Source organism: Lotus japonicus, chromosome 1, assembly GCF_012489685.1.
Source record: "Lotus japonicus ecotype B-129 chromosome 1, LjGifu_v1.2".
Taxonomy (NCBI): domain Eukaryota; kingdom Viridiplantae; phylum Streptophyta; class Magnoliopsida; order Fabales; family Fabaceae; genus Lotus; species Lotus japonicus.
In genome coordinates, this window is record NC_080041.1 from 45,954,893 (window position 1) to 46,021,843 (window position 66,951).

Below are 66,951 nucleotides of genomic sequence, written 5' to 3' on the forward strand. Positions count from 1 at the left end.
TTTTTCTCTTTTGCTTAGAGTTCGTGTCGAGGCAGTTTTTTTTTTGGAAAATATGTGGATGAAATTGTTGGGCAATTGGCTTCTGGGGATATGACGAACGCTGTAGTTGTTGTCCAATTTGCGAAGATAAAACCTTTTAAAGGTTTTTTTTTGTTTTTTGTTTGTTTGTTCTTTTGTAAATCATTCTCCTTAATTAAATTCGTATGGCGTCCTTAGATTCTAACTTCCTTTTTTTTTGTAATTCACAGGGAGGCCTAGCATTCAAAACATGTATGGGGCAACCCAAATTCTTTTTAATCCTGCTATTGATGAAGCTGGTCCAATTCGAGAAATGTTTTTTGAGGCTAATGGCCCTGCTGCTAAGGTCATTTGCCAGCTTCAGGATTCGGCAAAACTATCTCCAACAGAGGATTTTCTAAAACAAAATGAAGGGAAAACCATTGAGCGGATTAAAGATTTGGCTGAGGTTTGTTTATTTTATTTTGTTTTTTATTTGTTGGTTTGGTGTTGATTTATAGTGTTTTTTCCATTTCCCTAACTTTTTCTAATTTCTTATCATCAGAAATCTGTTTGTGTTGTGTTTGCCACTGTTAAATTCATTCCTGATGACAACAGTTGGTATTACCCTGCTTGCAAGTGTAACAAAAAGGTGTACCCAGCTGAGGACATGTACTTTTGTGAAGCCTGTGTTCGCCATGTTGTTACTGCAATTCCTAAATACAAAATTCGTTTTAGGGTTATGGATGCTAAAGATTCGACAACCTTTGTTTTATTTGATCAAGAGGTCAACAACCTTCTTAATAAGCCATGTTCAGAATTGGTTGAAAAATGCCATAAAGTTATTTCAGATATACCTAAATCCTCTACTTTTCAATTAAATTTGTACTATTTTTTCTCTAACTAAATTATATTTTTCAATTCCAGGACCCTAGCGATTCTCAGGTTCCGTCGGAGATTATGAGTTTGATTGATAAGTCATTTTTATTCAAGATTGAAGTTGACAACAGTTCCAACACATGGTTTAAGCCATCTTATAAGGTGAAGAGAATTTGTTCTGATCCTGAAGTCATTTCCCAGTTTAAGAACGCAAATCCCCACTTAGAAAGCTCTCCTCCCTATATGCTTTTAACCACTCCTAGCTCAGAGAGTGTTGGCCAAGGATCTTCTTCAAGTTTTGCTAAGGTTGTGTACATCTTACCTGATTTTTTGATTTTGTTTCTTTCATTAGTATGGTTTTTTATCTAATTTGCTTTTTTTATGAAATTAGGATCTTAATGAAGATTTTAATGTTGCTGGTGGGTTTTCTTCAAACAATTCCCCTGCTATTGATATAAGTAGAGGTTGTCAAGAAGGTTCTATAGTGTTGGCTCCTGTTTCTGAACTGAAGATGCAGTTCGAAACCCAAAAGAAATCCAACAAGGGAAATGCAGAAATTCTACCTAAAAAAGATGTTAGAATCGTATTTGATTTTACTCTGAATGCATTTTTTGAACATTTGCTTAATATAATATAGTGTTGTCTTCTTCCATTACAGTATCTTGATGTTTTTAAGGCTTCGAATGGTGCTCCCGGTGGTTCTTCTACAGCCTGCGATCCATCTAACTTGATCAATGAATCTGCTGCTGTTGAAGCCTCTTCTAAATCAGTTAGTGGTGTTAATGGATCATCCCCGCTAGAAAATATTGAGCTTTCAGCAACTAAGCACGATGATCTGGTCCTGAAATTTCCTTTGCACTTTTTAGTTTCTTGAGTTGGATCTAAATCTTATTAATATTTTATTATATTGTCTTTCTAACGTTTAATATTACACCAATTAAGGCTCAGGATAAGGAGGTCAAAGTCCCACAAAAAATGAAATCAGTGGCTTCTAAAAAGAACGTTTCTGCTTCTTCTAAAAAGAATGTTCAGGTTTGTGTTATCTCATGTGAGAAATTTATTAAGATTTTAGTTACACCCTTTAATATTATATAAGTGTCTTATCCAATTTTTGTTTTTTTTTACTGCAGGACAAAGCTCTTAATGTTGAAACAGAGGGTATCATCAAAGATTGGATGTTGTTTCTTCCTTCCACATGAATGTTATCAACTTAATAAATTTTTTTCAAAATTGGACCTCACGCACATAATTTTATTTTATATCAATTTCAGGTAGAAATATTGAAATTCGTTTATGAGATATTGAATTCATATGTAAGATAAATTGGATTATTTTAATACTTTGAGTTTCTATAACAACATAACAACCCAAAATGCGAATTTGAGTTAATAGATTACTCTTTTTTTATTGGTCAAAATTTCTAAGTAATAACAGTGTTTAATATTATTTAATTCAAATTTTTGTATTTCATTCTATATAATTCCCTAATTTCCTATTATAAAAATAATTTTTCTTAAGTCCCCCCTCCTTCCTTAATTTGTTTCTATCTTTTTGGAAATATCCCTTATTTTAAAATTAGCATACGTATTTTATTGAAAATATAACATATACGTATCCCTTTTAAAAATAAGGGTTTGTTCTACTTAGATGGTATCCATTTTTATTTTTTCATGTTACACAAAACCTGTTTGTTAGTATATAGATTTTTATATTTTGTTATCAGAAGTAACAAAAAAAAATAGAATTTTATATTTAATTCATTTTAAATATGTCCCCAATTTAAAATGATTCATCTATCACCAATATATGATTAGTTAATAACTTATTCCCCCCTCCTTCCTTAACGTGAATTATCGCCCATTCATAACAGCTTTTTGTTAATTTTAAATCATGCCAATAATGAATCATATGGAAATATCAGATATTTTAAATACGATATTTTTATTTTAATTTTCCATTAGTATCATATCAGATGATTATAATGTAATTTTTATAATATTTATTTGTTTGGAAGTTAATATATTTATATTTTCTAGAAATATAAATAGATTCTAGGTTATAATACCCTATGAAGAAAAATAAAATTAATTTTTTTTTATTTTGTTTAGTTCCAATAATTATTTTTGAAAACCGTTGTCCCTTATTATAACCCACTTCTTTCTATCTTCTTATTCATCCTTTTGGATTCCCAAAACCGTTTATAATTTTTTGAAATACATTAACATCTTTTTATTATTTTAATGACTTCCAATTTCTTCTTTAAATTGGGTAGTGCCTTATAGTTCCTCATTCCCAAAACTATTGATAGCAAAAACGGTATGTAGACACGTGAAGACCAAAAGAATCCTTCCTTTACACCAACCTTTCATATGTGAACTGATGTTTTGTTCTTGAATCTAATCATTGCTCATTGAATGTGGATTGAATGCAAAAATTCATATTCCCAATCATATTCTTTTGAAAGGGTGAAATTGGTTAACACACGTGTAACCTTCACATTTTGCATGGAAACTCAACCACCATGCCATTTGATTCTTTCTCTTCTATATAAACTTCTCTACTTCATACGTTCCAATCACAACTTCTCCATATTTCTCAAAGTCTTTTTTGTTTCCAAAATTTGCTATGGATCCATCCAGTAAACCATCCACGCCTCTTTTACAAGAGTTTCTTTCCTGTTAGAAGTTGCTATTTAGAGGTAAATCAAAGTTTGCTAAATCCTTTCAATGTTCTTCATTTTCTTCCATTCTCTTCCTCTTATTAATTTTGCCTTTTTACAGAGGGAGGGTGAACTGAGTCGTGCTTACGTGAGGAAAAACATCAACAAGCTAAAGCCACAATGGGTTCTAATTGATGATGCGATGAAGCAACATACTGTTGGCTTTAACATGAATGAGCAAAGGCCTCGCCTAACAATAGGTTGGTATGAATTGAGGCAATTCTACAACTTGGAGGGGAATTGCACAATTTGGTTCAATGAGGTTGATGATTCAATCTTCAAAATTGATGTTCGTGATTCAAACCACAAGGAAATACAAGTGCCTGGAGGTCCTCCTCCTATAGACTGGAGCGTGGATCATGAGACTGATTCTCTTGGTGTTCTGGACTTTTATCCTGACTTTAGGTTTGCTGGACAGTCCTCTCAAGGCCCTCCTTTGTATCAGGGAAATCCTTCAACTTTTCCTCCTGAAACTTCTGAACCTATTTTTTTATCAGATGATGATCAAATTCCGTTTCAAGTGGGTGAAATAAATCTTGATGTTCCTGAACAAACTGTGGTTCAGGAAACTACCTATGAATTTGAATTTGATACCCAGATCACTCACGAGTGGTTCTCATTAAATCAAGTTGTGAGTTCCATTTAATTTCGTTTAACTTTTTGTGAAGGTATGTATACAGTAGAGTTTCAAAAACGTGGATTGCCACACGCGCACATTCTTCTATGGTTGAAACCCCAGTACAAATTGATAACCGGAGAGGACATTGATAAATTCATTTCAGCTGAGCTTCCTAACCCGCAGTTGTATCCAAAGCTTTACAAGGCCGTTTCCTCCTTCATGATCCACGGTCCGTGTGGGGTTATTGATCCAAAGTGTGCATGCATGGTTGATGGCAAGTGTTCTAAACACTTTCCCAAAAAACTGTACTACCATTGATGATGATGGTTTCCCAATTTATAAGAGAAGGAAGACAGGAATTACAGTGGCCAAGAAAGGAGTTCCTTTGGATAATGGTTTTGTTGTTCCCTACAATCCTCGACTTCTGATGAATTATCATGGACATACCAACGTGGAGTATTGCAATAAATCGAATGCAATAAAGTATCTATTTAAATATATCAACAAAGGCAGTGATAGGGTGAATGTTCAAATTTCAAATGCTGGAAATGGAGAATCGAACCAGGATGAAATTAAACAGTACTACGATTGCAGGTAAGTAATCACATTGTTTTTCTTTATTTTTTTTTAATTTTTTTTTACCCAGTTATTAAACTGAAATGAAATGGCAGGTATCTAACTCCATGTGAGGCAGCATGGAGGACATTTAAATTTGATATCCACGAGAGATGGCCGCCCGTGAAGCGCTTATCATTTCATCTTCCCGGTGAACAGTGTGTAACTTTCAACGACGATGAAGACTTGGAAAGCGTTGTTGAAAAATGTTCAACTAAAGATACTCAATTCCTAGCATGGATGAATGCGAATAAGCTATACCCGGAGGGAAGAAGTTTAACATATGCTGAATATCCGTCTATGTTTGTTTATAAGAAAGATAAGCAAGTATGGGAGCCAAGAAAGAGAGGTTTCTCCCTTGGTCGTCTTCAATATATCGCTCTAGGCATGGGCGAGGTATATTACATGAGGATTCTATTAACCAAACAGAGAGGCTGTGACATTTTTGCAAGTTTAAGAACTGTCAAAGGGGTTGTTTATCCAACATTCCAAGATGCGTGCGATGCTATGGGATTAATGGAAGATGAGAGGGAGTATGTTGATGGGATTATTCACATGAGTGAGATTGGTTCAGGGTCTTATTTGAGGCATTTGTTTGTAACGTTGCTCTCAACAAACGCTATAGGAAAGCCAAGAGAAGTGTGGGATAAGACATGGAGATTTTTAGCTGACGGCATTTTGTACCACAGAAGAAGGTTGCTTAAAATGCCAGGTATTTTTGCACTATGTTCTTATTAAATATATTTAATGACGTTTTTTTATTTTTGTGTGTTACTTGAAATGGGCATCGTAGAAGGAATCATTTCCTTTGCTATATCAAAGAAACAACCTCTGTACAATTGGATTTTATTATATAGATTACGTGATTTAGAGAATGTTTTTCTATATTGTTTTAAATCCATTTAATATTTGTTGCAGATCTTCAAATAAATGATGAGGATTTGATGAACTTATGTTTGATTGAGATAGAGAAGGTGTTGAGAACCAATGGAAGGTCACTTAAAGAATGACCTAGCTTACCTTATCCATCATTTTGTGAGACCTTTCGTTTTGAAAATCAATTTGTTGCAGATGAGCTTAATTACAATAAGGATGAAATGAACGTACATCATCAACAATTGGTCTGTTCCCTAACTTCTGAACAGAAAGGAGCGTATACCCAGGTAATAAATTATGATTAAAGCATAATAGAAGAAAAAATGAATAATTTCGATTATTATGTGTTTCGTATTTTCTTTTTGACAAATAATGTCAATTTACAGATATTGGATGCTGTTTCGTCCAATAACGGAGGATTTTTTTTCCTATATGGATTTGGCGGATCTGGTAAAACTTTTGTGTGGAATACCCTCTCAGCTGCGCTGCGTTCTGAAGGAAAGATTGTTCTAAATGTTGCGTCAAGTGGCATTGCTTCATTACTATTACCTGGAGGTAGAACTGCTCACTCTAGATTTTCCATTCCTATCACTATCCATGAATCATCAACATGTAATGTCCGTCAAGGTTCTCATAAAGCTGAAATGCTTCAGAAATCAAGTCTTATCATTTGGGATGAAGCTCCAATGCTTAACAAGCACTGTTTTGAATCTCTAGACAAAACTATGAATGACATCATGAAGACCCAAGCAACTTTTGGCCACGATAAACCCTTTGGAGGAAAGGCAGTTTTTTTGGGTGGGGACTTTCGACAGATTCTGCCAGTAATTTTGAAAGGAAGTAGATCAGAAATCATTTCTTCTTCTGTGAATTCATCATACCTATGGAAGCATTGTAAAGTAATGAAGTTAACTACCAACATGAGGTTACAACAAGTAGGGTCCTCTTCTTCATCCTTGGAGATCAAAGAATTTGCGGATTGGCTTCTTCAAGTGGGTGATGGCACGGTTAAGCCAATCGATGAGGATGATTATATTATAGAAATTCCCTCTGATTTGTTGGTGAGGGAGCCCGATAATCCCTTACTTGAGTTAGTCAATTTTGCATATCCCATTGTTGTTGCTAATTTGGAGAACCATGCATATTTTGAACAAAGAGCACTCCTTGCTCCCACTCTTGAAAGTGTTGAAGAGGTTAATAACTTCATGATGTCAATGATCCCTGGGGAGGAAACATAATATTTGAGTTATGACACACCATGCAGGTCAGATGAAGACTCTGAAATAGATGCAAAATGGTTCACTTCAGAATTTCTAAATGATGTTAAGTGGTCTGGTATTCCCAACCACAGAATTGTTCTCAAAGTTGGTGTCCCTATCATGTTAATTCGGAACATTGATCAGTCTGCTGGATTGTGTAATGGAACAAGATTGATAGCGAGCGCTTTGACACCTTATATCATTGTTGCAACAGCTCTTTCCGGTTCTAAAACAGGTAAACATGTTTATATTCCTAGGCTTAGCTTAACTGCTTCTGATACTGGCCTTCCTTTCAAATTCTCAAGGAGACAGTTCCCTATTACTGTTTGTTTTGCTATGACTATAAATAAGAGCCAAGGCCAGTCGTTATCGCATGTTGGATTATACCTTCCTAGGCCGGTGTTCACGCATGGCCGGCTATATGTAGCTCTATCAAGAGTAAAATCTAGAAAAGGGTTGAAGATACTTATAGTCGATGACAAAGGAGTAGTATCTAATTGCACTCGGAATGTTGTGTATGAAGAAGTATTCCAGAACATATGAATGGTTAGATTATCTATCTTTGAATTTGTACTTCTTTGTATAATGCACATTGTATTTAGCGTGCTGTATTTTTTGATCTACTTATTTAAAACATTTTTTAAATTGTTGCAGATTCAACAGACTTTCAATGATAATGGAGCAGCAAGCAACAAGTGGAATGCATAACGTTCATATGACATCTTTTTGTTGTTGATATATATATTTCTGTAATCATCAATCTTTGTTAGATTCATTCAATTTTTCATTGTTGTGTAAACGAATCAAATCTAATTTCAATTGTTATCTATGGTTTTGTGGTAGTTAATCATGTCAATTTCATGTAAAAATAATTGTCATAAAAAATTAGAAAAATCTTTCGCCGTGCAGCGCACGGGTAAAAACACTAGTTACACTTCAATTATATTGAAATTCAGTCAAATGCTAACGCACTGTCACTTCACATTTTGTCACTTAACACCACATATTAGCCCATCACAGTTACTATTCATGACCATCAAGTCTTTCACGATCACTTGATAAAACACACCACAGACTAGCTCATCACGGTCATAAGTCATGGCCACCAAGCCCATCACGGTCACTTGGTAAGACATTTATGCCATGCAAGTCATTCGTCTAACGAGTTAACAAATTCTTCGTTCTTACGATCTGAGGTCCTAATCCACTTGTCCCCTTGACACCGGCATACTTGCCACATCACGTCTACATCATAAACTTATCACAAACAATATATAACTTGCATATAATCAATAAAACAACTAGCAACTTAAGCATATCATATATAACATGTTCTTAACATGGTTTGCTAGCATATCCAACATATCATGATCATATATCATCATCACATACATAATCAATCATACACAATCACAATCAAATTTTTTAGGCCGTAGCCGAAGTGCCCTTACCTTAAGGTACGTTTTCTTAAAAGTCTCGAATTACTTCTTGAAGCTAGGTATACGCTCGGAAGTCGGAAATGTCTTACCAACAAACGGACAGAGTAACGTTACTAATCGGCCGATCAGATCGATCATAAACCCATGCCCTTATTGATCACGAAATTCCCCCCAAAACCCTTGAAATTCAAAACAATTTTCCTTTGAAGATCAAATCTTTCTTTCCAAAGGTTTTTGCTTGAAGATCATAAGAACATTGGACAAATTTATGATGCACAAGGTGGTTTTGACACATAGTAGCAGGTTTCCAAGTTTTTTTTAAAAAAAATTTAAAAAGCATATTTAATAATTACTATTTAATGTGCTAATTTCATCATCATCATCATCTCCTTCCTCCTCCCTTAATAGTAGAATCATCCCACAAAATTCCAAAGCGCAGAATTCAGGGCCGGTCCCGACATTTTGGAGGCCCTGAGCAAATAATAAAAATGGACCCCTAATAATTTTAACGTTCGAAATTTTATCAGAACCATTATGTTGGTTCGTTTGGCAACTGGCCTCTTGCAACCCGCTCAGGGGTTGCGTGTTCGAATCCAAGCAACGCGACCTTTTGCTTTAATTTTTGAATTCTTTCAATTCAAATTAATTAACAAATAACATGTCAAAAGGATTTGAACCCGGTATGTAAAAGTAACATACACTGTTATTAACCACTAAATCAGCTCAAGTCATTAATAACATCTTGAACATTAATTATTATAACTAAATTTTATTTTAGGGGAAAGTTTGATGAGATTTTTTTTTGGGCCCCTTCTTTTTGGAGGCCCTAAGCTGTGGGCCTGCTTGCACAAGGCCGGCCCTGGCGCAGATCAACACCATCCCCTCAGATTCGAGAAAGGTGGTGACTTTACTGAGAAAGGAAAACCAGAGAAAAAATCATAGAAGAAAATTCAAGAAATTTTTTTTTTCAGATCCCAACATAACCATTGTTACAAAATAGCTTCAACCTTGACCTTCGGTGAGATGAGCTTTCAGCTTTGGCCCCCACCCTTCTTCCATCACTAGTGCCTCAACGTCAACTCACTTGAGCCACCGCGAGCAACCTTGATCTCCCTCCACCGTCATTGGGGGAAAAGGTTCGAACTTGGTGAAAGGGGGCGAGAAACCCTTCACGGTTTCGATCTATCCCACCGCGCCGACCACTGTTTCGCACTGAACACTACTTCGCACTGACCACCGTCTGGAATTAGGAGCAAGCAACCTCTCGATCTGCGCCGACCACCGCTTCTTCTCTGGCGGCGACAATCGAGGTCTAGAGAGAGAGACAAAGAGAGACACCAACAGTAGAAAAAGGAAGCAAAGATCAGGGACATCAACAAAGGGGGTCCATTTTCTTCAACTAGGTTTTAAGTGAGGGAAGATCAGTGGTTGCAATGTGGGTTTTTGCGATGTTCTCCGGTCTAGTGTGGACTGGTGGGTTGAAGCCATGAAGCAGTGCGGTGTTGAGAACCTCAAGTTGTCCACCTCGTTGTCACTTCTTCCCTTGTCGTCTAGCTTTTTAACCCGACGAACCCTCGTTATTTTGAAGCCCAGTGGGTATTATTACATAGCGGAAGGTGTTCATGAGTTTGGTTTGATTGGTCTGAACTTCAATCTGGATTCATCTTTGTTTTTATGGAGTTCCTTTTATTCAACTGGGTTTGGAGAAGTTTGATGGACTGGGTTGGCTTTCGCGGTGGTTGCAGCGTGGGTTTCTGGTGGTTGGATGGCACTAGCAGATCGGGTTGCCGGGTGGTTGGGAGTTTCTTATCTGCTCATTTACCATACCCAATTAACTTAATTAAAATTATCACAAGCTAATTGTTGTGATTAATAAATATGTTTATTGATTTTTTCTTAAAACCTGGAAACGTGCTACAATTGGGTCAAAAGATGCTTGTGCATAATAAAGTTTTCCAAGAACATTCGAAGGAAAACATAATTTTTGCATAGTTTTAATCCTTTCAAGATCAAAGGTTTTTTCTAACAATTTTGCTATGAATATGAAAGAACATAATAAGAACACTTTGAAGAAAAACATCATTTTCACAAACTTTTCCTTGATCACTCAATCAAATGATCATTCTTTTCTAGATGTGGGAGATCAGTTTATACTGCAACCATAGAGCATACTCAGAATCATCAGCATCACCTTAATCAAGGAATAAAACAAAGCAAGAAAAACAAAATGAAGAGCAAGAGAGGTCACGCTAGCTAGAGAAGAGATGAGAGTTTTTGTGTGGAAAATGCAAATGCTAAAGTTCTATATTTATAGTAGAGGTTTGGGACAATGCATTAAAGGGAGAAATGAGTGCAATTTGAGATGTAATGAAATAACACAAGAAAGGGTTGGGTTGAATTGTGTTGTTCTAAAACTTGGTTTCTCAAAATATTATTAGTTTCAAAACGTTTTCGCAATCGTTTAGTGCAGCAGATAAGTAAAAAGTAGGTAAACGATAGAAACACGAAGATGTTATCCTGGTTCACCCCTTAAACGGTTAGGCTACGTCCAGTTCTGAGTTGTACCAAGATTTCACTATCCTCCAAGTATCAAGGACTTCTCCTTTACAAGTATTCTCAAGGACTTCTCCTTTATAAGTATTATCAAGGACTTCTCCTAAACCATGTATTATCAAGGACTTCTCCTTAACCAATTATTATCAAGGACTTCTCCTACAATCGTTTTCAAGATTGTTTGCTTCTACAAGGTTCCCTTCTCATCACAAGAGTGATCGTAGAAAGTTTCCAAGCTCAGGAACTACAAAGTATTGAAGTTGATTTGACTCTAAGAAATACTTTTAGTTATAGATCTAGTGAGAATAAGATGAAGATATTTGACTCTTTGGATTTTGGTTTCTCATACGATGTAAGGACGTTTTCACTTTTTTTCTTGATGAAGATTTCATAATATAATAGTAGTTGGTTTTTTTGCATTTTTCGATCTCTACTTGAAAATCTTCAAGTCCTCCTTCTATACTTCAAGTGCTTATAAGTGTGTTGATAGTTGTTAGAGCGTGTAGAGCACAACATGTTCTAGCCGTTGGATCAAACGTTTCTTTTGTCAGGTGCATTTAATGCATGGTAGTGTTTGACGAAGACTTATTTCCATAAAGATGTATCTTGTCAGCTGGTTGGTAGCACTTGAACTTTGTTACTTTCTTATGAAGAGAGATAATGAAAACCTAGTTGTGACAACGTTGTACTTGTTTCTTTGATCAAGGTGTTTTGTAGAGAATCACGTGATTTCTTTTGCACTTGACTTCCTCTCTAAACTTGTCAGAGATAATTTCGAAATTGAAGATGACACACATTCTCTAGACATTGTTTTTTACTGGTAAGCTTGAGTTAGATGATAGAAGCATACAGTCAGTAGATTCTTCTCTTGTGCAGACTGTCTTGTAGCTTTAACTTGCATTTACGATTCTTCTCTTGTGTAGACTGTCTTGTAGCTTTGACTTGCATTTACGATTCTTCTATTGTGCACACTGTCTTATAGCTTTGACTTGCATTTATGACAAGATGGTAGAGGGTATAGACAATAAGTGATATTTCCTGAGATTCAAATCATATGAATTTTTTTACTATTACACTTATACCCTTAAAATTGTTATCATTCAACATATGACAAATGATATGAATAAGCGTTTGAACTTAACACAATTTTCCTTCCAAAATGCTTTGAAAATATTCAGCCATACAAAGTCAACTAAGGGACCATCTTTCAAATATTTTCTTCTTCTATTCTTGCCCAAAATCTCATTTATTTCATGCTTTAGTCCTCCTTTAAAATGCAGTTAAAACCTTCGCTTTTAGAGATTCAAAAACAGGTCTTTCATCACTTAAATGAGATAATTTTATTTTCAAAATGGACCTCATAGAATCCTAGCACTTGTAACGCCCCAATTTCTTAATAGAGGATCACATTAGTAACCTGTCAAAATCTAAGGACTATATTGCACTCCTAAAAACTCAAGGCTATTTTTTTGAAAACAACAAAACACATTGTAACGCCCCGATTTCTCAACCGAGGAATCACATTAGACACCTATCAAAGTCTAAGGACTATTTTGCAATCCTAAAAAGCAAGGATATGTTTTTTTCTTGAAAAATAACTAAACACTTCAACCATAAGGTTTGAAACATAACATAGCCTTACTTAAACATCCCATTCCCGACATATAATAATAGTAACTTGCAATAACATAAGCAGGGTTCCAAAATAAGTACGCACACTTAAACAGTGGCGCAACAGGGTTTTAGTAGTAGAGTTTTCAGGAGATGAAGAAGACTCAAACACAAACTACTAAAAGAAAATATCAAACAGCTCCTTCCATCTCTGCTCCGCCGCTTACTATCCCTTCTCCATCTCATGCATGGCTAAGCATTATCGGAAGGCTCTCCATCGCCTAATAGCGTTAAGCGCCCAAACAACAAGTAACAAACAGAAATGGTTAACTCCATGCAATTACCACATATAAAAGAGAAAAACATGCTATTCAAATTAAAGTGTATAACATGGCACATAAACTAGCAACTTAATTCAGGATAGATAACAACATATATCTAACAACATGAAATCAAATCATATATCAACAAAATCAACGATATGGTTTTAACTCAGATATCAACAACTTAACAACCTACATTAACTCAAGAATCAATAACTAAACGACATAGATTAAGTCAGATAACAATAACCTCAATAGCATAGATTTAAAACAGATAACAATAACCTCAACAATATAACATCAAATCAGATATCAACAATCTAAACAATATAACATCAATTAGATATCATCAATCTCAACAATATAACTTCAAATCATTCCGAAGAATATGACAATCTCATGGGACAAATTACCATCTCATCGTCAATCCAAACAATATAGTCACTCCGTAGAATGAGACAATCTCATGGGACAAATTACCATCTCATTGTCAATCCAACCAATATAGTCATTCCGTAGAATGAGACAATCTCATGGGACAAATTACCATCTCATTGTCAATCCAACCAATATAGTCATTCCGTAGAATGAAACAATCTCATGGGACAAATTACCATCTCATTGTCAAAAGAACATTCGGAAGAATGAGACAGTCTCATGGGACAAATTACTATCTCATTGTCACGGTATAACGTCTCGAAAGACGGTACAATCACGTGGGACCACACCCACCTCATTGCCACTTCAAGCCAGTCAAAACAATCCCCAGACCAATAATCAAGTCAGAGTAACCACATGTTATTCATGATTTCAACAAGCATACTAAATCAGATCGATATCAACACAAATACATCAAACTCTATTGAGTGATGAAACAATAATTCAATGCTGTAAAACATAACCCTGTCCTACCCACTGCAAAGCAGTATGACAGAAACCAATAAATGGTCGAAGCCCCAGAACACGGAGACGCACGTCTCTATTGTTTAACAATGACCGAAGCCTCAGAAAACATTTGGCGAAAGCCTCAAAAACAGTCAACATAAGCAATCATACAACATTGCAAGCATACTAATATCTCAATCAAAACGCCAATCAAAACAAACACCTTCATTTCAAACGCAAGCAGTGCGATTTAAACATGCAAGACTCAAAGATGCTCTAAACTGAGTTACACTTACCTTCGTGAGTAGAAGTAGTGCATGGAAGTCGCGATCCTAAAACATAGAAACACGGTCTCATCAACACAAGCTCCACCAGAAGCAACCAATCTATTAATGCTAATCGAAACCGAAAGGAAGGCTTTTAAAGCTTCGGAGTTCCTATTTAGGCACGAATAAACAACATAACTTCGTTTGCTAAAACGCGCATAACTTGAGCTACAAAACTTGGAATGACACGAAACCGACGTCAAAATTTCGACAATTGAAAGAGATACGCTATAGCTCAGACTATACAAACCCAAAAATTATTTTCAGACTCGGTACAACTACAACAGGTCTCGGCCACTACCAAAAATAGGGTTTCCCGAATTTTTTCTTTGATCTAATTTAATTCCTAGGTATTCTTAGGCGATATCTAGGCCAGGGAAACTCTCAGAAAAATTTAAGAATTCGAAATGCGATTTAGGGGTATTTTGGTCAAGATTTTTAGCTCAGAAACTCAAAGTCAGAATTTCGAAAAATAAATTGGATGAGTTTGATACCAACGACGTTTATGACACCTAATCCTACTGACGCTAAGCTCAGTCGAGAGTTTTTGATCCAAAAAGCGGAACCTCAGCATAAAAATGGGTATTTGAGCAGTTTTTGAATTCCTACGACGATCCGGCGAGAATCAGTGAATAATAACCGGATATTCATGCTCTTGGGAAGGCAGGGAAGAGGTTTTGACAGAGAAATCAATTTATTTGGACAGTTTTATAAAAGAGTAAAGTACACTCACCCCTCTCAAGGTTTGTTAGAATTACACTCCACCCCATTCTTGTCTAAAATCTACACCCCACCCCATTTTATATAGATGCAAATTTAGTGACGAAAAATATTCTTCATTAATAATTAGTTATTATTTAAATTGTTAATCAATAATTTCAAAAAATATTTTCAATATAATCCAATAAATTTAAAAATGAAAACATCAAAGTCCTCCTCATTCTCTCAATCGCGGTTTACAAACCATATCTCGAACATAGGGAAACATGCTTGTGTTTTCATATTTGGTAATAATTCAATTTTAATCAAAATAATCTCTTTATACCTCAAATTTTGAAAATTGGATTGTAGACCCAAAAAGCAAGACAAATGGGTGAAGAAAATAGAGAAACAAAATTAAGAAATATGAAGTGGATCGGAGGTTATTAGAACCCAACGATGCGGTGGAGCACCGTTTTTAACAAAATCCAACGACATCTTAAACCAACAGAGCGTTCGCTCGCAACTTAAAGGGGGTGAAGTTCACAAGAAGTAGTTGAACAGGTAGCTTTGGGAATGTGCGATTTACGTTCTGTGGTTCAGGTCGCAACAAAACTTTGATGCATGGTGGTGCCATGGGGTTTCACATTCTGGGACAGTGGTCGTCGTGTTAAAGGGAGCAAAAGCTTGGTGGTGACCGTTTGTGGTGAGAAATATGATTTGGAGACAGATGGGACGTGGACTTAACAGATAGAGTGGATTGCTTTTTTAAATTTAATTCAGTAAAATTATTTTCATAAATTAATGTATGATAGTGTATATGCATTAAACTTATTTAAATTTTAACTAATTAGTAATTATTTTTTATTAGTGACGAATTTGTTTTCGTCACTAAATTTTGCCTTTATAAAAAATGGGGTGGAGTGTAGATTTAAAAAAAGAATGGGGTGGAGTGTCAATCTTGCAAACCTTGAGGGGGGTGAGTGTATTTTACTCTTTATAAAAAGCTCATAACTTTGAGCAGAGAAAGACATAGAGAAAAGCGAAAGAATTTACGATTAGAGGTACGAAATAGCATCAGTACCTCGAGGTCTACGCATAGCAACGAACAGAGCGGCGATCAGACAAGAAACGGCAAAAAGCTCTCCTCCCTTTCTCTCCTCCTTGGCCGCGGGTTAGATGGTGAAAATGGTGAGGATTTTTGAGTTGTTCTCCTATTTATAGGAGATGGAAAACGCGGGAAAATGAAAATTTCGCGATTCCGATTTTTCCTGCACATTCCTCTTTGAATTATAAGAGAGAATCCGACGACATAATTCCAGAACTTGAAACAGGTATCTTGAAATTTAAGCAAACGATTGAACAACGGTGTTAATCGATTTAACTTGAAAAGTTACTTTTTGCAGTTGATGTCGGATGAGAAAACTTCCTTCTGAAGAAAGATTGGAAACATCGAAAGAAATGAGTAGGCATGTGTGGAATCTTTGTTTGAAGCCCCGAATAGAAAAATTCTTCATCTACAGTTCGTTTAAAGGTTCTTGAGTTATCATGAACTCGGTTTCGGCAAACTTCCGAGAATGGAAATCGGTCGTTCGTACAGTTTAGGGTTTCGTGTCGAAACACTTGTCATGGAAAGGAATAAGAGAAATTCTTATATTTCTCTGAATATTTTTGGAATTCTGCTTCTACAGTGCTTTAAGAGTAGATTAGCCCTTTATTGACGTTTTCGCCCTAAGGCGGAAGTGAATAAGACTCGTGCTATAACCTATAGCGACTATAGAATTATTCTTAGTCATTTCTTGAACTTTCTCATGGGACAAATTACCATCTCATTGTCAATCCAACCAATATAGTCATTCTGTAGAATGACACAATCTCATGGGACAAATTACCATCTCATTGTCAAAAGAACATTCGGAAGAATGGGACAATCTCATGGGAAAAATTTATCATCTCATTGTCACGGTATAACGTCTCGAAAGACGGGACAATCACGTGGGACCACACCCACCTCATTGCCACTTCAAGCCAGTCAAAACAATCCCCAAACCAATAATCAAGTCAGAGTAACCACATGTTATTCATGATTTCAACAAGCATACTAAATCAGATCGATATCAACACAAATACATCAAACTCTATTGAGTGATGAAACAATAATTCAATGCTGTAAAACATAACCCTGTCCTACCCACTACAAAGCAGTATGACAGAAACCAATAAATGGTCGAAGCCCCAGAACTCGGAGACGCACGTCTCTATTGTTTAACAATGACCGAAGCCTCAGAAAACATTTGGCGAAAGCCTCAAAAACAGTCAACATAAGCAATCATACAACATTGCAAGCATACTAATATCTCAATCAAAACGCCAATCAAAACAAACACCTTCATTTCAAACGCAAGCAGTGCGATTTAAACATGCAAGACTCAAAGATGCTCTAAACTGAGTTACACTTACCTTCGTGAGTAGAAGTAGTGCATGGAAGTCGCGATCCTAAAACATAGAAACACGGTCTCATCAACACAAGCTCCACCAGAAGCAACCAATCTATTAATGCTAATCGAAACCGAAAGGAAGGCTTTTAAAGCTTCGGAGTTCCTATTTAGGCACGAATAAACAACATAACTTCGTTTGCTAAAACGCGCATAACTTGAGCTACAAAACTTGGAATGACACGAAACCGACGTCAAAATTTCGACAATTGAAAGAGATACACTATAGCTCAGACTATACAAACCCAAAAATTATTTTCAGACTCGGTACAACTACAACAGGTCTCGGCCACTACCAAAAATAGGGTTTCCCGAACTTTTTCTTTGATCTAATTTAATTCCTAGGTATTCCTACCCGATATCTAGGCTAGGGAAACTCTCAAAAAAAATTTAAGAATTCGAAATGCGATTTAGGGGTATTTTGGTCAAGATTTTTAGCTTAGAAACTCGAAGTCGGAATTTCGAAAAATAAATTGGATGAGTTTGATACCAACGACGTTTATGACACCTAATCTTACTGACGCTAAGCTCAGTCGAGAGGTTTTGATCCAAAAAGCGGAACCTTAACATAAAAATGGGTATTTGAGCAGTTTTTGAATTCCTACGATGATCCGGCGAGAATCAGCGAATAATAACCGGATATTCATGCTCTTGGGAAGGTAGGGAAGAGGTTTTGACAGAGAAATCAATTTATTTGGATAGTTTTATAAAAATCTCATAACTTTGAGCAGAGAAAGACATAGAGAAAAGCAAAAGAATTTACGCTTAGAGGTACGAAATAGCATCAGTACCTCGAGGTCTATGCGTAGCAACGAACAGAGCGGCGATCAGGAAAGAAACGGCAAAAAGCTCTCCTCCCTTTCTCTCCTCCTTGGACGCGAGTTTGATGGTGAAAATGATGAGGATTTATGAGTTTTTCTCCTATTTATAGGAGATGGAAAACGCGGGAAAATGAAAATTTTGTGATTCCGATTTTCCTGCACATTCCTCTGTGAATTATAAGAGATAATCCGGTGACATAATTCCAGAACTTGAAACAGGTTTCTTGGAATTTAAGCAAACGATTCAACAACGGTGTTGATCGATTTAACCCGAAAAGTTACTTTTTGCAGTTGATGTCGGATGAGAAAACTTCCTTCTGAAGAAAGATTGGAAACATCGAAAGAAATGAGTACGCATGTGTGGAATCTTTGTTTGAAGCTCCGAATAGAAAAAGACTTCATCTACAGTTCATTTTAAGGTTCTTGAGTTATCGAGAACTCGGTTTCGGCAAACTTCCGAGAATTGAAATCGGTCGTTCGTACAGTTCAGAGTTTTGTGTCGAAACACTTGTCATGGAAATGAATAAGATAAATTCTTATATTCCTCTAAATATTTTTTGAATTATGCTTCTACAGTGCTTTAAGAGTAGATTAGCCATTTACTGACGTTTTCGCCCTAAGGCGGAAGTGAATAAGACTCGTGCTATAACCTATAGCGACTATAGAACTATTCTTAGTCATTTCCTGAACTTTTTTCTTCATAATACTAATCCAAACATCAAACCCAAGTCAAGTTCCCCTCACGCTTACACAGAATCCTACGCGTGAGTTGGAGATTAATTAATTATTTAATTCTAAAATTATGGGTCTTACACACATCATCTCTAAAGCGAGAACACCTGCCACCTAGTTTGATGAAACACTTCAACCATAGGTTCTTAAAACATAACACACCCTTAACTATGAACTTGTACCCACATATAGTAGTAATAATAATATAGTACTTCACCATAACATAAGTAGGATTCAAAATAAGTACACACAATTAGACAAGTGGAAAAAGTAAGGTTTTATAACAGAGTTTTTCATATGGCGAAGAAGCCTCAATTAAAGCCCACAAAACAAATTATCACGCTTCCTCTTCCATCCTCAATCCACCGCCTACAAGCTCTCCTTCGTCCCGTACATAGCTAGTCTTCATAAGAAGGATATCCATCGTCTAATAGCGTTAAGCCCCCAAACAACAAGTAGCAAAAAAGAAAAGGTTAACTCCATAAAATCACTTCACATAAAAAGAGAAAAATATGTTATTCAAATTTAAATACGTGACATGGTAAATAATTACCAATTTAATTTTAGATAGATGACAACATATATCCAACAGCATGAAATCAAACCAAATATAAATCAAATCCAATATAAGTGCCCTGTAGTGCACCTGTACACTACTACTAAGATGGGGCGACCAAAAACCTTTTTTTAGACATGACAGTCACGTGTAACGAAAATCACTGAACTGCCACTTTGGCGTAATTCAAAACATTGCGATAAATACGCTAGCAATATAATCCAAAATAGATATTAACACAATCAACACATAGAATCAAATCAAGTATCAACAAAGTCAATAACATATAATCAAATCAGATATCAACAAAAAATCAACGACCTAGAATCAAATCAGATATCAACAAAGTCAGCAACAGAGAATCAATCAAAGAAAGATTTTTCTCCTTTTATAGGAGAAGGAAAAAGAAGAAAAGAAAGATTTTGTGGGTCCGGTTGTTTTGGTGCTTTTACCTGCTGATTTAAAGTAAGTATTCAGCGATAAAATGTCGACACTTATCTCAGAGCTCATTAAAAATGAGAAAATGGCTTAAATCCAGGCTGCTTCAAAACGTTGTAGAACTACTTTTTGCAATTAACATCGGATGAGAAAACTTCCTTCATAAGAAAGACTCCTAGCAGTGAAGGAATTAAGATTTCGTGGGTAGAATTTCTGAAAGAAGCTCCGAATGGAAAAACCTTTCATATAGGGTCTCGTTAAGTCCTTGCGGAGATAAAGCCTAGCTTTATCGAGTTTCTAGAAAGTGAAAAATGTCGAGTTTACAGTCGAAAGTTCTGTAATGGAACACAGGTCAAGGGAAAAATACCTTAAGGTTTCTATTCTCTTGCCTCTATCAAACTACATTTTAAACGGTGCTCTAGTGGTGGAAATAACCTTCCTTGGACACTCTCGGCCTTAGTTGGGTGTGAAAACGACTCGTGCTTTTAAACGGTGCTCTAGTGGTGGAAATAACCTTCCTTGGACACTCTCGGCCTTAGTTGGGTGTGAAAACGACTCGTGCTATCGCTAAAACAGACTATAATGCTATAGTTAAACATAAACTGAGTTGTTTGTGAAGTTTCACTTGTCACCTTATCGAGTTGGCTAATATTTTTACTACAAAATTGATTCGAGTAAACTACACTCACTCTTTGCTCATATGATAGTAAACTCTATTCTCATCTAAAATCTACTCTCGACCCCAAAACTTTTAACTTTTGCCCAGAATGTCAGAATCTGTCACAAATTCTATAGTTGATGAATAAAATAGAAAGAATTAGTCATAGATTTTATAGATAAATGTTTTCCATCGCAAATATCGTCAGCAGTTTAAATTTGTTTATCGTCACTAGTTTTTTTCACTAATACATGCAAATTTTAACAAATATTTTAAAACTAGCGACAAATTTTAGAGGTGAAAATATAATTCATCCCTAAAGTAGAGAGATCAAAATTAGTGATGATCTTTGCGATGAGAAAACATCCTTCTACAAAATCCGTCACTCATTACATGTTCATCATTCATCGACGAAGAATTTTGTGACAGATTTTGATATCCCGTCGAAAAAGTTTAACGAAGGTGGGGTGAAATATACATTTTAAAAACAATAAGTGTTTATTCACACTTGACAAACATTTCCACCTAATAGAGAAAGAAAGAAATGAAAGAAATATGAGAAATATGATAGGTGATGTGATGCGGAAATGTGTGGAAGTATAGACAATGTTATCAAATTTGGCTCGAACTGGCCGGTTCGACCGATTGAACCGGGAACCGGACCCCTGACCGGTTCGAGTCGAGCATCGGATCGGGCATGCAATTGGCTCGTTTTGAACCGCATTAAACCGGCCGGGTTGGTATAAAAACCGGTGACCTGAAGCTACGATTGGACCGATTTTTTTAATCATTCAAGAAATGGAGGAAGTGAAACAGCGCGATCTTTGGAAGAGGACTTGCGGCGGTGCAGTTCCAGGAGAGAGAGGAGAGATGGCGACAACGTTGGTGGCTTCAGATCGGGAAGGTGGTGGTGATGGTGTGAATTAGGGTAGAGAGAGTGAGGTAATGGCAGCTGGTTTATATCGAAGGTGGTGGCGGTGATGTTTTGAACGAGTGGAACCTGTGATGGTGTGATTCAGAGGAAGAAAGGGCCTTTGGTGGTGGAAACAACTATGGAGAGGGAGAGGGAGAGGGCGGCGGCTGAGGGCTTTGGAGGAGAGGTGTGTGCTAGGGTTTTGGTGATGGAGGAGAAAGCTCAGCTACTTCTGAAATAAATAAGGCTTCTTTTTTTTTTTTGTTAAAGTCATCTGATTCAATAGAAAAGTGCTAAGCCCAAACTAGGAAAAAAACTAAAGGAATCTTGTGCATTTACAAGACATTCCACTAGTGACAAAAAAAAAAATAAGACTCTTATGTCTGTGCTGCTTTTTCCAAATTGCCATTTAACAAACCACTGCCAGAATTAAAACAATGCGTGTTTTTATTTTCAATAAACAGTGCGTGTTTTAAATCATTAAAAATGCATACACTTATACATTTTAATTCATATTACATAAAAATATCATGTAAATCCATAAAGATTTATATTTTCCGATGTAAAAAAAAATCCATAAAGATTTAAGATTTACATTATGTATTTAAAAAAGATTTAAGATTTATATTATTAATAAGAATTTTTTTTATTAAGCAGCACATGAAATGATAGGGCTAAAATAAGTTTTTAAATTTTTTTGATTTTGTGTGTTTGATATTTGTGATATTTTGTCATGGTATTATGAATTTTTTATTTTTTTAATGTCAATCGAGTTAAACGGTTCAACCAGTGACCCAATTGTCAAACCAGTGATACATTGACCAATGCCCTGACCGAGTCGATCTTTGGGTCGAGTTTGATAACATCGAGTATAAATGAGTAAGGGTGAGATAGAAGCGAAATAAAGTTATGAAAGAATCAAAAAACTCTTTAAAAAAAATGAACAAAATTGGAGGGAGTGGTGTGTAAGTCTGCCGGTTTGTTCCGCAGAGGAAACCGCAATCAATAGAAGAGAGGGAACCAAATTCCCATGAAGTTCAAGAGACAACAGCAATGGCAGAGAACAACGAGAAAGAAATCCAAATCCGAACCCTAACTGGTGAATCCACTACTCTTCACATCACTCCCTCCGCCACCGTCCAACACCTCAAGCTCCTCCTCAACCACTCATTCTCACCCGCCACAAACTCCCCAAATTTCCACCTCTTTTTCAAGGCAAGCACACTCACACACTCTTTCAATTTCACTATCCATTCACTCACACACTATTCGAATTTCGCGATGCGAAGCAATGGCATTTTGCTATGAATGCGAGGTACTCACGCATTGCTTGTCTGTTTCAGGGTGAAAAATTGCGATTGCAGGCAAAGATTGGTTCTTACCCAATTCAACTAGGCGAGTTTCTCGTCCTGGTTCCCTTTTCCAAGAAGGATTCAACTTCAACCGGGACGCAAAACCCGGACCCGGTTCTCGATTCTTCAAATGTTGCTAACAGCGCCTCTGGTTCAACCTCTAACCTTGCTGATTCCACATGGTCTAATATCATGGAGGATTTGTCGCATTTGCGTGATGGCACCGCTGAATGTGGCGATAACAGTGCATCTAATTCAGAGTTTGGAGCATTTGCTTCTGAACCAAGTAAAGGGGGTTTAGGTTTAGGTTTAGGTTTAGGTCAGGAGAAGCAGATTGAGCTTCCTTATCATCTCATACTGAACACGCTGGATTGTACTTGCGTTTTCAGTGAGCATAATTGCGAGGTTTTTTCGAAGGTTTTGGAGTCTGTGAACTGTTTATCTGACCTGCCTCTGGGACACTGCAAGCTGTTGAGAAAAGCACGTTTGGAGGGAGCTTTTGTCAAGGGTGGTGTTACATGCTTGTGTCCACCATGGTTGAAGACAGTAGTAAAGGCGTTTGCTTTCATAAACATTTTCTCCGCGTTTCTTCATTTGCAGCGTCGAAACATTACTGCATTTTTACTGGAAGAGGCACTTAATCAGGTTGCCAAGTTTGGAGTCAAACTTGGTCTTCATGACGTGAAGCATCTTTCCCTTCTTTGTCCTAATGTAAATTCACTGATTTTATCTCCTTTTAATTTTTTTTTTGTGAAGCTTTAATTTTCTAATTTAGAATGTGTATGATATGGTCTGGTATGCCTGTTATAAACTAATGAACAATATTGTTTGTACCATGAAATTATTGTTGTTCCCGATTATTGAAAGCCTTCTTTTTTATTATCATGAAGTGTGGAAGGGTGAAGCATTTCGGCATATTGCATTTTCCTGCTCTAATTTGTAGATTGAATTGTTTGCAGCTAGTGTGTTTTGTGGATGAAGTAGAGAAGGCAAGTTTTGGTGATGTCATTGTTGTAGTTAACCATTCAACCAGTGATAAAGATCAAGTTGAAGATAATCCTAGTGGAGGTATATATCTATACATCAAAGATGTATGCTGTTATGTGGTTCTAAACTGAGTTAAATTCTTTTTCATGGAGATAAATTTTTCTATTTTTCTTGGAATGCCTTGTTCAATAGCTCGCAAGTGGTTGTCTGCTTCAAAGATTGTCAGTACATTGAAGAGAAGGGACAGTTCTTTCCGAAAATATCTAGGGTGGGCTTTTGAGCAGATGCCGGTATGCTTTCTTAACAATAATAACCATGAATGAAGCATTGCAATTGCAGCCCATATATGTTTGCTTCAAATTTGCATTTGGCCTTATCGTAATAAATGCATATTTACAATTGAACTGAACTTGAGTATAGTTCAATATACGAGTAAGTCTGATTGAACAAATCATATCCAGTACACCCACAAGATTGATACTCCACTTAATAGTATGAAATTATTGTTTAATGTGCATTTTAAGATGACGAGATGTGACTTACAACTATCCTTAACTTTTTCTTTATAAATTATGTGGATATTCTTCTCAACTTTTGGTCAGAATAACCATTGCAATGTGGCTAAAGAACAAGTCTTTCTTTATTTTGTTCGAATAAGAAAAGTTTTAGATCCCACGGAGAAAGTTAAGCTAAATAATTATTTTTACAGTTTTCACCAGCAAGGATTGGCTTCAGTGCTTCACATAGTTGGCTTTAGGATAGTATTAGTATGGTGATTAATTCATAAAACAAGTCATTAGGTGTGCTAACAGCTTTTTTGCTAGCGGAGCTGACAGTTAAAGATATTAGACAGCAAATCAAGCAATAGAATGTGGAAAGATGACTTGAGGGGTACTCATTTCTAAAGTCTTCTCAAATATTAAATTGTAATATCAAGGCTAAATACAAGTCCACTAGGATTATCTATACAGGTTTTTAAGCATTTCATGAACCTAGCCCTATATTTCAAAGCTCAAATAATCTTATGTCTTAACCTCATTAAAGCTCACATGCTAATCATCTCACCACTTATTGCTTAGAAAAGCACTTCAAAGTTGAAAGATAACATACTGTAGTTAAAAACATAAAACATAACATTAAATAAACAGCTTTTGTTAAGGTCCCCACATTCACTAGAGATGTGACCAATATTATCCTTATATAGGGTACAGCAATCCCCACTCCCCTAATCTAGATTTTGGGGTATAGTTAGGCCTAACTGAAATTCTAAGATGATATGAAATCCTATCTAGATCAGTTCGTTGGGCCACCCATACATGGGACACCCACATAAGTCCATTCATGCCAACTCCACGCTCCAGATGTCCATCTTGGGCGTGAGGGGCGAGTTAAGGTCTCACATTCACTAGCGATATAGTCAAAATAGTCCCTATATTTGGTAGAACAATCCTCACCCCTAAGCTAGCTTTTAGGCTAGAGTTAGGCCTAGCCCAAATTCTACAAACTCCTGCATCAGGAATGATGTGTCCGTAATATTTCTGATGTTGAATAATGTGTATTGAATCTATTTGCAGTTTGAATTTGGAGATGAGATGGCAGTTGGAACTACCTTGGAAGAAATGCTTGCAGCAATTAAAGACCATAGTTTTGTTGGAAAAGAAAACAAATCAAAACGTGTAAAGAGAAGCTCAACTACTAAAAAACCTGACAACCACATTGGATGTCATGTATGTATCCGTCTAGCTGACATTTATTCTTAACTTTTAGTCTTCTGCATTCGTTCAAAATTTATCACATGCTAGCATGAAGATAGAAAGCATTAGAGGTTCATATTCTATTACCATAATTCAATTGTTTGATTGCAAATAACTTTGTTAATTTGCGGCTAATGCTATTGAAGTGGAGTTCATTTTCGCTTTTTACCTCTTGATCAAGGGTTCTATATTATGAATATGACTAGTGACAACTCCCTAGCCAACCCAACATAATATGGCTGGTATTGAAGTTTAGACTTTAGAGAATCGGAAAAATGTGATTGTATTGATCAGAATGAATAATTAATTACATGTAAATCAATATATAGATGCAATGGCTCAGGTTCAAGAATAAATAAACTAACTCTCTCTTACTCTAATTCTAACTCTAACTCTAACTTTGACAACTGTGTAGCTAACTCTAAGTGTGCCAAACCTACAACTAATATAGGTGTCCTATAATATCAAGACTATGCCACACAGTACACTCAATACCAAGGGTAAAGTTTTAAAATGTTAACCTCTTTTGTTCATATATGTGTCTTATATATTAGTGAAATTCTAATAGATATTAGGTTTTATGTTTAAAGAGATGGTTGTAACTTGTGAGAAATTATTGCATGTAGGAATATGATGATGGGCCTGTTTGATTATCGTCTTATAAAACAGTTTGGTTTTAATTTTTTAAAAATAAAATGAGGAAAACCTGTTTGATAGGAACTGTTTTGAAAAACTGATCTTAAAAGCTGTTCTTATTTTTAGTTTTTAAAACTTAAATCCCTGTTAAGGTCCCACATTGACTAGAGATATGACTTGTTAAATCTTTATATAGAATAGAGAAATTCTCATCTATGAGCTAGGTTTTGGGTAGAGTTACGCATAACCCAAATTCTAAGATTGTATCAGAGCCTATCCTAAATATGTTTAATGGGTCACCCACAAATGTCTAGTCCTGCAAACATTACGCTCCAAATGTCCAACTCTGGGCATGAGGTGGCTCGTTAGGGTCCCACATTGACTAGAGATATGAGTAAATAAATATTTATATAGGGTAGCACAATCCTCACTTTTGGTACAAGTAGTGTTCCTCCACCTGATACTCAATCTCTACCTCTATATCCTCTGGTGTCTTCAGGTCCTCCTTATAATCTTGACCTCCCTATAGCTTCACGTAAAGGTAAACACACTTGTACTTTCCCCATCTCTTATGTCACTTTCAATAATACAAGTTACTTTCAATTTCAGTTTTCGAAATCTCTTATTTTCACATGGAGCAATCACCTTGGTTTTTTGCTCAGGGGGAGTGTGCCAAAGTGTGTCGACTAAAGAAATCATTGTATGGCCTAAAACAATCACCTAGGTTCTGGTTCGGAAGATTCAGTGGTATTGTTATGGAATGTAGCTTACGAAGAAGCGAGAGTGATCACACTGTGTTTTAAAAGTAAACTAATAAAGGATGCATTTTTTTTATGGTTGTTTATGTTGATATTGTGATTACAGGTAGTGATAGTAAAGGAATTGGCAACATGAAGATTTTCCTACAGACTAAATTTTAGACTAAAGCTCTTGAAAATCTCAAATATTTTTTGGACATTCAAGTTATGAACTCTAAGAATGAGACTCTATATCGCAAAGGAAGTATGTTTTGGATTTTCTGGGTGAGACTGGCGCTGTGTGACCCCAATGGAACTAGGTAGGAGGCTTACAACAGAAGGGGTTCCTTTCTCTGACCCACAAAAATATAGAAGATTGGTGGGTATGCTGAATTACTTGACTGTCAGACCAGATTCTGCTTTCCCAGTGTGTTGTAAGTCAGTTTATGTCCTCCTAGGCAGACACACATTGGGAAGCATTAATTCGCATTGTTAAGTATTTGAAGAAAGCCCCAGGGAGAGGTATCATATATAGGGATCATGGACATATGTGAGTGGAGGCATTTTTAGATGTTGGTTGGGCAGGATCTCCTTCGGATATAAAATCCACCACTGCCTATCATGTATTTTGGGAGGTAATAATTTCTGGAATAGCAAGAAACAAAATGTGGTGGAACGATCAAGTGCAGAAGCTGAATATCGGGCTATGGCTCAAACTACCTGTGAACTTGTGTGGGTAGGAGTGTAGGACAAATCTTGAGTGAGATGGGAATTGAGAGCATATCGCCAATGAAACTTTGGTGTGATAATCAGGCTGCCTTAGTGCCTTACATATCTCATCTAATCCAACTTTTCATGAAAGAATCATATTGATGTGGATTGCCATTTTATCCGTGAGAAGCTTCAACAGAACCTTATATCCACTTCTTATGTTAGGACAGATGATCAACTTGCAGATGTCTTTACAAAGGCTTTAAATAGGGCACGTAGTGATTTTATCTGCAAGAAGCTAGTCATGATTAATATCTATGCTCTAGCTTGAGGGGGAGTGTTAGCGATAAGGATTATGTTAAGAGTTAGGGTTAGACGTAGAGCCTATGAGCCAAACCCATTTGTAATTTAAGTTCGTACTTTGTACTACACGTTGTACTACTCTTAACCAAATATTATATATTGAGGGAGGCTGGACCTAGCAGTGAATCCCATTACAATGTCCCTTTCTCTCTCTCTCTCTCTCTCTCTCTCTCTCTCTTAGTTCTTTTCTCTGTTTACAACCATGATGCATCAATTCGCTACTATAGAGTACCAAATTATGCTGGAAATTGGCACTCTTCACAAAATCAAAGGCCTTCTTATTGACCACCTCCTCCAAAATTTGTTCCAATCAATTCTGGATATCAGCATTCACATCCACCTTCTACTGCACACCATCAGCCACAGGCCTACCTTACTACACCTGATTCCAATGCCTCTCAGGAATGGTTCATTAATTTTGGCGCTACTCATCATGTAACTCATGATGCTGCCAAACTATTGGAGAGTGTTCCTCTCACCGATTCAACTTAGAATCAAGTCTACACGGGTAATGGTCAAGGTCTGTTAATAGTTAATACATTATGTAGGTTCTAATTTCTTTCACCACCCTATTATTGTCAGGCATCCTTTACTCTTAACAATCTACTTGTTCCATCTATTACTAAGAATTTAGTTAGTGTTAGCAAGTTTGCTAGACACAATTCAATTTTCTTTGAATTTCGTCCTGATTTCTGTCTTGTGAAATCTCAGGACAATTCTGAAGTGTTACTTCGTGGTACTCTTGGCTCTGATGGCTTATATTCCTTTCGCTCTTTGCTACGAAACAATGGCTCTTCTCACGTGACCAGGGATGCATCTTTCCCGTTAGTTCATTGTACCTCTGTCAATAGTTTGCGTACTCATAATAAAGATTTCCTATTATCTAGTTCTTCTAGTTATACAATTTGGCACTGTAGACTAGGACATCCTCACTTTGAGGCATTAAAGACAGCTCTTAATCATTGTAAAATTTCATTACCTGATAAAATGTCCTCTGATTTCTGTTCTGCTTGTTGTTTGGGTAAGCACATCGTCTTCCTTCACACACTTCTACTTCTACTTATACTAAACCTCATGAATTACTGTTCTGCGGTTTGTGTGGACTTGCTCCAATGCAGTCATCCTCTGGTTATAACTACATATTAACATGTCTAGATGCTTTTTATCATTACACTTGGGTCGTTCCTTTAAAAACAAAGTCTGATACCTATCAAGCCCTTGTTAATTTAAAAAATAGCAGAATTACTACTTAAGACTAAGCTAAAGTCAATTCAAACTGACTGGGGTGGAGAGTTGAGGCCACTGTCTAAATACTTCTTTGACTTAGGAATCATTCATACAATTATTTGTTCACATTCTAATCACCAAAATGGTTTAGTTGAGCGTAAACATTGTCACTTAGTTGAAGCTGGACTTACTCTTGCTCATGCTCAATTACCGATGAAATATTGGGACCATGATTTTCTCACTACTGTTTCCCTTATGAACAGGCTGCCAACCCTTGTTCTTGAGCATAAGTCACCCTTTCAAGTCCTTTATAATAAGATTCCTGACTACAAGCTTCTCAAGGTGTTTGGTGCGTGAATCCAACTTGTCAGTGGAGGAGCCTTGCATGTAGTGGCGGATGGTTGTCGGACCAATGGGGGTTTTGCCGATCTGTGGACGGCGAAGGCAGCGGAGGGGTCCTTGGTATCTGTAAGGAGAAAAGATTAAGAGAGAGAGAAAGAGATATTGTAATGGGATACACTGCAAGGTGCAACCTCCCTCATATATATAATACTAGGTTAAGAGTAGTACAACATGTAGCACAAAATACATATGGGCCTGACCCATAGCCTCTACATCTAACCCTAACTCTTAACATAATTCTTAATGCTAACACTCCCCCTCAAGCTGGAGCATAGATATTAATCATGCCTAGCTTGTTACAAATAAAATCATTATGGACCTCATTCAAAGCCTTTGTAAACACATCTGCAAGTTGATCACTCGTTCTAATATAAGAAGTGGATATAAGGTTTTGTTGAAGCTTCTCACGGATAAAATGACAATCCACCTCAATATGTTTAGTTCTTTCATGAAAAACTGGATTTGATGAGATATGTAAGGCAGCCTCATTATCACACTATAGTTTCATTGGAGATATGCTCTCAATTCCCATCTCACTCAAGATTTGTCCTACCCACATAAGTTTACCAGTAGTTTATGCCATAGCACGATATTCAGCTTCTGCACTAGACCGTGCCACCACATTTTGCTTCTTGCTTTTCCAAGAAATTAAATTACCTCCCCAAAATACACAATAGCCAATGGTGGATTTTCTATCCATAGGAGATCCTGCCCAATCAGCATCTGAAAATGCCTCCACTCGCATATGTCCATGATCCCTGTATACGATACTTCTTCCTGGAGCTTTCTTTAGATACTTGACAATGCGAATCAATGCTTCCCAATGTGCGTCTATCGGGGAGGACATAAACTGACTTACAACACTCACTGGAAAGCAATATTTGGCCTGGTAACTTTCAAGTAATTCAACTTACCCACCAATCTTCTCTATTGTTGTGGGTCAGAGAAAGGAACTCCTTCTGATGTAAGTTTCATTCCTAGTTCCATTGGGGTCTCACATGGATTAGATTCCATAAGACCGGTCTCAGCTAGCAAATTCAAAACATGCTTCCTCTGAGATATCATAATCCCATTCTTCGAGTACATAACTTCAATGCCAAAAAATATTTCAGAATTCCAAGATCCTTGGTCTGAAATTTCATCTGAAGGGGGTGACTGGTGTATGCCATAGTCACCCCCATTTTTTCAAAATCCTTAAGAACCATGGTAAAATATATTTAATAGCCCCTGTAGTCTGTAGAAATAAGTTGAAGTTGGAAGGACCGTTGTTAACGTTAGAAGGCCAAATATTATTATTTATTTTTTTGGTCGAGAAGGCCCAATATTAGAGTTTGTCATATGTTGAGTCATTTTGTGTAATTAGCCCAATGAGTTTAGTGTTTACTTTACTTCCTTTTTTTGTTTTGGTCAAAACTTACTGTTTTGCATATCAGAGCATTCATGTGTCTTTTTATTTTTTAAATAAAATCTATTTTCTCATTCAAATCCGTTTTGACTAGTAAATGAGTTGGAGAAACTTATAAGATTTTGGAAAAAACGATTGTTAATGATAAATTAAGGAGAAGATAAAATATTGTAAGTATTATTATATCTATAATGCGATGTCTACTTAAATCTATAAAATGATTTAATAAATATTTATGTAAAAAACGCATCCAACCGTCACCACAGACCCATAGCGTATATTATACATATGAAAATTTAGATATTTTTACGAGCTTGTCTAAATAACTCTAAGTAATTATGGGGTAAAATCACTCTAATTTTATATGAACCCGTAATATTTAAACATATCTTTTAGCAATTTCAACTCATGAGACGTGTCAAAATATTATTGAACCACATAAAACTATGATGATTTTACCTTATATTTACTTAGAGTGGTTTACCACAAATGTGTTTCATTTGAAGGAGAGGCATTTGAGGATGTAATTGCAAGTGGATGTCTGTACAATGTGTTTTATCTGTTTTGTCCTCTTGGTGGTGAACTCTTGATTTTTAAGCTATGTACTCTTTTTCCTTCTCTAGCTTTTTCCCAAGGGGGTTTTCCTAGGAAGGTTTTAATGAGCCATATCCTTAATTGTCTTGCTACCAAGGGGCTTGTTAAGTGTATTTTTGTGTTTGTTGTTTTTAGCTTTTGCTATTTTTCTTCTCTTTGTATTGGGTTGAAGTACCCCTTGTGCTTCAGTTCAATATATATCTTGGCTTATCAAAAAAAAAAAAAAACTTAGAGTGGTTTAGACTATTTTTTTACTAGTTTATATTCTTTAGTCTTAGTCCCCCCAGCACAAAGATCCTAGCTCCGCCCCTGTCTGGAGCGGGTTTGGGCTTCTCAAAAGAGGACTGCATGACTCGAGAGAAGACATCAATGAGAGTATCCACCTGCTTGCTCGACAAAATTTGAGATCGGACCATGTCATACTCCTGATCAAGGCCAGATAACCAAGTCAATGCTATCAATTTCTTCTGTTGATCTAGCATATCCTCTTTTGTCTTGCAAGATAGGAGAGTTGTTAGTTCCTCAGTATATTTCTTGAACTCCAGAAAATAATCCATCAACTTACGTTTATCCTGTTTCGGACGAAATCTCTGCTGCAACAGAGCATAGATGCGATTCAAATTATTAGCTTTCCCCAAAAATAAATTGAAGAAACACCCATAACTCCTTCACTGTTTGACAATGAGTAATGACAGATTGTATCCTCTTATCAACAGAATTCACCAATAACGCCAAAATGCGTTTATCATCCTTCTTCCGTTTCGCCGCTGTCGGTGCGTTTGTAGGACAAGTCCCCGTCAAATGCTCATCCTTTCCCATTCCTCCAAGGCTGACCTCCACCAAATACTTCCACTCCACATAATTCTCACCATCCCCATCAAGCTTGATGTTGGTGAGTTTGGACTAAGTAGTCATAAACTCAGTGATTGGGGTCTTGCCTTCACCCTTAGTCTTCGAGTTGTCTTCAGCCATAACTCAGAGCAATCACCAACAAGATATAATAAACTCAATACCCAGCGAATAAAATGAACGCTGGTTACAAACAAAAACGCATGTTCCACCTTTAGAGCACACCGAAACACACCGTTGCATCTCGAAACGACACCAAATCACCACTGACGACTGTGAAAATCACTGGGCTTTTCTCAGACAGCAAACACGCCATGCTCTGTCCCTGAGATGTACGTTATCTGGCTCCGAAACAGCACCTTCGCGATTGCTCGCATAAACCACGATTTCAGCATTCTGCCGATTTCTTCAAGATCTGGCCGCCAAATTTTTGTTCCTACCCCCGAGCAACCTTGGTCAGCCCTTTCTGAAGTGGCTGGGAGGAAAAAAAAAACGCTTTTTTATACGGAATATTTTTTTTTTGTTTACAGGGTAGCAGCTGACCTAGGCAGGTTGAGGACCTAGGCTCTTGATACCTTGTAAGGAGAAAAGATTAAGAGAGAGACTGAGATATTGTAATGGGATACACTGCAAGGTGCAGCCTCCCTCATATATATAATACTAGGTTAAGAGTAGTATAAAATGTAGTACAAAGTACATATGGGCCTGGCCCATAGACTCTACATATAATCCTAACTCTTAACATAATCCTTAATGCTAACAATATCAAATGGGGGTTGGCTGTGGCTGTGGTTGCCGCAAAATGACGACAGAGGTTTAAAAAATTACCGGGATCTATTGGAAATAAGGACACGACAATGGGTAAGACAAGAAAGCGTGTTAAAATCTCTAAGATATGTAACTGAATTTCATTATTGAAAAGCTGAAGATTACAATGAGTGATCTCAGTATTTATAGAGGATACAAGACTTGCTAAGCAAGCTATCAACTCTAACAGAATCAGTTATGTGACAGCTGTAATGACAGCTCACATGACAGCTGTAATGACAGCTCACCCTAACAGAATATAACTAACTCAGAAATACTAACAATAACTAACTCTTTAATCAGAGTAATGTGTACTCTACTCTAATAGGCCCCCTCAAACTCAAGGTGGGTGAGAAATGGATTTCTCAATCACATTGAGTTTGTCACGAAGAGTTTCAAATCGAAGAGGCGAAAGAGCCTTAGTAAAGAGATCTGCCAGCTGATCAACTGAAGGAATATGATGCACAAAAAGAGACTTGTTGAGAACTTTTTCCCTCACAAAGAAGATGTCAAGCGTCATGTGTTTGGTGCGGGTGTGTAGAACTGGATTATGGGTCAAAGCCACTGCACCCATGTTGTCACAAAAGATTTTAGGAGGAGAAAAAGGAATCTGCAACTCCTGCAAAAGGGACTGAACCCACAGCAACTCAGCAGAAGTGTTAGCCAGGCTTCTGTATTCTGCTTCAGTACTAGAACGAGCCACCAAGGTCTGCTTCTTGGAGCTCCAAGACACTAGATTAGGACCAAAGAAAACACATGATCCTGAGGTAGACCTTCTGTCATCAGGATCTGATGCCCAATCAGCATCACAAAATGCCACTAGAGAAACAGGAGAATGTAGAGAGCAAGGCTTAAGATGCAGCCCATGATGAAGAGTACCCTTAAGGTACCTTAATATTCTCTTAACAGCCTTCCAATGATCTTCCAATGGCTGACTAAGAAATTGACAAACTTTGTTCACAGCAAAGCTTATCTCAGGTCTGGTCAAGGTAGCATATTGAAGTGCTCCTACAATGGATCTGTAAAGGGTAGGATCAGCAAAGTAATCAGCGCCATATTTGCTTAATTTTACACCACCAACCATAGGAGTAGAGATCCCCTTGGCTTCCCCCATATCTGCCCTCTCAAGAAGATCTGTGATGTACTTTGTTTGTGTCAACAATAAGGACCTGTCCTGAAGATGATGCACCTGAACACCAAGGAAATAATCCAGCTGCCCTAACTGTTTTAAAGAAAACTCAGAGTTGAGATTCTCAACCACTTTCTGCACAAGAGGCAAAGAGTTGCCTGTAATGATAATATCATCTACATAGACTAGGATGTAGATGCAGCAAGTTGCATTATGGAAAGTGAACAAAGAAGGGTCACATCTACTAGGTTTGAAGCCATACTTCACAAGAGCTGACTTTAACCTTTCAAACCAGGCTCGAGGAGCCTGTTTGAGGCCATAGAGAGCTTTGTTGAGCTTGCACACTAGTGTCTTATCTGCACTCTGAAAACCAGAAGGTTGGGTCATGTACACCTCCTCTTGAAGTGCACCATTGAGAAAGGCATTATTGACATCAAGTTGATGAATATGCCAACGTTTAGTGATTGCAAGGGAGAGAATCAGCCTAATAGTAATAGGTTTAACAACAAGTGAGAATGTCTCAGAGTAATCAAAACCCTTCACTTGATGATAACCTTTGGCTACAAGCCTTGCTTTATATCTATTAATAGAGCCATCTGCATTCTCTTTGACTCTAAAAACCCATTTGCATCCTATTGGTGTCCTATCTTTAGGTAGAGAAACTAATGTCCAGGTATCATTAGCTAATAATGCATCATATTCAGCCTGCATGGCAGCCACCCACTTAGGATCTTTGAGTGCTTGCTTGGCTGTTGTAGGTTCTGCCTGAGTGAGAAGCAAGGTTGGATACAATCTGGGCATGACAATGCCAGATTTTGCCCTTGTCTGCATAGGATGAATGTTCCCAACTGGAGGGGAAGGCTCAGCAGAAGAAGAAGGAGCTGAAACTGTGCCAGAAGCTGCAGGAGAAGCTTGGACCTGCTCTGGAGCAGAAACTTGTGCTGGAGAGATAGGTCCTGAAGAAGATCCTGAGTCTGAACTGGAGATTGTTGGTGGAGCAGCAACTGGAAGAGGAACAATAGGTATTGTTGACAAAATTCCACTATCTGAGAAGTCAGAATCAGTAGATGCAAACATGGCAGGATAAGGAAACCTCACTTCATCAAAAATCACATCTCTAGAGATAAAAATTCTGCCATCATTGTCCATGCATTTGTACCCTTGATGAGAGGAAGAATATCCAATAAACACACACTCCTTAGACCTCAAGGAGAGCTTGTTGTGAGTGTAAGGTCTTAGATGAGGGTAACATGCACAGCCAAACACTTTTAGAATCTTATAATCAGGGAGAGTCTTAAACAACTTGGAATAAGGACTCTCATTGCCCAAGACCACAGTAGGAAGCCTATTAATTAGGAAAACAGCAGCTAAGAAGGCATGATCCCAGTATTGGGATGGCATGTTAGCATAAGCCAGCAAAGATAAACCAGTTTCTATGATATGTCTATGCTTCCTTTCAACACTACCATTTTGATGGTGTGTGTAAGGACAAGTGAGCCTATGGACAATGCCAAGTTTGGTAAAATGAGGGGTGAGAGGTTTAAACTCAGTACCATTATCTGTTTGGACAGATTTGAGTTTCAAGCTAAACTTTAATTCAACCATGGCTTGAAACTGAAGGAAGACAGAATAAGTTTCAGATTTTTGTCTTAGGGGAAAAATCCAAGTGAACCTAGAATAAGCATCCACACATGTCAAAAAATAAGAATATCCACATGAAGAAACAGTAGAAGCAGGACCCCATAAATCAGCAAAGACAAGTTCTAGAGGTGCAGTATAAACAGTATGAGAAGAAGAAGAAGGTAATTTGTGAGACTTTGCCAAACAACAAGCTGAACATACTGAAAACTTTGCTTTATTAGGTACTGGTATTTTACAAACAGATAAAGCAGAATGCAAAGCCTCATGATGAGGATGACCTAGCCTATTGTGCCACAAGGCATAAGAAGTAGTATTTACATCAGAGGTAGTATTATGAGTAGAAATACTAGGACTAGGTACATCAGAAATAGGTAAAGAAGCAGTATTAACAGAGGAAACAGCAACTGGAACTGGAACAGAAGAAGCTTTAACAGGACTGGCTGAAGGAAAGGTTGGAGTATGCATCCCCTCAAAGATATATAGACCATCTGGACCAACTGTACCCCTGAGTAGAACCCTAGAAGTTGCCTGAGATTTCACAACACAATAGGATGAGTGAAATTCAAAATAGACATTATTATCCTTGGCAAATTTACTAACACTGACTAGATTCTTTGTGATATTAGGAACTAAAAGAAGATCACTAAGAGTGAGTGTAGTGTTTTTGTGATAAGGAGAAGGAAAAGAAGCTGAACCAATAGAGTGGATTGGCAAACCTTGTCCATTCCCCATTAGGATGTGATCATTACCAGTGAGAGATACACTATCAGAAATCACAGATGCATCATTGGTAACATGATGTGTAGCTCCAGAGTCAGGAAACCAGGAGCTCAGATTTGCTGCAGCAGTAGAAGTAGTAGGGCCAGTAAGCATGGCCTGTGGAGCTCTTGCTGGAGGATTTGCAGGCCTGGGATTGCCACCAGGGAATTGTGCAGGTGTAGGATGCCACTGTGCACCACCATAAGGAGAATGACCAAAGGACTGAGCAAAATTGCTCATGTTCATGCCTGAATTTTGAGGATACTGGCCAAACATCATGCCAGGAAGATGTCCAAACTGAGAATTACCAAACTGAGTAGGATTTCCAAATTGTGGAACACCATAGAAAGGTGAGAATCCAAAGTGTGGTAGCATTTGTGGATGCATAGGCATAGGCATGCCATAACCAGAAGATTGCATGCCAAACGAGCCACTAGATCCCGATGAACCTCGATGATAGCAAATGCTAGCATCATGTCCAAACTTGTAACAGATCTGACATTGAACACCACTGCGATTACCATTTCTTCCACCACGAGAGTTTCGACCACCAGATCTACCACCATAGCCACCGCGAGAGCGAGAATCATCATATCCACCACGATTATCAAAAGAGCGATCATCGTAAGAGTTGTTGACAGCACTAGAAGCATAGTTAGCTTCTGAGGATGTAGTCGATTGTGTAGAGACAGTTGATGCTGGCGCTGGAGACGACGGCGCTGGAGTCGATGGCGGTGGCGCGGCTTGAGCGAGAAGTGCTGACGGAGGATTTGCACTCATCTGACGAGTGCGAGAACGCTCAAGTCGCGCTTCATGCGCGATAACCATGGATTCAACATGCGAGATCGAGCACAGAGCATCGCGATTATAGATGACGGTCATGAGATGACTGTAATCTTCGGGAAGGCCATCGAAAATAGCCTCAAGGTGCTCGCGATAGGTAACTGGATCTCCGATGGAGACAAGCGCGTTCACGATGGACTTGATGCGCTTGAGAAATTCCGACGAAGTCTTCGAGCCCTTGGTTATCGATCGCAACTCTGAACGTAGTTGCGTAGATTGAGCGAGCGACTGTGCTTGAAAGAAATCAAGCACCGCTTCCCAAATTTGCCAAGACTGAGTGCAATTCACCACGGTAGGAAGCACTGATGGCGAAAGAGACGAGAGAAGCCATGTAAACAGTGCAGAATCTTGTTGCTCCCAGGTTTGATATGCAGGATTTTCCACTGCATTCACGCGATCATCCTCACTGAGCCAGCGAGGGGGAATCTCGGGATGAGCAAGAAAGCTCTGCAACCTGTGCGTGCGCACGATGCCTTCAACGTGCTGCTTCCATGAAAGGAAGTTAGAATCATCAAGCTTCAAGATTAGCTTGTGAACCAGAGAGGAAGAACTCAATTGCGGTTGAGCAACCGCAAGCGGAACTGGAGGTGGAACCTGAGTTGCAGCAACTCCAGTTGCAGTAGCAGAAGCTTCATCAGCCATGGTGATGAAGAAGAAGAAAACCGAAAAAAAAAAAAAAATCAGAGAGAAAGATCCCTAGGATCGTTCAGAGCTCTTGATACCATGTTAAAATCTCTAAGATATGTAACTGAATTTCATTATTGAAAAGCTGAAGATTACAATGAGTGATCTCAGTATTTATAGAGGATACAAGACTTGCTAAGCAAGCTATCAACTCTAACAGAATCAGTTATGTGACAGCTGTAATGACAGCTCACATGACAGCTGTAATGACAGCTCACTCTAACAGAATATAACTAACTCAGAAATACTAACAATAACTAACTCTTTAATCAGAGTAATGTGTACTCTACTCTAATAAAGCGTGTATATGAAACACGATTTCTGAAAAAAAAAAATTCACACCGATGGACAGCGGGTATGTCGTGAATCATGAATTATGATTGCCTCTTTCAAACAATTATTTTTTTCTTTCAGAAAACAAGTTTTCAATTTTGTTTTTATAAAAATAGTTTCTAAATTCAAGAAACTGAGAAGGGAATAAGAAAGCACCTAATATATTGATTTTGGTTCAATTAAATCAGCTCTACCTTTTAGCTTCTGTTATTTGCGTTGCTCAACCTGCACTACTGCAACCCATGAATTTCCGTATTCTACTATTCTCATTCTTGGCTTGGCAGGACACTAAATCATTACTGGCTGTGGACATGGTTGAACATCTTAAGAAAGGAATTGGATCTGAAGGACAGGTATTTTCTATTTTATTTTAATTATCTTTCTGGTCTTTTAGAAGTATAAACATGAAATCTTTAGCAAAACATGATATGCTTGTTCTGCCACCAATAGTGTACTGTGAAATAGACAGCCAATAATCTTCATAGTAAAGCTTGATATTCTTTTTTCACTTTTATGTGTCAATGCGTGTCTTAATATGCTCCGGGCTACATTATGACTGTTGAGTTTATGCAGATTGTGTACATTGAAGACATATGTGCTAGAAAAGCCACTTTCAGCGAGATCCCAACTGAACTTTCAGAGAAAATGAGATCTGCACTGAAAAGCATTGGAATTTCCAAATTGTATAGTCACCAGGTACAAATTGAGTATGGGCAAATGGTGTCTTGTAGTTGTAGCTAATAGTTTCTCACTCTAAGAATCAATATGTTCTGCTGCTTGGTTTACTTAGGCAGACGCTATACAAGCCTCCCTTCATGGGAAGAATGTTGTTGTAGCTACAATGACATCTAGCGGCAAATCTCTTTGCTACAATCTGCCAGTTCTAGAAGAGTTGTTGAAGAATTCATCATCATGTGCTTTGTATATATTTCCAACAAAGGTTTGTTTCTATCAGACATTTTAAGTTCTTGGTGATAATCATATCGATCTCTCTCCCTCCCCCCTTCTCTCTCATGTGGGGGGTGTTGTAATTAGATAACTAAAATATTTCATGCATGCAGGCATTAGCTCAAGATCAACTAAGAGCTTTGTTATACATGACAAAAGGATTTGATGTTGACTTAAATATTGGTATATATGATGGTGACACGTCTCATAGTGAGAGGACATGGTTACGTAGTAACTCTAGACTGGTAATCTAATAACTAAATTTTCCTTTAGATCGGACAGATTCTGGTGAAACGTGCTTCATTTCATATTATACTGCAGTTGATCACAAATCCAGATATGTTACACATATCAATCTTGCCCCACCATCGGCAATTTAGTCGGGTTTTATCAAATCTGAGGTATTTATACTGGAATTTTAAGCAAAGTATCAAACCATATTGCCTTGGTATTTATATGGATTATTAATGGACTGTTATTCTGAGAGGTTTACTGTCTTTAACCAATTAGGTTTGTGGTCATTGATGAAACTCATACGTACAAGGGAGCATTTGGAAGTCATACTGCCCTTATATTAAGAAGGCTAAGGAGACTCTGTTCACATGGTTTGTGGAGCTTCACGAAACGTCGCATATATATATATGTATATATATTTTATTTTATTTTTTCTTTTAAAAATCGTAAATGGAAATGTGAACACAATTTGCTTCCACGTGCAGTATATGGAGCCGTTCCTTCTTTTGTTTTTTCTACTGCGACTTCAGCAAATCCTCTTGAGCATTCTATGGTAAATTATATACTTTCTAACATAATTTTTAGTCACATATGTAAAGTATGCATGCATGATATTGTCTTTTCTATGTTAGGATGAAAAGGTTGTTTGTTAATCTTCTATGAGTTGCTATACCACTACCCTGATTGAACCATGAAATTTCCATGTCCAGGAACTTGCAAATTTACCAACCCTGGAGCTATTTCAGAACGATGGCAGTCCATCTGCCAGGAAACTTTTCATCCTTTGGAATCCTATTCTTCGTCCAAAAGATGTGAGTTGAAATTCTTTTTGTGAAGTTATATATAGCTCTTATTCTGTTAACTGAAGACATATTTGTACTACCTTAATGCTATTGCTACCCTACTGCAGATCTTGAAGAAAGCTCAGTTTGCAATTGGTAATAATGAGTTGGCAGATGAAAGTGCTAATTTTGTTCGTTCAAGGTGATAATCCCTGTATTTATGGACTTCAATACTATAAAACTTTGGAACTATTGACTTTGATGTATGCAGCCTTGTTTTAACCTGGATACCTTAATTAATAAAAGAGCACAGTTTCAGCTTGAGCAATGTGTGTTACTTTACTGACCAATTTTTCTAAAAGCTTAAGCTGTTATTAGATGGAGGCTTCCATGTCACAAGAGCCCTTTACTCTAATACCATGTTAAGGATCAACATCTCTAATAGCTTAAGCTGTTAGGACGAAGCCTAAGAATAGCTTTATATCAGACAATGTATAAAGGACAATGAAGAGGAAGGGGTCTTCAAGACCAAGCCTCTTTCTGACTTTCAAACCAGTTTCTTCATTTTAGAGTAGCTTACAATGAAAGATCCTTATATTTTACTATGCCCTCCATATTAGATTTAGTACATGCCTACGAATCAACTTTAACATGTAATATAGATTATTAAAAAAAACGTAATATGTGTAAATATTGATTGGTGAACATTGAATGTGTTTAAGAATTGTACACATTTATCCTCAGGGTTTACAGTTTTCTGGAGTATCTTTAGTTTTAATGCTTTATGCCCTGTTATTTTTTTTGCAGCCCAATTGTGGATGTTTCACGCCTTTTTGCAGAAATGGTTCAGCATGGCCTTCGCTGCATTGCATTTTGTAAATCACGGAAACTTTGTGAGCTTGTTTTATGCTATACGTACGTCAAATCAATTTCTTGCACTTGTCTAGTTCAGTACTAGTAGAATCGATATTGCAATAGATTTGTTTGTTTTTCTGAGATTTTGTTTTTATTATCTGATGTCCATTTTGGAATTCAAGTTTATGGCTATTTAGTTGTTAAAAGGAAAGATGCTCATGCAATTGATTCGCTGTAAATTGACAGACGCGAAATTCTTCACGACACAGCCCCGCATCTAGTGGATTCCATATGTGCATATCGTGGTGGCTACATTGCAGAGGTGAATTTTACTTCTCTCTCTTTCTGGGTTTATAAATAAGCATTTAATATGTGCATTTGTGCATCCATGCTTGCCTGTGCACACATAATCTTTCTTCCGGTCTACAAACATTATGATGTGCATTGTCATGTTCATTTAACTTATTTACTGGTGAACTGCTAAGTGCCATTTGCCGAAGTAAAATGCTATTTCCCCCAGGGATAAGCATAAGATGCTCTGATTTCATCCAAGTGAAGTCCTTTATGTGGTCATTTCCTTTTTGGACTTTTGCCTTATAATATTCCTTTTCATATCTTATACCTGGCTTTAATATTTATCTCATGGTAAGCTGGGATAAATAGAAACATATATGTGAATTGTGAAGTCTGTTAGGGACTTGGTATAAATGCTCTTTAATGAGATTCTTTAGCCATCCATTGAAACAATACAACATATAGAATTTTCATGCGCTCTGAAACCTAGAGATCTATTGTTGTTCTTAAGTTGCTGCGTGTCCTCTGTGCTACCCCTTCTTTGGCACATTTATGTAAAAAAATTATTCAATATAGAAATACTGTAAAAAATTATGTACATTTGTAATTCTATTCATTACTGATATTATTGACATGGGCTTGATCCATGCAAGTGAGTTTTCCTAGTTAGGTACGTCTTGGTTGATATATATATATATATATCTGAGTATGGTTTTAAGCCCTTTTACTCAGTATATTGTTATAATCTTTCTTTGTTAGATTATTCCATTTATTTTAAAGTTTCTTGTAATCTGATACTTGGCAGTTGTCATTGTTATCAGATTTTATGTTTACCCTTGGTTGAATCTTTTTGTGTATTTAGTAATTGTTAGAACCCAGCCAAGAAGAAGATAGAAACTATGATATTGTGGAATATGAACCCTAATTCCTAAATAAGAATTAGAGAGAATGTACAAATTAAGTTGCAGAGCATTCGAGAGGCTCTGCTCTCTCCCAAGTCCCAATTTCCTAAATGATCCCAAAAGATACCTAAACTCTTCTAGCAATCCCTTATTTATAGGCTATAAGCCCACTAACACTAAGCCCACTAACAATAAGCCCACTCTAATTCTAGGTCTCTATCAGTAATGAAGCTCTGTAGCAAGAAATTAATCTCCACATGCATTGGATTCTTCTTTTGACCATTTCTCATTTAATCCATTAGTAGTGTTCATGCTTTTCTTTTGTTTGATTATTGGGATGATCCATTTTGGTTATTTTATGGTTCTCTGAGACTTCATATTGGTCCTTCACGTTGGCAGGAAAGAAGAAAGATAGAGAGTGCATTTTTTGGTGGTAAAATTTGTGGTGTTGCTGCAACTAATGCTCTTGAGTTGGGCATTGATGTTGGGGAAATTGATGTCACTCTGCATCTAGGATTTCCTGGTAGTATTGCAAGGTAGCTTTGATGCTTTGATGTCTGTCCATATTAAACCTTTTCAACTGCTTGTTTTTGGAGTTGTCGGATTTCCTTTTTATTTTTCTTTAAATCTTTTGTTCTCTTAGCTTGTGGCAACAAGCTGGAAGAGGTGGGAGGAGAGATAGACCATCCCTTGCTGTCTATGTTGCATTCGGTGGGCCACTTGATCAATACTTCATGAAAAATCCTAAGAAACTTTTTGAGAGACCGATTGAATGCTGTCATATTGATTCCAGAAACAAGCAGGTTCTTAACTTTTTGATTACTTACATAGTTTTAACAAATATAGGGATTATTCTAATTATGGCAGACTTCATTCAGGTTCTTGAGCAACATATGGCCTGTGCAGCTCTTGAACACCCTCTGAATGTGCATTATGATGAGAAGTACTTTGGCTCTTGCTTAGAAAGTGTTTTGATTTCTCTAAAAGCGAGAGGATACTTGAGATTTGATCTGTCATCGGTTCCTTCTTCTAGAATATGGCACTACATTGGTCCAGAGGTATATATGTGATCAAATTAAGTTCTTGTCTGTCTGGTCTAGTTGAATAATTTATTATTGAGCTCTAAGAAATATTTGAAGATTATAAGATTAGTATTTTTTCTTGTTTTTTCACTGTACTTATTAAATTCCAGAAATCACCTTCACAAGCAGTCAATATCCGTGCAATAGAAACGGTAAGATACAGTGTCATAGATCAGAAAAAGAATGAAGTCCTTGAAGAGGTAGAGGAAAGCAAGGCTTTCTTTCAGGTAGTGACTTCTACCTACTGAATACTGATACACGTGGAAAAGGAATTTTCTACCATTCAAATATGAAAAGAATACTGTCTTATGTTTTCTATTACTACCTCATAAAGTATATTCATGTTTTACACTTTTACTTGACTCAGGTATATGAAGGCGCTGTGTACATGTGCCAGGGGAAAACCTATTTGGTTGAAAAATTAGATCTATCTAACAAAACTGCTTTTTGCAAAGAGGCTGATCTGAAGTATTATACGAAGACACGGGATTATACTGATATTCATGTCATTGGGGGTAATATTGTATGTCATCTCCAATTTGATAGAGTTCCTTTGGATTATCTTTTAAACTGATAGCATGTAACTGTTAGAAACTGTTTTCTGATGATCTGTTGAAGTTATAGGGTCTTAGATACGGAAAGATAGAAAAGGGAGAATAAGGACTATATTATGGTATTATATATGATATAATAGAAAAAGCACTAATTCTTTTTTTATACCAATTCTGGACTTCTAATCCTAATTAATGACAAAAAACATTTAAACTCCTAAACCTTATTAAATAAGGAAAAAACTCGTGATATATAAAGAAATATGGAAACTAATCCAAAGATATACATTAAGATACTCAGATACTTGGATAATATGAAGATAGTGAAATGCTAGTAACACTCTCTTTCTAACACTCTTTTTGATTGGTCAAAATCCATGTAGGGTCCACTAAGTTATATGGGGCCCACTCCCAATTTGGTGGGACCTACAGGGATTGTAACCAATTAAAGGGGGGTGTTAGAAAGAGTGTTACTAGCACTCCTCTATCAAGATATTATTAGATATTTTTGATATAACCTAACATTACCTCTAAGGTTGAGCTTACTAGTATCAGTATACTATATCATCCTTAAATTCAGTGAAATGCCACCATTTACATCAAATTTTAAAAGATGGATCTGATGGATAATGCAAGTGATGTTCAGGTCTTTAAAAACTCATTTCCCTGCGATTCTCAGGCTTATCCAGTAAAAGTTTCCACTAACATGCTTCCAAAAACAAATGCTCGAGCTCATGTATGCAAAGTAACTACTACTTGGTTTGGATTTTATCGCATTTGGAGAGGAAGCAATCAAATCTTTGATACTGTTGACCTAGCTCTTCCTCAATATTCATACGAGTCGCAGGTGAATTTGAGCATTTTTAGAATTTTTCTCTCTTTTAATTATCCTTCTCTGGCTCCTGTGTCTTAACGTCAATATGTTATTTGCTTCTCAATAGGCAGTTTGGATTCCAGTGCCACAGTCAATAAAAGAAGCAGTAGTCAAGCAAAATTATGATTTCCGTGGAGGTTTGCATGCTGCTTCACATGCTGTTTTACACGTAGTGCCTTTGTAAGTTTCTTATAAATATTAGTTTTTAAGTTTTGGCATCAGCATGATATACAGAAGCCTTATTTCTTCTATCTATGATGTGGAGATTGTTTGGAGTTAGTACATGCTAATCATTTTGTAATTATTTTAGCTTAAGTATCTTCCATTTTGTGTTTTGTCATTTTCGTTCAGACCCCTTAACATTAATTGTTGATATTGATAATACTAATATCATTCTAAGAATAAGCTCCATCTAACCGCCTGGTAACACCCCTTAATTACACTCTGCTCATCTTTTTTTTCATAAATTATACTGATCTCCCCTTGTTTTTAATTTTTCACCTGTATGTAAGCCTATAGGGAGGATTTATGCATAGGAATAATTTTAAAATTGTCTTACAAACATGGGAGGTTAGTACGATTTCCAAAAGTGGAGAGGTGGGTGTAGTTGGAGGAACATTCAAGATTTTGAAGTCACTATTGTTATTAATTATTAGCATGATTAGTATTGAAGCAGAAAACTATGTAGTTATTTTAAAAGCTTCCTAGAACACTTCCAATGTTTAGAGATCCGCATGTAAAAATTATACAACTGTTAAGATTAAGAGTTCTTTGGGTTTTTTTTTTTTTTGATGAGCAAGAGTTCTTTGGTACGAATGTTACTTCTCAATTCATTCAAGCAAGATGTCGATTGGTCATGAACTATCTTGTTGGCACGCGAAAGATGAACTACATGTGGCTCTGAAATTGCTTAATTGTCAAATGAGTATTCAGATGCTTCCCTTTGGTGTGTTTATGCGTATGTTTAAAGGAAGGAATTCTGCTGTGGATGTCTCCTCTTTGAGATGTTAGTGAAGTTTAGGGTATATTTAATTTGAGGAAACATATTCTGTTTTTATTGACATGTTCTTACTTTATTGCTTTTTTCCAAATATATAATATTTAAAACATAAAACAATAAAACACTTCTCATCCTCTGTCCTATAGAACCTCTGAAAACAAGAGACAAATTGAAAATAACACTTTAGTAATTAATAAAAAGTTTAAAACTGGAAATGGAATAGGAAATATTTTCTTTCACCATTCAAGCCCAATAAATCAATCTTTTTCCTGTACATTGGACGTTGTATTGGCCAAAGATAAGAAGTAAAACTTTACTTGTCTAGCAGAGTCCACTACATTCTATTTTCTAAATGGTTGGTCATTTAGACTAACTGACTAAGAAATGAAAACCTGTTCCTCTCTCTAGTTTACAATCTTGATTTTTTTTTTCACGTATAATTCTTATTAACTTCATGTCTATATATTATGATACTTTTGGTTGCAGACATATAACATGCAACATGTCTGACTTGTCTCCTGAGTGTCCAAATCCCCACGATAGCCGATATTACCCTGAAAGAATTCTAATATATGATCAACATCCTGGAGGGTCTGGAATTTCAGTTCAGGTAAATAACATGAGACGTTTATCAGTTTAGACGTTTTTTGCGTACTTTTTTGTTTTCATCAATACTTAAGTGATGCTTTTGTTTTTTCTGTTTTCGATGTTAAATTAAACGGTGGTAACATACTGGTTGTTTCTGGAATAAAAAATTTCCCTTCATAATTTTTGGGATTGTTTTATAGGTTCAACCCTATTTCACGAAGTTCCTAGCAGCTGCGCTAGAAGTTCTCACATCTTGCTGCTGCTCAGCGGAAGTAGGTTGCCCTAGTTGTATTCAGGTCTGGATCAAACATCTTTTTTTAAGATATAAAAGTAGTTTCATAAAAAAAATTATATTTTTTATTTGAACTTCTAGGTTTTGGAGTGTATTTATGTGTATATATTGCATCAAATGTTGGCAGACAGTTTTCAATTTCATAAAGCTTTTGTATATTGCAGAGCTTTGCATGCCATGAGTATAACGAGGTTTTACACAAGGATGCAGCCATTATGATCATCAAGGTGGTGACTTATTTTGATCCTTATGATTTTCTGTGGATAATAGCATTTCCACTTTCACTTTGATAACCATTGATGTTGTCCTTTCAGGGGATTTTGGATGCAGAGAGCTAGTACCTCAAAGTATGTGCTGGCTATTTTGAAGTCTATTTAGGGAGAAAGCTCTCATTAAGTTTTTATTTAAGGGGAGCGGTAAAGGTATCCACTCCTAAATTTTATTGAGTTAAAATGACAACAATTTCTTAAATTGCGGTTGTGGTTAGGTCACAATTCTTGATTGACAAAAAATTGTAGACAAATATGGTTGATGGAGCTGCAATTGTGGTTGCAATATAGTCGTGGAGACTAAAAAATGTTTTTTTTTTTTTGAAATGTAAAAAATGTTAATATTGCTACCGTAGCAGCTGTTGTGAATTGTAGTTTAAAACCATGGTTACGATTATTGCGATACATTTTCAATTAAATCATGGGTTGAAACTCTTTTACACTTCATAGCTTAATTGCATTTTTAGTCCCGTAGATTGGACTATCTACTATTGTAGTCCCTTTGTTTTTTAGGTAATTAAAGTTCTTTATGATGAATTACAGATATGAATTCATTTTTAGAGTTTATGATGAATTACATATGTAAATTCATTTTCAGATTTTTTTTTTTAACATTGCACCCTTCAGGGATTTATCCCTGGATCTCCTAACCTCAACCCACATGTCCCCAAACTCTTACCACTTGAGCTCGGGACTCATTTTTAGAGTTCAAGAGTATGAATTTAAAAATAAAAATTAATAAAATCTGAGGAAGGTGTGCTCCACCGACCACTTTTCTGGCCTTGGAGGAATAGTGCGGTGTTAGATGACTCAGCTTGGCCTCTCTCTTTTGTTAGGCGTGCTATTGCTTTTGCCAGGATTTGGATCCGGTAGGCGGTAGCAATGATTAAGCAGCGATTACATGCATCACTAAAGACAAAAGCACAATGTTAGCCTAACATTTAACAACCATTTGTTGAAGAGTAATATGTCTATTGTATTTATTAAAGTACTCATCGCTAACAATAATTTGTATGGGCCAAACATACATCTTTAGCAAGATGGCGAAGCGTGGTGACATGCACTGCATCTTTGCATTATGTGGTGTTTTGGCTTGTGTTTTGTGTGCAGGGTGTGACATGGTTCGTGAGTGTGGATTATTCATGAGTGTTTTGGCTTGCACTCTGTCTACTTGGCTTATAATCATGTTTATGTCTTAGTTGTTATGTATCTCACACTTGCACCTATCTTTAGATTTTGATCCACAGGAGCTCGATGCCAGTTTTCCCGTGGAGACGATGGTCGCTGATTTCCTCGTGCCTGAGGGCTGGTGTGTGGACGGGAACACAAGTGTATGTACCTTTATAGGGATGTCCACCTTCTGGTACTGCCATCTAGGCTCTGCTGACCCGAGATATCCAACCTCTTATCCTCGTTCTTTCACTTTTCACATGCCCGCCACAACCTAGGCTTTTGTATGATGTTCACGTTTTTAACATTGTTTCTGTAGTGTTAATCAATATTCTGATCGAATAACCTACCTTTCTTTTCCTCTTTCACATGATTTTGATTTAGAAGACAATGACTCTTAGAATTATGGTGATCACTAACAGATAAGAATTGCATATTAGCTGCATACATGATCTTGGGCCTTATCCTACCCTGAGAGTGTAACTTGTGCCAACATGAGCGGTTGCCTGCTGAGGGTGAACCTCTTGCAGCAGAACCAGGAACCACGAACATGACATTTGACTCCCTTAATCCCCAAAACCTACCAAGTCCTAAACAAAGTCATCCATGATGTGACCGCATTGTTCCTAGAACCATTTTACTACGCTGGTGCTGACGAGGTAATCCTAGGTTGTTGGAAAAATGCTCTAACAATTCAGAATTATCTATCAAATGGAGAAACTCTCAACCAAGTTCTTGAGAGACCATCATTCGCTAGTGAGTGGCTCCCGCATTTAGTCTGAAAGTGATTTTCTCCTCATTGTCCGAGGACATTGGTATTTTGTCGTACCCGAAATATATATCCAAGAAAAATTGGGTATGGTACTAGAACGAGTTTTCGATCAAGGAATCGATGTCTGGTAGAGGAAATTAATAGTTTGGTAAGGCTTTATTTAGATTCGTGTATTCTACTACATGCTCCACATTCCACTTGACTTCTTTACTAGGAACACATTCACTAAGAATAATGTTTTGTTTACCATTCTTTTCCACCTCGACCTCTAAGGAATAAGAGAAAAGAGAAAGAAAAAAAAGTAATATGATATGTGATGTGACAGGAAATGTAGAGAGATAAGAAGAAAAATGTGTGGAAAAGAGATGAAAGGGAAAGTAGAGTGTGAGTGAATCATTACTCCTTGGGCTAACCAAGTGGTCTCGTGAATCCAATTTTCAATGACTCCTGTACCTTTTCCTTTGCTGCTTTACTTTTTTTACGGACCGATGCTTATCATTTTGGAAAACGCTCGCGTCTTCTCTTTAGACTGACTTCTTATTTCCATAGGCGGTTTGTGGAATACTCCAAGAATTTGCAGTGCGCCCAATTTATCACTGAAAGAAGGAAAAACGACATGGTCTTAGCCTCATGGTTTGGACCATAAAGGTTTGGGGAGGGGGAAATAAAGAAATGTGATTCGAGAGTCTTAACAACACACTTCTAATATGATTTTTTAACATAAGTAGCTTTTCATAGGAATGAATAGAAATAAAAAAAACAAGAAATATGATTAGATGAGAGTATTGTCAGTTGCCAACTTAATTTCAAAAAAAAAATATATATATATATATATATAGTTGCCAACTCACATCACATGCAACCAAATCAACCATAGTTTATATCAAAATCTAGCCAAATGATTTGGCCTATACAAAAATACCGAAACATGTTAAAGAAAATCATGCTACTGATCAGTAGCAATTTATGTCTTGCATCAGTACTAATTAGCACTATCTCTTCCTTGCATAGTCACTACCCCTTTACTGCCACTGGATTAATCAGGCGGCGGCCCATGTTTGCGCTGCAGGGATGCTGCAGAGAAATCCTGCAGGAGAGGATCCAGTTTCCTAGTTTTCTTTACAAATTGTCTTCACTGGTTATCAAAAGGCTGTTTCCAATCTTAATGATAATTAAGATGGAAAAACATCTATATCATCTAATCTACTCAAATCCAACCATCAAAACCAGATAATCCAATCCTAACTCCTTCAGCCCTGCTATGTTGCCTGCAAAAATCATAAAAATGAGCAATAATTAAGTATGCCTGCAATTAAAATTGTCATCTCCAAAAGAAAGCCACATAATAGAAAAGCCATATACTCAAATAGCAGTTAAGACTTAGGAGACAACTCAGTGAAGCTATTAATTAAATATCATATCACCAGAAGTAAAAATGTCAGGTGAATTTCAAAAGCTGGAAACACATGTGTTGTGGAATTCTGCACAAGACAACTGCCAAGAAAACAAGAAAAAACTTCATGAATTTCAACAAGTGTGAATAACTTTTCTTGAGCCTTAAAATGAAACTGAATAGTTGTCAATTTCAGAAACAGTGAATAGCTTTTCCATTCCAACTGAAAATTTATGTTTCTTGAGCATGAAAAGGAGGGGAGTAAAACATTCAAGAATTCCACTAAGGATGGCTTTTCTTTGAGCCTTGACATGAAGTTTAAAAGTTGACATTCAACAAAGAAAGGGAAGAGTCCAAGGAGCCTTCAGAGGTTCAAAATTTATATTTCTTGAGCACGAAAAAAGGGGAAAAACAGATAAAGAAGTAAAATTAAAATTAAACAAGAAAGAGGGAAGTGGGGTGAATGAGTGAGTGAATGTACATTGAATTGTCACTGAATTTTCTCAGTCCTGTTGGTGAGCAAACTCTGGGCTTGATCAAGATCCATCAAACTCCTGTTGGGTATGAAACGATCACCTTTCACAAAACAGAAAAATTAAAACAAAATCAATGAAAAGTGAGGAATGCAAAATGGGAAAATATGTAATATAAAAGGTTATCTTAATTGGGATATCTTAAAAGACAAAAGGTTATCCAGATATGAGATCTTTGATGTATCAGTAGCAGGTGGCCCAAAAATATCCCAAAAGCGAAGACGTTCATCTGCCCCAGCTGACACCACTGTTAACCCATCCGGGCTCTGCAAGAGATAAGAACCTAGTGTTAACTTTGAAGGAAATAATTGCCAGGAATGAGTTTAAATGGTTTAATTTACACTGTATATGTTGAACCAAGTTGGAGTAGTCATCAACATAATCTGTCACTTGTGTTAAAACAAATCCATACATTACATTATATGAGAATATATACCTGAGATAGATGGAGTACTCTTGAAGCATGAGGGTCCAAGCCTCCCACTTTAGTCATGGATGGATAGCTCCACAAACAAAGTTGGTCGTGCGATGAACTTGTACTAAAGCCATGGGCACTTAAAATCTCCTTATAATGTCTATTCCATTCTAATCCACACACCTGCACAGAATACCAGACTATCATTCAGCTAGTAAAAACAATAGATACATCTGTCTAAAGGACTAAATAGAAATAAATTGAGACAATGGCGATTAGTTTTTTTTGGTGAAAGAAAATTCTTAATTCTAATAAAACTAAAGCCATAAGTGAGAGTGATACAGTTATTGGGACTAGGGAAAATGTGTATCTTGCCTGAGCTGCAGTATCTATGCTGCGAATGCAAGTTCCTTTTTGAACATTCCATATCTTAATACATCTATCATCTGTGCCACCTCCAGAACCAAGCACATTTGAATCATAAGGGCACCACGCAAGGGCCTTGACTGCAGCACGATGGTCCTTAAAACAGTGCAAGAAGCTCGACGAACTCATTTTAGATGAGTCCCATATATAGATATGATTATCACTGCCACCACTTGCCAACATATTTCCCCTTCTTGACCATTTCAAACCACAAACTTCTCCTCTGTGTGCTTTAACACGTGAAGTAACGTTTCTTCTTGCTCTAACTGCTCATAATAACATAATAAAGCAATATGTTATATCATTTCATTTCATATCGATTGCTTTCTATACTCATAATATATCTCTAAAGGGTTAAAAAGAATATACCATCATGGTTGATTATGGAGTTGTCATGGCTTCCGGAAGTTAAAGTATCACCATTCCATGCAATGCTTGCTACCCTTTTCCTATGACCTTCTAGCATTCTTATCTGAAAGTCAAAATCAAAGAATTGAGTCAAGCCATTTATATTGTATAATTACTTGCTGATCATAGAGTATAGAGAGATGCATACTGGCTTAGAAGTCTCAGCATCCCAGAGTTGAAGTTTAGAGTTCATAAATCCTGCTGCCAGAAGTTTGGCATCTTGAGACCACGCAACACTGGTGGGACAATCGTCGTCGGTGCCTTCAAACAGCTGAAGTACATTGCTGTTCAAGGAGTTCCAAAGGAAAATTTCTGAGCCCAAAGCAACAGCTAGAATGTTGTTTTTCCCCCAATCCATGATGTTTGCGTAGTAATCATTTATAATATTTGGTGCATCCAATATCCTTGCTTCTTTCTGCATGCATAGTTATTCAGAATGAGATTATGGCTTTGTATATGAGGTACTTTAGCTAATTAGAGGAAAACACAAGTCAGACATAATCTTACCCTTTAGTTTTATTCAAAATCTACTATCAGAAATTATTCTTCTCATCACTCATTACAAGTCAAATAGATTCCACCCTTTGATTTTATACATATTCTTAACTATTAGAAATTATTCTTCTCACCACTCATTACAAGTTTACACCACTTGCTCATTGATTCCTTCAATAGGAAGCAAATTATGGGTGGTACACCTAGTCATATTAGAATTTACTAACAATATGATAATATGTGTGTGACCTATATAAACAATAAAATTATCTCAAACAACAAGAAACAAGAAAAACAGAATTTCAAGTAACAGCAGTGGCAAGTAAAAGTGAATTGTGAATCCACTGGTGCATTTTTTAACAGTACAATATATTATTTTGGCAGATGAACAAAATGATCACTGTATTCGCAGAACATAGCACAGAAAAAACAATGTTATAGGTGAAAAAATGAAAGAAAAAAAAACACCGGTAAGAACAAAACCTTAGGCATTGCACGAGAGTGGGACTGATTGTTACTGTTTCGTAATGCCGCCGCCTCTGCTTCCCGCATCTCATCGATGTGACGAAGGGATTTTCTACTTGATTTTGGACATCCCCTGAAAACCAACATCCTAAATGGCTTCCCATCTGAACCCAAACTCAGTGTCTCATCCAGTTTCTGTCTGTACGCTTCCTGTTATTACAAGAGATAAAGCCTCAGCAACAGATGCCACTTCTCTAAAATTGAGAATTTTCAACAAGGCAAACAAATAATAGTAGAAACATAGATTCCTAATCTGAAAAGCATCAAATGGGTAAACTTTTCTTGAGCCTTGGAATGAAATTGGGGTAAAAAATCATAAACCTAATAATATTACCAAAAACCACTGCTGGAATTCAATAAACCTAATAATATTACCAAAAACAAAATTAACCAAAAAAAGAAAGAGGGAAGTGAGGTGAGTGAGAGAATATACACTGAATCGTTCATTGTGAGGAGTTATCTTGAACCTGTTGGTGAGTAAACTGTGAGCTTGATCAAGATCCATCAAACTCCTGTTGGGTATGAATCGATCACCCTTCACAGACAAAACACAAAAATCAAAACCAAAAAAATTGAAGAATTCGTAATAATGCAAAAAATAGAAGAATGGAAGAAGGAAATTACTGGAAAATGATAATGGGTGGGAGTGCTGAGAAGGCTTCTGGGAGAGTACCAATCACGATCAAGATTCCACATTTTTATCTCGTCAAAACCAAGTCGCTTTGAAGAAGAAGAAATTAGGGTTTTGAGTTCTGACAAATGGGTGCGAAACTCGAATGTTTCAGGTTATGTTTCCCTCTTCCGCCAAATGGAGTCGTTGTTGCATATAAATACCCGGTTTCTAACCGCGTTTCCGAATTATTAACGTTGAACCAGGTTTTTTTTTTTTGTGTTTCAACGGTTTGGATTTTACATTGGAATATGGGATTTAATTAATGTTTCGCTCCCCCGCCAAATATGTTACCGTTGAAATTAGAATGTTTTTCAAATTTTCAACGGTTTAATGTTGAACTTGAAATATGATATACTCCCTCCATTCCACAAAGACTGTTGTTTAAAGTTGTGGCACAAAAACTAAGATGACAATTATTGATAGAATATTGTTATTATAGTACCCTTATTTAATTTTACTAGTATTATGTGTGACAATTAAATTCTACTTAGAGTATCTTCAATGCTAGTTCTTATAGGTGAGTTCTTAAGCACTACTTATGTGGGTCTGTACTATCACATGTGTTTAAGCAACTTTCAAAAAACTTTTGCAGATTTCTCTTCAATCACGAGTTCTTAATTCTTAATTCTTAGCATTATTCATTTGATCTCACAATACTCATCATTTATACTTTTTATTTTCATAAAGCAATAAAAAAATCTCTTAATGTAATAAAGCAATTAGATGAGAGAGAAAAAAATGTTTTTTTATGCTAAGAACTCTTAAAGCAAAGTTGTTTGTATAAGAACTAAGAATTCCACGCCAGCCACCTCGAATGCTTAAGAATATGATTCTTAGTTCTAAACTTAAGAACTCACATATAAGAACTAGCATTGGAGATGCTCTAAGATGGAAAAAAATGTAGTTAATAGAGAAGAGTTGTAGTTGGTTGATAAGAGAGGTGATAAGTGGGAGAACATTTATTAAATAAGGGTATATGTGGAAAAAATTAGCAAAAATGCATTGACTTTCTAAAACAACAAACATTTTGGAATATTGAAAGAAGGTCCAAAACAACATTCTTTGTGGAACGGAAGAGAGTCATAATCTAGATTTATATAAATTTTAAACTTATGCTATCAAAAAAATTAAATTAGCATCCTAAATTTTAATCTTAGTTTTAAAATCAACAAATTTTCCCTAAAAAATAATCAAATGACTTAATTGCACTTTTGGTCCTTGAAGTATCACGATTGTGCGATTTGGGTCCCTCATTTTTAAAACCAGCGACTTGAATCCTAAACGTTTTGGGATGTGAAAATGTTACTCCTCCGTTAACCTACCGTTCAAATCGTTAACGGCAGATGCCTACGCGTCATTGATTTATGACGTGGAAATGTTTTAAAAAAATGAAAAATAAGTCTAACCCTAATCAAACAACAAAAAATTAGAGCCCATATAAATACAAAATTGTAACTTTAAATTCCCAAATCCCATCCAAGAATAAAAGTGAGAGAGGAGAGAAGATTGAAGGTGCGATTTCAGATCCGGAAGAACGTTCTTCATCATCCAATAGTGAAGCTTCGAGATTCTCTAATGGCAAGTGGTCCCAAAACGCGTGGAGGAAGGAGAAGTCCTTGGAGTGGAGCACGAGGAAGGAAACCCACTGGAAATGAACATGTGGTCTCTGAAGGCATGTGCGAGGATACCCCTTTTGTTTCACTGCTTTCAAGGGAGAAGTTTCAACCACATATGGGTTTCAGGTACTGTGTTTTTCACGCTCGTGCCTATTTTGTCTCTTTCTACAACTTGTTAGGGTTTGGGGAAATAATAAATTGCATGAATTGGATAAAGTGACAACTAATATTTTCAATTGGGGGTATTTTGTTGAGGAAACTAGGTTTGAGTATGTGGGGTGGGGAGGAGAAGTTGTAAATCTGTGGTGAATTGGGATAATGATGAAGTTAACTCGATAGAAGTGGGCAAGGAGGTAACTAATCTTGGTTATGACATTAACTTAGTAGAATGTCTTGGTACGAGAGTCATGTGCTAGGGTTGTTCAATAGTAGGAGACCATTTAATGATGATAAAAGATGTGCTTCAGTTTCTAAAAGATGTTAAGGGGCATGATGAAATCGATTTTTACTGTTGAGTATTGGATGCATAATGTGCCTTTGAATGTTGTACCAACAGAGGGGGTTGAAGAGAATAGTGAAAGGGAATTATTTGTTGAGATAACTGGGGTGAACACACAAAGGGCTGATGAGGTTGAGAATGGTGATGCGGTTGTTAGTGTTGTAGTGGTGGTTGTGCAATCTGTGGAGGAAGTGGTTGTGCAATATGTGGAGGAGGGTGAGAAGGATAACCAGAAATCTGTTGAGTTTGTGAGAGGCATAAATCTGTGGAGGTGAATGAACATAGAGAACAGTCTGACAGCTCATTTGATGATGATGATGATTCCTTAGATGAGGATTACGAAGCTGATGAAGATGAGCAGGAATCTGATGCCATTAGCAGGAATCTGATGCCATCTCAACCAAATGGATATGTTGTAGTACAGGCTATTCAAGCTTCTTTGAATCTCAGTCCAACTAACTTTAATGATTTTGAGAATATAGATGGTGACAGTTATGATTTAGAAGCCCCACCTGGTAGTGATGATGATAATTAGGTCGAGAGGTGAAAGGGAACTAAGACAAGAGCTACTCAAACTAAGACAAGAGTTGCTACTGCTCAGAATAGAACAAGATCTGATGCGGCTCAGACTAGGCAAACAACCTAGGCTCAATCCAGGTTCAACCACCCACCCTCCACAAAGGTATACAATCCTAGCTCAACCATCCCAACCTCAACAGCACTGAATCTTCAACTTACTCCATCCACACAGGGAGCAAGCTCTGTAACTGCTACTGATTCTGCTACAGATGGAGGGATGTTTAGGAAGAGGCAGAAGATATTGGAGGAAGATAAAAATAGTCAGAATATGGTGGTGGTGTTGGATCTGTTGGCTGAAACCAGGGAAGAGGAAAGAATTAGGGAGGCCTCCATGAAGCAAAGGGCGACCAGAAATTATGACAGCAAGGTCGGGAGGAAACAAGCTCAGCCCAAACTAGGAGGGACCATATATAATTTTGGAAGTCTTGGGTCAGAGAGCATATCACAAAGATGAGTTGTATGGCCGGCAAGTGCCAAGATCTTGGAACGCAACCAATCTTCGCTACTATTACATATGAGGCCGGTGAAAATAAAAATGTAAATAACACCGTAGTCTTTTTTCCTTTCTGAAAAGAAAGTCTTTTTAACGAGGCGCTAAATAAAGCAAATATGAGTTATTATCAAAGCTACGAATGAAAAGGTTTTTCAAAAAATGAAATCTCATGAAAAATGGTTAAGTTACGCTTCGTTATGTGGTGGGAAAACCTCCCCGAAGGAGACAATTCGATAAAGATAAAATGTCGATAATTGAACCCAGGAAAGCTCACATAACAGTTGGACTTGTTGGCAATGTGTTGGGTAGAAACTACCAAAGTCTCCCCGGCATAAGGGCGAGCATCTTAATAAGCATAGCCTTGGAAACTCCAAATGGCCATTGGTCCCAAAGCACGATAGCCCCCAACGCGGCGAACATTTTGTGAAGTACAAAGTCTCACGCAAGTGAGGACAAGCCTTGATCGAATTAAATCAAGCTCAGCCTCTTAAAATGACACGAAATCGTCAAAACGTAACTTAACAAAAAATTGAAGTGTAAATTGAAACATGAAAATGAAATCATAAGGCGAACAAAAGCTAAATTGAAGGATGCAAATTGGTGGTACTTGTAAGACCCAAGTTTTTAAGTTTATACCAAGTGAATAAAATTCTTATTCGCGATTAGGATTGATGTATCGTGAAGGAAAACCTGAACAAGAGTTTACCAAATGAAATAAATTTGTGAAGGAGAAAGTTCAGGAAAAGTCTAAGGATTTCATCAAAATCGATAAAAGGTATAGCACGATCGATATACGCTTAAACCTAGGGCAGAAACCATAGCAAATAGCTAGTTTACACTTAAAGTCACGATGGAAATTAATTCCAAAAATCTTCAGAGAAATGTTAGAACTTCTCTTATTCCTTATACGACAATCGTTTCGAGGCGAAACCCTAGAATCTACGAACGTCCGATTCCAATACTCGAAAGTTTGCCGAAACTAAAACCCTAATAGTTCAAAAAACTAAAATCAACCGACCATGAAGACTTTTTCTATTCGGAGCTTCAGATGAAGATTCCACACGCGTACACCCATTTCTCTCGATGATTTCAATCTTTCTTCAGAAGGAAGTTTTCTCTTCCGACATTCAATGCAAAAAGTAACTTATCGCGTAAAATAGTTTTACACCGACTTTGCATTAGTCACCTAAAATACAAGGAAACCTCTTTTGAGTTTTGGTATTATGTCGCCAAAACCTATCTTATAATTCACGGAGAATGAAGCCGGAAAAATCGGAATCGCGAAACTTTCATTTTCCCGCGTTTTTCCAACCTCTATATATAGCAAGAAAATGAGAAAAAATGGCAAAACTTCACCATTTTCTCTCCCAAAACCGCGAGCTTCACAAGAGGAGGAGGAGAAGAGATTTTCTTCATTTCTTGCTTGATCGTTGATTCAACAGTTGCTACTCGAAGGTATCGAGGTAAAGTCGCTAATCCTTACCTCCGATCGTCTTTTCCATAGCTTTTCTCTATGTCTTTTTATGCTCCTAGTTTTGAGGTTTTTGCAAAACTATCCTGATAACTTCATTTTTCTATCTAAACATGTTCCCTACGTGCCCAAGAGCATGTTTAGATAATAATACTGCGCCGATTCTCGAAAAACTACCGTCGAGTTTCAATTATGCTTCAAATACCCATTTTGGGACAAAGTTTCGTCCTTTGGGCTAAAAACTATCGCCTTAGCTTAGTGCTAGTAGGATTAGTTGTCATAAACGTCGCTGGTGACGTCCCCATCCAATTTGTTTTTCGAAATTTCAATTTTGAAATTCTGAGCTAAAAATATTGACCAAAATACCCCTGCGACAGTTTTCGATCCGATAATTTTTCCGAGTTTAGAATACCCTTAGTTACGACTAATTATAACCTAGGAACCAAGTTTGATCGAAGAAAAATCGACCCACCTAATTACCAATAGTGGCCGAGCACCCTAGGGGGGAGGAAGAAAATTCTTGTTTCAAAAACTTGTCCTTTCGCGCTAGTTTATCGTACCTCGGAGTATATACTACTTCGTGTAACCTTAGTGAGTATTGATTACTAAGTTTCTGATAGTTTTTGATGGAATTCTGTGGTTTTACTCTAAAGGTTCTTTTGAAGAATTTCCTGAAGATCAAGGAGCTCATTGTGAAGGAACTTTCGAGGAGAATCATGGAGAATCTACAGGTGAGGGCTACTCATTGAATCCTTAGTTAATGCCTAGGTGTCGATGCTTTCGACTTGATTTACTGTTTATGCACTTGTTTGTGTTTGACTTGAAAAATGTTTTCTGAGGCTTCGGTTGACAATGTAGATGATTCATCTACTGACTGTTTTTTGAGATTGAATTACATGGTACGTGCTAAGTGGGTAATCTAGGATGTGTGATGTATGCTTTATATGCTAAGTGCTACGTGGTTATTCTAGGATGTGTTGATATATGACATGTTTGTTGACTGTGCTGATTTAATTATGTCTTTTCACTGATATCTGTGATACTGAGGAGTGAGAACTCATAAGATTTGCGATAAGACTAAAATGAAATTATTTTGTAAGGAAAACTCATAAGACATTAAACAACCTCTAAATCTTTAAGTAATGATAATAATCTCGAAGGAAAGCTTAGGGTTCAAATCTTAGTTTTGGAAAACGAGAAGTGTCGTCGGATCCAAGTGTTGAGAAAATTATAAGTTTTGAGTATGTTGGTACTTTTGTGCTCTGGGAGCAGTTGTGTTGTTAGGCTATCTGAGAGATAAGCCGGGAAACGGGTAGTTTCCGAGTATGTTGATACTCTTTGCTCGTTGAGCAGTTTTGACCATCGGATGGAGATGAGTCGGATGATTTGGAGATCATCATGAGAGAATGTGTTGTTGTAAAGAAGTGTCTTTTGTCGCAGAATCGACTTTACCTTAGGGTAAGCTTTTAGAGACATTAATTTAGCTAGAACACGTGGCGACGTGTCGAGTGAGGTCAGAGACGTTGTTTGGCTAATCATTTCGCATTCATGCACCATTAATGAGGTATTAACACGAGATGGACTTCGGACCTCGGTGGATTCCAAAATGGTCATAATACCCGGATTTCCGCGTAAGAGCGCTATTAGGCGACTCTTAGTAGCAGACCGAAATGGCAGGCCTTCGGGTTTTATGCTGATCTGACTACCGTTGTTGTTGGTATAAGAGGCACGCGGGCCGAAATGGTCCCACCGGGGCTGGTGCTAGGGCTAATCCGTTGATGTCCATCCTTTCCGGAATGCATTTGGTTAACTGGGTTAACCGTCATCTGCATTTCATGCAACATGCATACTGACTTAGTTGCTGAGTGTGATTGATAATTGTTAATTCTATTTGATGCATGCTAGTTGTTATTACTGTCGTTTATAGTCATTGTGGAATATGCAACCCTAGGATGATATCTCTAGCTATAAGCCTAAGTGGCTAATCTCTTATCTGTATCTATTGGTGATATTATTTACATAATTCTTTGGAGTTGACCCTCGCGTCTTCTGTGTGTGTTTTGGCGGACTACGCCCATTGTCAGATGTCTTTAGCGGATTGGTTCACGATGGTCCACCCTTCGGGGGGGGACTAGATATGAGATGATAGATCAGGATGACCCCGGCGCGTGGGTGGTCGACCCCGCTAACCATCGCGCGACGTACTCGGGGAGGATCATGGAGGATCGGGTAGACAGAGTAGGACACTTGATGGAAGGAGTGCTGAGGAGGTGCACTGTCAGTTTCAACTTGCCACCCGGAGTGCATTGCGGACCCGGAGTAGGAGCACCGCCACCACCGTTATCCCCTGATGATGAGGACCCCTCAGAGGAGGAGCCTGTGGGAGTGCATTCTTCAGAGTCCAGCACACCCACCGTTGCTATCATTGATGATCATGGTTCGGGCCCTAAGCCCGTGAGTCCAGCACCGGAGCGCATCGCGGTTGCGAGGGGAGGATGGATAGTGTTTGTAGACTTGGTCGTTCTGGATTCAGATTCAGACGACGATCATGCTAGCACATAGTTTTGCGTGCTGGTGTGAGCTCCTCGAGATAGGATTAGTGTAGGAGTAGAGTCTTAGCTCTGACCATCATTTGTTTCTTTGGGGACAGGGTAGTTTCCCGCCTATAGCTTTTTGTGTGGTTCCTCTACGGGGATCACAGAGAGTTGGTTGGGCTCGGAGGTCTTCTTTTAGGCCGATTGGGCTAACTCATTCTCATTTTTGAGGTTTGTGTAGCGGACACTTCACCTTTACTTTGGTCTGTACATATTGCCTACGGGCGTTACCTTTCTACTACTTCCCGTCACTGGAGGTTTACTCGTGACGTGGTTTGCTACTTACAGCGGGGGCTGTAATTATTATTGTATATTAGTTCTGTTATCTTTCGCATTAGAGTTTTATTTATTTTAGTCTTGTTTATTTTATAAAAAAAAAAAATATATTCACGTTTTTCCGCATTAAGTTTCTTTTTGGTTACTAAAGTGACGCCACCGAGAAATGGGTGTTACACTGTGGTATCAGAGCTTGTCGAGTCTTTCGGGAGTCTTTGGGGAATAGGTCTTCTGTGCTAGGTTGTGTGACTCTGCAAAGAGTGAAAATTGATTGTCTGCAAGCGATTTTTCGCTTAGAATTGATTGAAGTTATTGCTTAATCATATTGTATAGCATGTTAGATGCTATCTTATGATGAGTACTAACTGTTTGATTGACTTAACAGAACCTAGATGTTATCCTAGGAATGGATTGGTTGTCCCACTATCATTGTCTTTTGGACTGCAACCGAAAGAGAGTGGTATTTCCTGATTCGGATCTTTCCGAGTATCTATCTGCCAATCACATTAGCGTCTCTTTGAACGAGGGATGTCGAGAGTATTCCGTTTTGCTAAGCTTGGAGAGTAAAGGGAATCCGGAAGTTGATAATATTTCAGTGGTGAGAGACTTCGTGGATGTTTTTCCTGGCGATGTACCTGGATTGCCGCCTGTACGCGACATTGAGTTTGCTATTGACATCGTACCGGGAACGGGGCCGATTTCAATTGCACCATATCGTATGGCACCTGCGGAGTTAGTGGAATTGAAGTCACAACTAGAGGATCTTCTGTCGAAGGGATTCATCCGACCAAGCGTTTCACCTTGGGGAGCGCCAGTCTTATTGGTGAAGAAGAAGGACGGGAGATCTAGATTATGTGTCGACTACCGACAACTGAACAAGGTAACCGTCAAGAATAGGTATCCGTTACCTAGAATTGATGACTTGATGGATCAACTGCGAGGAGCTGCGATATTCTCAAAGATCGATCTGAAGTCGGGTTATCATCAAATCAGAGTCAAGACTGAGGATATCCAGAAGACGGCATTCAGAACCCGTTATGGACACTATGAGTACTTAGTGATGCCATTTGGGGTGACAAACGCACCTGCTATATTCATGGATTACATGAACAGGACTTTCCATACATTCTTGGATCGATTCGTCGTGGTGTTCATCGACGATATGCTGATCTACTCAAAGAATGCTGAGGATCATGAGGGGCACTTGCGACAAGTCTTACAAGTGCTAAGGGAGAAGGAGTTGTACGCCAATCCTTCTAAGTGCGAATTTTGGCTCGAAGAGGTAAAATTCTTAGGCCATGTGATCTCTAAGGAGCACATAGCTGTGGACCCAGCAAAGGTAGAGACCGTATTGTCATGGGAACGGCCAAAGACAGTGACTGAGATCAGAAGTTTCGTTGGTTTGGCGGGATATTATCGTCGCTTCATCGAAAATTTCGCCAAGATTGTTGGACCTTTGACTCAACTCACGAGGAAGGATCAACCTTTTGCATAGATCGAAGCGTGCGAAACTAGTTTTCAGACGATGAAGGAACGTTTGACGACGTCACCTGTACTCGTCTTACCGCAACCAGAGGAACCGTATGAAGTGTATTATGACGCTTCGCATCAAGGTTTGGGATGTGTGCTGATGCAACATCGGAAGGTAGTTGCTTATGCTTCAAGACAACTGAAGGTTCATGAGAAGAATTATCCAACTCATGACTTAAAGCTAGCTGCTATCGTATTTGCACTGAAGATCTGGAGACATCACTTATATGGGTGCAATTTCACCATATTCAGTGATCATAAGAGCTTGAAATACTTGTTTGAGCAGAAGGAACTAAACATGAGACAACGACGCTGGATGGAATTTCTCAAGGATTACGAGTTTACTCTACAATATCATCCTGGAAAGGCTAACGTTGTTGCTGATGCCTTGAGCAGGAAGATGCATATCTCGTCAATGATGATTAAGGAGCTTCAACTACTGGAACAATTTAGAGATTTGAGCTTGGATGTGAGATTATCCGAGAGAGAACTGAAGTTCGGAATGATCAGAATTGCCGATGGATTGGTGGAAGAAATTCGAGACCAACAGTTACAAGATGAGTTCCTGCTCGGGAAAAGGAACTTGGTAATTCAGGGTAAGGACCCGGAATTCAAGGTAGGAAGTGACAATATCCTACGGTGTAAGGATAGGGTTTGCGTACCTAACAACCCTGACTTGAGGAGGTTGATTATGGATGAAGGTCACAAGAGCAAGTTGAACATTCATCCTGGAATGAAAAAGATGTATCAGGACTTGAAGGTAAATTTTTGGTGGCCAGGAATGAAAAGACAAGTGGCTGAGTATGTAGCTGCATGTTTGACATGTCAGAAAGCAAAGGTGGAACATCAGAAATCTTCAGGTATGCTACAAAGCTTGGATGTACCAGAATGGAAATGGGATAGCATATCGATGGATTTTGTAGTGGCTTTGCCAAGAACTCAAAAGGGATATGATTCTATTTGGGTAATAGTGGATCGATTGACTAAGTCGGCTCATTTTATACCTGTGAGGACTACGTACAACGTGGAGAAACTATCAGAGATATATATAGCTGAGATTGTACGACTCCATGGAATACCGACCAGTATTGTTTCCGATCGAGATCCAAAATTTACTTCACATTTTTGGGGAGCTCTTCAGGAGGCGTTGGGAACGAGGCTGAGACTAAGTTCTGCTTATCATCCACAGACTGATGGACAGACTGAGAGAACTATCCAATCATTGGAGGATTTGCTACGAGCTTGCGTGTTAGACAACAAGGGCAGTTGGGATAACCTATTGCCATTGATTGAGTTCACATACAACAACAGTTTTCATACCAACATAGGTATGGCACCGTATGAGGTTTTGTATGGCCGCAAGTGTAGAACACCTTTGTGTTGGTATCAAAATGGAGAAAATCTGTTAGTAGGACCAGAACTTCTGCAACAGACAACCGAGAAGATCAAGCAGATCAGGGAAAAGATGAAGACTTCTCAGAGTAGACAGAAGAGCTATGTAGATCAAAGGCGCAGAACTCTGGAATTCGAAGAAGGAGACCATGTATTTCTGAGAGTTACTCAGACTACGGGAGTTGGTCGAGCAATCAAGTCAAAGAAGCTTCGCCCAAGTTCATTGGACCATATCAGATCACTCGTCGAATAGGACCAGTTGCTTACCAGATTGCACTACCTCCATTTCTATCGAACATTCATGACGTATTCCACGTGTCACAACTGAGGAAATATATTGCGGATCCGACACATGTTATCGAACTGGATGACATTGAGCTGAAGGATGATATGTCTTTCGAGACACCGCCAATTAGCATTGGTGACACCAGGATAAAACAGTTGAGAGGAAAAGAGATCGAGTTAGTGAAAGTCATTTGGAATAAAGACACCGGTGATGCGACATGGGAGCTGAAGGAGAAGATCCAAGAACAGTATCCAGAACTTTTTACTGACCCTCTTTTTGGAGGGTAGTAATGTAAGACCCAAGTTTTTAAGTTTATACCAAGTGAATAAAATTCTTATTCGCGATTAGGATTGATGTATCGTGAAGGAAAACCTGAACAAGAGTTTACCAAATGAAATAAATTTGTGAAGGAGAAAGTTCAGGAAAAGTCTAAGGATTTCATCAAAATCGATAAAAGGTATAGCACGATCTATATACGCTTAAACCTAGGGCAGAAACCCTAGCAAATAGCTAGTTTACACTTAAAGTCACGATGGAAATTAATTCCAAAAATCTTCAGAGAAATGTAAGAACTTCTCTTATTCCGTATACGACAATCGTTTCGAGGCGAAACCCTAGAATCTACGAACGTCCGATTCCAATACTCGGAAGTTTGCCGAAACTAAAACCCTAATAGTTCAAAACCCTAAAATCAACCGACCATGAAGACTTTTTCTATTCGGAGCTTCAGATGAAGATTCCACACGCGCGCACCCATTTCTCTCGATGATTTCAATCTTTCTTCAGAAGGAAGTTTTCTCTTCCGACATTCAAGGCAAAAAGTAACTTATCGGGTAAAATAGTCTTACACCGACTTTGCATTAGTCACCTAAAATACAAGGAAACCTCTTTTGAGTTTTGGTATTATGTCGCCAAAACCAATCTTAGAATTCACGGAGAATGAAGTCGGAAAAATCGGAATCGCGAAACTTTCATTTTCCCGCGTTTTTCCAACCTCTATATATAGCAAAAAAATGAGAAAAAATGGCAAAACTTCACCATTTTCTCTCCCAAAACCGCGAGCTTCACAAGAGGAGGAGGAGAAGAGATTTTCTTCATTTCTTGCTTGATCGTTGATTCAACAGTTGCTACTTGAAGGTATCGAGGTAAAGTCGCTAATCCTTACCTCTGATCGTCTTTTCCATAGCTTTTCTCTATGTCTTTCTGTGCTCCTAGTTTTGAGGTTTTTGCAAAACTATCCTGATAACTTCATTTTTCTATCTAAACATCTTCCCTACGTGCCCAAGAGCATGTTTAGCTAATAATACTGCGCCGATTCTCGAAAAACTACCGTCGAGTTTCAATTCTGCTTCAAATACCCATTTTGGGACAAAGTTTTGTCCTTTGGGCTGAAAACTATTGCCTTAGCTTAGTGCTAGTAGGATTAGTTGTCATAAACGTCGTTGGTGACGTCCCCATCCAATTTGTTTTTCGAAACTTCAGTTTTGAAATTCTGAGCTAAAAATATTGACCAAAATACCCCTGCGACAGTTTTCGATCCGATAATTTTTCCGAGTTTAGAATACCCTTAGTTACGACTAATAATAACCTAGGAACCAAGTTTGATCGAAGAAAAATCGACCCACCTAATTACCAATAGTGGCCGAGCACCCTAGGGGGAGGAAGAAAATTCTTGTTTCAGAAACTTGTCCTTTCGCGCTAGATTATCGTACCTCGGAGTATATACTACTTCGTGTAACCTTAGTGAGTATTGATTACTGAGTTTCTGATAGTTTTTGATGGAATTCTGTGGTTTTACTCTAAAGGTTCTTTTGAAGAATTTCCTGAAGATCAAGGAGCTCATTGTGAAGGAACTTTCGAGGAGAATCCTGGAGAATCTACAGGTGAGGGCTACTCACTGAATCCTTAGTTAATGCCTAGGTGTCGATGCTTTTGACTTGATTTACTGTTTATGCACTTGTTTGTGTTTGACTGGAAAAATGTTTTCTGAGGCTTCGGTTGACAATGTAGATGATTCATCTACTGACTGTTTTTTGAGATTGAATTACATGGTACGTGCTAAGTGGGTAATCTAGGATGTGTGATGTATGCTTTATATGCTAAGTGCT

The 66,951-nt window shown here is 37.5% G+C and overlaps 5 protein-coding genes across 9 annotated transcripts; 4 read left to right on the plus strand and 1 right to left on the minus strand.

The window, feature by feature from the left end:
* Positions 1 to 4,843: 4,843 nt before the first annotated feature.
* LOC130736783 (uncharacterized) lies at positions 4,844 to 5,839 on the plus strand. The gene is made up of 2 exons (XM_057588575.1): positions 4,844 to 5,541; positions 5,748 to 5,839. The coding sequence occupies exons 1-2, from the start codon at positions 5,070 to 5,072 to the stop codon at positions 5,837 to 5,839; spliced, it is 564 nt and encodes a 187-aa protein (XP_057444558.1). The 5' UTR covers positions 4,844 to 5,069.
* Positions 5,840 to 5,926: 87 nt separating this feature from the next.
* LOC130736792 (uncharacterized) lies at positions 5,927 to 7,672 on the plus strand. Its single transcript, XM_057588582.1, has 4 exons — positions 5,927 to 5,992; positions 6,092 to 6,915; positions 6,970 to 7,489; positions 7,619 to 7,672. The coding sequence occupies exons 1-4, from the start codon at positions 5,927 to 5,929 to the stop codon at positions 7,670 to 7,672; spliced, it is 1,464 nt and encodes a 487-aa protein (XP_057444565.1).
* A 14,641-nt stretch (positions 7,673 to 22,313) lies between these two features.
* On the plus strand, positions 22,314 to 48,835 carry LOC130732945 (uncharacterized). 4 transcript variants are annotated; one of them, XR_009017276.1, is made up of 28 exons: positions 22,315 to 22,628; positions 22,757 to 23,476; positions 23,725 to 23,833; positions 23,945 to 24,042; positions 25,327 to 25,479; positions 38,911 to 38,979; positions 39,200 to 39,322; positions 39,417 to 39,566; positions 39,688 to 39,819; positions 39,896 to 39,975; positions 40,085 to 40,179; positions 40,294 to 40,361; positions 40,519 to 40,620; positions 40,719 to 40,792; positions 41,398 to 41,505; positions 41,692 to 41,767; positions 43,041 to 43,177; positions 43,285 to 43,444; positions 43,520 to 43,699; positions 43,834 to 43,950; positions 44,091 to 44,246; positions 44,954 to 45,121; positions 45,216 to 45,328; positions 46,635 to 46,758; positions 46,937 to 47,032; positions 47,193 to 47,255; positions 47,343 to 47,450; positions 48,531 to 48,835. XR_009017276.1 is itself a non-coding variant. In XM_057584997.1 (27 exons), the coding sequence occupies exons 1-27, from the start codon at positions 22,467 to 22,469 to the stop codon at positions 47,364 to 47,366; spliced, it is 3,657 nt and encodes a 1,218-aa protein (XP_057440980.1). In that variant the 5' UTR covers positions 22,315 to 22,466; the 3' UTR covers positions 47,367 to 47,739. The 4 variants fall into 4 exon arrangements, 3 of the variants coding, with proteins under 3 accessions (XP_057441140.1, XP_057440980.1, XP_057441075.1); XM_057584997.1 differs by lacking the exon at positions 48,531 to 48,835 and having other exon boundaries at positions 47,343 to 47,739; XM_057585092.1 differs by lacking the exons at positions 39,688 to 39,819; positions 48,531 to 48,835 and having other exon boundaries at positions 39,848 to 39,975; positions 47,343 to 47,739.
* LOC130733115 (uncharacterized) lies at positions 27,941 to 29,437 on the plus strand. The gene is made up of 2 exons (XM_057585227.1): positions 27,941 to 28,473; positions 28,665 to 29,437. Exons 1-2 carry the CDS (start codon positions 28,396 to 28,398, stop codon positions 29,097 to 29,099), a joined length of 513 nt encoding a protein of 170 aa, XP_057441210.1. The 5' UTR covers positions 27,941 to 28,395; the 3' UTR covers positions 29,100 to 29,437.
* Positions 48,836 to 49,999: 1,164 nt separating the features above from the next.
* LOC130733267 (cell division cycle 20.2, cofactor of APC complex-like) lies at positions 50,000 to 54,250 on the minus strand. Of its 2 annotated transcripts, XM_057585501.1 has the most exons (10): positions 54,059 to 54,250; positions 53,868 to 53,969; positions 53,393 to 53,584; positions 52,563 to 52,829; positions 52,376 to 52,478; positions 51,956 to 52,272; positions 51,602 to 51,763; positions 51,114 to 51,431; positions 50,664 to 50,733; positions 50,027 to 50,507 (listed from the first exon to the last, which is right to left on the minus strand). In XM_057585501.1, the coding sequence occupies exons 1-8, from the start codon at positions 54,128 to 54,130 to the stop codon at positions 51,288 to 51,290; spliced, it is 1,359 nt and encodes a 452-aa protein (XP_057441484.1). In that variant the 5' UTR covers positions 54,131 to 54,250; the 3' UTR covers positions 50,027 to 50,507; positions 50,664 to 50,733; positions 51,114 to 51,287. The 2 variants fall into 2 exon arrangements, with proteins under 2 accessions (XP_057441409.1, XP_057441484.1); XM_057585426.1 differs by lacking the exon at positions 50,664 to 50,733 and having other exon boundaries at positions 50,000 to 50,507.
* Positions 54,251 to 66,951: the final 12,701 nt, after the last annotated feature.

Excerpts from the sequence above, each read along its gene's own strand:
- LOC130736783 (XM_057588575.1), top strand. The coding sequence starts at position 5,070 with ATGAATGCGAATAAGCTATACCCGGAGGGAAGAAGTTTAACATATGCT. Across the intron at positions 5,542-5,747 it reads AAGGTTGCTTAAAATGCCAG|ATCTTCAAATAAATGATGAG; the intron begins GTATTTTTGCAC and ends TATTTGTTGCAG.
- LOC130732945 (XM_057584997.1), top strand. The coding sequence starts at position 22,467 with ATGGCAGAGAACAACGAGAAAGAAATCCAAATCCGAACCCTAACTGGT. Across the intron at positions 23,834-23,944 it reads TGAAGATAATCCTAGTGGAG|CTCGCAAGTGGTTGTCTGCT; the intron begins GTATATATCTAT and ends CTTGTTCAATAG. Across the intron at positions 41,506-41,691 it reads GAGCTTGTTTTATGCTATAC|ACGCGAAATTCTTCACGACA; the intron begins GTACGTCAAATC and ends GTAAATTGACAG.
- LOC130736792 (XM_057588582.1), top strand. The coding sequence starts at position 5,927 with ATGAACGTACATCATCAACAATTGGTCTGTTCCCTAACTTCTGAACAG. Across the intron at positions 5,993-6,091 it reads AGAAAGGAGCGTATACCCAG|ATATTGGATGCTGTTTCGTC; the intron begins GTAATAAATTAT and ends GTCAATTTACAG. Across the intron at positions 7,490-7,618 it reads GGAATGTTGTGTATGAAGAA|ATTCAACAGACTTTCAATGA; the intron begins GTATTCCAGAAC and ends AAATTGTTGCAG.
- LOC130733267 (XM_057585426.1), bottom strand. The coding sequence starts at position 54,130 with ATGTGGAATCTTGATCGTGATTGGTACTCTCCCAGAAGCCTTCTCAGC. Across the intron at positions 52,479-52,562 it reads ATGCTGAGACTTCTAAGCCA|ATAAGAATGCTAGAAGGTCA; the intron begins GTATGCATCTCT and ends TTTGACTTTCAG. Across the intron at positions 51,764-51,955 it reads GCATAGATACTGCAGCTCAG|GTGTGTGGATTAGAATGGAA; the intron begins GCAAGATACACA and ends TATTCTGTGCAG.
- LOC130733115 (XM_057585227.1), top strand. The coding sequence starts at position 28,396 with ATGATGCTGCCAAACTATTGGAGAGTGTTCCTCTCACCGATTCAACTT. Across the intron at positions 28,474-28,664 it reads CTACACGGGTAATGGTCAAG|GACAATTCTGAAGTGTTACT; the intron begins GTCTGTTAATAG and ends GTGAAATCTCAG.